This window comes from Mustela erminea, chromosome 14 (genome assembly GCF_009829155.1).
Source record: "Mustela erminea isolate mMusErm1 chromosome 14, mMusErm1.Pri, whole genome shotgun sequence".
NCBI lineage: Eukaryota > Metazoa > Chordata > Mammalia > Carnivora > Mustelidae > Mustela > Mustela erminea.
In genome coordinates this window covers 79276563-79348651 of record NC_045627.1, presented here as the reverse complement: position 1 = coordinate 79348651, position 72089 = coordinate 79276563, and the positions used below count along the sequence as shown (strand labels likewise).

At 43.7% G+C, this 72089-nt stretch overlaps 1 long non-coding RNA gene across 2 annotated transcripts; it reads left to right on the top strand.

The window, feature by feature from the left end:
• The first annotated feature begins 16237 nt into the window (after positions 1-16237).
• Positions 16238-58405, top strand: LOC116572604. Of its 2 annotated transcripts, none has more exons than XR_004278433.1 (3): positions 16238-16325; positions 16652-16739; positions 58274-58405. It is a non-coding gene; the product is annotated as an uncharacterized LOC116572604 (long non-coding RNA). The 2 variants fall into 2 exon arrangements; XR_004278432.1 differs by lacking the exon at positions 58274-58405 and adding an exon at positions 44952-45197.
• Positions 58406-72089: the final 13684 nt, after the last annotated feature.

Sequence of the window (72089 nt, the reverse complement as noted above, 5' to 3'; positions counted from 1 at the left end):
TATCTCCAGTGGGACCATCCCAAGAACATACATTTCTCTTTATCAGTGGTTTTGGACCACACTCCCCAGAGTTTGTTCAGCGAGGTGACTTTCCCATCAAAATGTTCTTAATTTGGGGCTGTTGGGAGAGCCTAAATCATCACCAGGTAAGGAAGGCTTACAGAGACCTCGTTTTCACAGCTGTTCACAGTTGCCCTTTGCTCTTCAGCCACTTCCATAAGCCTGTAGCGATCTCCTTTATCAGTGGTGACCATTCCATTCTTTCTGCTTACTCCAGAAGAAATCAAACATATCCATTTCCAATTGGTGTTAATTTTTCCTAGGCTTGAGCATATTTGTAAATGCATGTAGAACCATACAAATGGTCCCCAAATAAGAAAAATCTTTGTCCTCTCTTACATTTGCTTGGTGATCAAAGATTCCTAACTAGACCTTTCTTCCAGCATTGATTGTTTGCCTGAAATATGCAAATCTTCTCTCTTGCCAGGCCAGTCTTGAATATATTTACAAGAGTATTGATGTCCATTACTTCAGTTATATATAGATTATGAATAATGACAAATACTTTCATTCAAAGATTTTGATCATTTTCAGATTATACTTCATAGTAGGACTTAACCTCAGTCGACTTCCAACAACTTTTGAGTGTATGTTCTCACACACTCTAAGTTTCATAAAAATGTACTAAATAACCTTAAAGCCCTTTATGAATAATTATGAGTTTTTAAGTTTTTGTGAATCTGCATATTAATTCTGTCCCATAAATAAAACATGAAGTGAAAATCCAGAGTGTTGAGTGTCTGGGGGATAGAAGAAGAGAAGGAAAGATAATTATCAGTTTAATGTGGGAACATACTTAACCTAAAAGATTACCTCCAAAATTAGTGACATCGTAAGTATATATAATATACAAGCATGTTTTCATTTCAATAAAAAGGGGAAAAGATTCATATTGAGTCTCTGCCATTTTCACAACTCTCTTGGCAGCCCATGGTTGAAAAAGCAATTGTCAGAATTTTTATTTGCTAGAGATCAGTCCTTACATATTTAGTTCCCTTTCCCTCAAGCACTGTGTGCTTCAGGGCCATATAATTCACATTTCCATATTTGGTGTGTATTATTTGGTGATCCATTCACTTTGGAAGTTCTTGGGGTCACAGGAACAATGGCAACCATGGTGGAGATCCATGAATATCTCTCTTCTAGAGTAAGCTGGTCCTCGTTAGTGCCTTTAACCAGTTTGCCATTAAAAGAGTCAGTGAATGACTGACACAAGTCTCTATGGGCATGGTGAGCTTCTCTGATCCTTAAAACTGCTCCATTCAGGGGCACCTGGGTGGCTCAGTGGGTTAAGCCACTGCCTTTGGCTCGGGTCATGATCTCAGGGTCCTGGGATCGAGCCCCACATCGGGCTCTCTGCTCAGCAGGGAGCCTGCTTCCCCCTTCCCTCTCTGCCTGCCTCTCTGCCTACTTGTGATCTCTCTCTGTCAAACAAATAAATAAAATCTTAAAACAAAACAAAACAAAAAAAATAAAAACACACAAAAAAACTGCTCCATTCAAATGGACTCAAATGTGGTTTCCCAGGGTGCCAGGGTGGCTCAGTCGGGTAAGCATCTGACTCTTGATTTTGGTTCAGGTCATGATGTCAGGGTCCTGAGATGGAGCCCTGTATTGGGAGTCTTTTAGAGATAGTCTGTCATTCCCTCTCCTTCTGCCCCTCCCTACCCAAGTAAATAAATATATTTTTTTTTAAATGTGGTTTCCCAAGCCTTCAAGGCCACCATGTTTATGGATATCCCCTGCAAAGAGCTCAAAGTCTTCTACAGTTTTACTAACCACACCTGTCTCCATCATGCTTCATCCTGGCTTACCTGCCAGATTTGGACTGTCACCTGAGCTGGCTTCTTTCTCAGGACTCTAAGCTACCTTCCCTAGGATGTGAGATTGCTAGTTATGTGCAGTAGAAATGGGTTTTGCATGGGGAATTCTGCTACTTAGCTGCTTAAAAACAGTGTCAAAGACCTTTTGAAAACTTTCGAAAGGTCTACCTTTGTAACCATAATGGTACTACAGATCCCCACTTAAAATGTTCTTTTCTAAATCATTTTCTACTCACCCCCCTCCCCACTTCTTGATTCCCGTGGAGCTGTGTGGGGTAGGCACCAGGAAGTCCTCATTATAGATGGGGACAATGAGACAGACTTCCCCAAAGCCATAGAATTCAATCGAGTTTCAAAGACGTCCAAAGATCTCATGTAATTATTGACATTGTACAACTAGGTACAATGTCAATTGTACCTTTTCTCTTTTCTCTTTTATTTTTCTCTCTATTCCTCTCCTATATATTTTTTTCTGTCCTACTAGCCCATTTATAATGAGTTGGGGTGCGTATAAGTTTGTGTAAATAATATTTGAAAATAATACTCACACCAATGACTTTATTTCACCAACTCTGCCCACTCATAGCAGTAAAACATGGTCTCTGTTGCATTGCAGAACCAGTGCAGAATCAATACAGAAAATACCCTCAAGGAATTTCCCTCAAGAAGCCAACAAAGGAGTGATTTAGTGTTAAAGCTCAACAAAACATACTTAGGTTTGACAAAAGGAATCTCCTGTTTGGCTTCATTTCAAAATGGATTTTAATCCCACCATTGTTCCATATTCCCTGTCTCCTGTGGGTATGTTTCTTAATCTCCTGGAGCCTCAGTTTCCTTATCTGTAAAATGGGGATGCCTGGAAGAGTGTTGCAGGGATTAACGATGTATTATGCTATGACCTCTGAGTGGCTACATCTCCAAAAGGGTTCTCTGTTATGATTACCTAGACTAGAGTTTCCAGAGGAAAGATAAGGCCTTCTCCTAAAATAGAAGGATACTTTCATTGTTCAGTCCATTTCTTTTTGAGGACCTTCATAGTTCCTAGCACTGTGCTTGGCGTGAGAGGTTCAACGTAGAATTAGTTTAGATTTCCAACCTTCACGAGCTCTCAGGGCAGCCAAAGACACAGAAAGACACAAGTCAGTGAACTAGAGGTCCCAACCCAGGGAGGATGGAGATCTGAATTCTAACTTTTGGAGATTGTGGAAGGCTATGAAAAAGAGAGCACCTTATGCTGAGTCTTGAACCATTAGTAGGGCTTCCCTAGGGGAGGAAAAGGGGAGAAGACAACAGGGCAGAGAATACAGAGAAGCAGGGTCATAGAGGAAATTCTTGTGTTCTGGAGGACACATCTGATGTTCCTCTGTTCCCACTTTCATTCTGTAGACATGCACTTGAGCACCTACTATGATTGGCACCATTCCATCTTCTGGAAACACAGCAACAGGCAAGGTCCCTGCTCTCTAGGAGCTTAAAGTCCAGTGGGATACCAGAAAAGAAAAACAGATAGGAAAGAGAAGGAGGCAGGTAATGAACCAATGCTGGCTGCTGGTGCTGTGGGAGTGATGGGGCAGGGGCGGCAGGAAGGCGCTTCTTCAGGTCACCATGCGACCTGTGAGGGTGACGTTTAAGCTGAGACCTGCTTGAGTGGGAATCAGGAGTCATAAGAAGATCCAGAAGAGAGGGTTCCAGGAGGAAGGAGCCGCTGCCGTAAAGACCTTCAGGCATAACTAAAGAATGGGAAGAAGGATACAGACATTCACCCCTTTCAAGACTGGGTTCAATAGAAACCACATATAAAAGGAGAATAAAGGATCTCTTTAACTGATTCTGAGACACAAAGGGGGTAGAAGTTTTCAATTTTGGAGAAATCACCTTTCCAGAAACTCCTTACAAATGTCAAGCAACAGTTAATAATTTTGACTACCATGATTTCTTCTCTCCCTCTGGTTCTCCCTATTAGAAAGTGAATCACTGCTTGCCATTAAACTTGAAAGTTCATAGAATATATAAATTCAACTACTCAAGTGCACCAATAGGTTCTAGTTCTGAGAAAAAAAAAAAATGCATGAGTGGGGTGGCCCTGGATAACAGTCCAAATTCGGAAAATCCGTTTACTAGAAAGAGAGTTCTTTTGAATATCACAATAACCATTCTGTACTTTGTGTTTGTAGGCCAGACTTGAGTGTGGACTGACACTAGCCTTGCTAGGTCTCTTCAATGCGTGAGTTGCTAATTCAATTAAGTAGAAAAAGGAAGATTTTTAAAGATCTGAGTTGAGAAGAGACCTTGGAATTTTAACAGAGGAGAGCCCTCTCCGCCTAGCTTAAGCTGCATCTTAATAAAAACCTTCTTAGAATTTATGCTCTTGTTTATAAGTCTGTCACTTAATTATCACTAATAGATATATAATAGACAATAAAATTCCTTCTTTGAGCTACATTATTGACCTCACTACTGAAACCCCCTTAATTGAATCAATGTTTTATTGGCAGCACACAAATCATATTTGGGCTCGTTTTCTACTTGTATTCCAAGCTCAACCTTAGATGCTGAACATTTGGTTTCTGCAGCCAACACTTTGAAACTATACTACACTGCAAAGGCCACGGTCAGGATCAAGCACAAAAAAAGCAATATTTTGATCATATGCTTTCCACTGTCACAGGAAAACAAAATCCAAAATGCGTCACGTAACTTAATGTAATCAACAAATACTGTGCTTCATTTGGAAGGGCCTGGAGCTATATTTTTCCCCTCTAAATTACGGTATTTTCAACTAACCCTTGTAGTTAACAGCTTAAGTTAATTCTGCCATGTGTAGGACTTACATAAATGCACGGACTTTATATTACAAACTCAGCTGCAGTTTAAATTATTAGGCAAGTTCTTTTCATGGTGCTCCAACACTTTAAAATCCACAGCTGCCCACACTACACTGAGAGACCCTCATTAGATGTCATTTGCATTCCATTAACCACCAAGCAGTGGGTCAGTCATTGCCTGTCAGGCGTTCAGCTCCCTCTTTTTGTGTTAATTAGCAGAGAAATAAGGAGTTAATGAAGATCTTATGATCTGTGATGACTCATCTGGTTGTTTCCGAGGTTCACCACTCTGGACCACTTCAGTGCACCCTGCCCCATGCCCGGAGCGGAGCTGGAGGGGCATTCTCAGGGGCCTGTGGCATGGTGGGCTTTGTTAGCTCAAGATTAGAAGGAGTTAATTGCTTCAAGATTGCTGGGAGATTAGGTTACTGGGTGGGATGTATCTATGTAAGCATATGTCAGCGCTAGTTAGAAGGTAGGAGACGCTTATTTTAATAAACTTATGAAAAGAAGAATTAATTTGTCATTACATTGGAAATCTTATTTTATTAACTTAATTTGAAAATGTAAAGCTGTCTGAAACGCTGGTTTTTCACTCACTTTCCTTCTGAATATGTATGAATCACAGATTAGTCGATGTGCAACACTGTTCATTCAGGGCGCCTTTTCCTGGAGGTTTTTTTCCCCCCCCCTTCACTCATTTTGCTGATGGTGTCTGGCTCTAGGGGAGCGGGCTGCTCACGGTGACCTCACGTTCCTCTTATCCTGGATGGAACGTGGCTACTCAAGCACCCATCGGCAGTCCTGTCAAGAAAAGAGAATCAATCCACTTCTGCCTGAGCGCCGGCTGTATACAAATGCTGCTTGTGTTTGGTACGCGGAGAATAGAATGAGAAAGAGTACAGGGCCAGTCTCTAAACGAAAGCCAGCAAAGATGGTTTCTAAATGCTTGCTTGACATTTTATGGCTGCTTGAGGACAAAGTCCAAGTTGTCCTTCTGTTCTGTCTTCCTCGATGCAGGCATGTTTATTGAGCATTTATTATGTGCCAGGATTTGCTCTAAGCGCTTTATTCTTACCACCTCTCTTTAATCTTACAAGAGTCTGATAGCAATGTGGGTGACGAGGAGTAGATTAGCCTTGTTTTTAGATGAAGAAACTGAGACACAGGGAGAGTCAGTAACTTGTCCAAGGGGACCCAGTGAGGAGAGTCAGCCCTCCACCCCGGTGTCTTCCCTCCCCAACACTGCCCCACGCATTTCTGTGACATAATTGAGGGAACTTGGCTGGGCCGCAGTTGGGAGGGGTGAGGTCGTGGTGTCTCATTCCATGGCTGCTCCAGTGGCTGATGGGTGGGCTAAGTGTGGGCTCAATGTCATTAGAGCTTCTGAGGTCTTAGGTTCCCCCTGCCAAGAGGTTGGAAATCTTGAGTTTAAAATAAAATCTTATTTTTAAATATTTAAGTTGTGTATGTGTGTGTGTGTGTTTAAATACTTTGCAGTTAAAGCAAACAAACAAACCTGTGTACAGCAGTTGGCGACCCCCGCAAAAGGTGGGAAATATTTCAAGGTCACTTTCCCCCCATTGGGAAAAGTGACTTGCCCACAGCAGGTACTCAGTGACTAGCTGAACGGATCAATGCGCAGTTGCATGAATCCAGAAGTGAGTCCCTGGTCTCATTGGGACAGTGAAACACTGACTTAGAGAGAGTAGTCATTCCAAGACTCCAGCCCCTGCACAAGGGTCCTTAGATCAGATCAGCCATCCCTTCTGTGACTTTTCTAAGAGAGGAAACTTTTTGGAATTAGAGCGATTATAATTTCAGCAGAATCCACTGGAAGCGTCTTCCTGGGAAATGTACTGGGTCCCCTTTCCTGTCAGGGTTGATATGAATTTGGACAAAAAAAACCTTCAAAATTTCACAACCATCTAGCTATATAAGGGTAATGCACTGAGACCAGCCACAGGGACTGCAGGCTTTGGGGTCAGCCTGTGGCCTGTTACTTGACTGGTGACTAGTTTAATGTTGCCTCTGTAAAAAAGTCTAAATGTAAAGAAAATAGCACACCTCCTCCTCCTCTCTTTCCTTCCTTCCTTCCTTCGTTCCTTTGTTCCTTCCTTCCCTCCTTTTGAACAGCTAACTCCTAGCTAGATGCCACCCACTTCTGCATCAAGTCTTAGTCAAGTCCAAGGCAGGTAGGCCTTGGGAATTAAGTCAAGAGCAAACCTGTGCTTGGACTAGAAGTTGCATTGCCCTCTCCCGGGGTTAACGCAGCTCCAGGTAAGCTGCCAGGGTGTTCTAGAATCCCTACCCAGTGTTTCATAACTCAGACAAAACCCAGGCATTTACTAACGTCAAATTGCATTTTCTTATTACTTCACATTGGTAATATATTAAAAACTTCCAATTATCTCTTTAGCTTGCAGTTACAAGGTTAGCAGAAGAAGGATGCAAGCTCTCTGAATTAAAAAAAAAAAAAAAAAAAAAAAAAGCCTGTAGGGAAAGGAAAGGAGTGAGACAGCTGCCCATCACCTGAGCACAGCTCGCTGCAGGCCGAGACAGGGAAACTTCAGGTTCCTCGTTCGCAAATGAACTACTGTGAAGAGCACATGGGGAAATTCTGAATTAGCCTTTTTTTTTTTTTTTTTTTTGATTTGGGGAATAGGTCTCCTTGGAATTAAAAATATTCTGGTCACATTTAATCACTTATGTATACAATAACAGGGCCTAGACCTGGATCATGGCATTCGCTTATTTGTAAGGAGCCCTAAAATAATCATGGCGAGGGTAGCAGCCTCTGCCTCTGAAGGCAGAGGAGACCTTACTCACCACCCAAGCTTTAAAGACAGGTCCTAGGGAAGAGAATGGGCTTTCCAGAATACCATTAGTTCCCTAATTTCTTGACCTTTGTTGAAGAGGAGGGCCCAAAGGAGGTTATAATAAGGCTGAAAGTAAATGCTGCATGAATTTATTGATGACCCACGGTCACCGCTAGAGTGAGCAACCGGTCCTGGCAGAGTTGCTCTTCTCCCAAAGTCCACCTGCTCTGGTGTACTGTTCCGCTGAAGTCCAGGGTCCCAATTTTCTCAGCAGAAAAAATTGCTGTGTTTCCCACCTCCCTTCCTTAAAAATAAACCTTTTTATCCAGAATATACTGTAGATGAACATTCTCCGGGATTCCGGCTGCTTTCTTAAGAGGACCCACTCTGTTACTCAGAGACGTGTTTTCTGCCCCAAACACTTGCGGGGTTCTAGGCACACAGAGTTGGCAACACCCATCTATGTTGTTGAGGAAAGCCCAGCCCAGTCCGAGTGTGGGGAGACGAAGAAACATGAATCCTTTATTCAGTAAGTGCTTGTTAGATGTCTCCGAAGTGCCAAGCAACAGACAGACAGTTATAAAACAGTGTGGTCAGGGCTGTGCCCGGAGAGTTCTGCTCACTGTCTACTTCCTACAGGGAGCCCGGGGGAGGGCGGGAGGAAGGGCGAAAAGGAAGAAGGGACAGAGCGAGCGAGGAAGAAGGGGGGGGTGGGGAGGGAAGGAGGGAGGCGTGGTCTCCACAAGGGTAGCATTTGGCAGAGGTCAGTGATAAGTGCAAGCAAAGCTGGTAAGAGTGGAGAAGGGAATTCTAGGCAGCAGGAATGGGAGTAGAAACAAAAGCACAAAAGGAAGGGAGGGCTGAGATTCAAGGCCCTTTTTCTCCGACTGAGAGTGCAAGTTCTCAAAGGCTCCGCAGTGGGTTTGTAGACAGTAGCCCTCCTTATCTGCAGGGACACCTTCCAAGAGCCCCAGGGTTGCCTGAAATGGCGAGCAGTACCCAGACTTCTATACGCTAAGTTCATCCCCAAAACGCATGCGGTGATCAAGGTTTATTGATAAATCGGGCACAGTAGGAGACAACAACAACCAATAATAAAAGAGAACAATGGTAACAGTAGGCATAATAACATAATAAAAGTTAGGTGAATGTGGTCTCTCTCCCTCTCTCAAAGGATGCATTGTCCTATCCTCAGTCTCCTTCTTCCGGCGATGCTGGGAGATGCTGAACCGCCCATGGAATGAGGGATGAGGGGTAGGTGCTGGGACTAGCCAGGCTGCCCTGACTGTCTCAAAAGGCAGGTCATCTGCTTCCTGAGAGCCGGTGGCTGGGGGTAAAGCTGTGGAAAGCGAAACCAGAGTTAGGGAGGACTGCTGTATGATCCTCAGGCCATGATGGTGTGATCCAGAACTTTCCTTTTATCACCATTAAGTGATGCATGTGCTGGACGCCTGCTTTCTGGCTTCTTGGTGGGAAGAGCCGTCCCTCGCTGCAACCCTGACCCGTTGGCCTAGGAGCCACTGGTGATGAATGGGGCCATTTTGAGATTCTCTTAGGATCTGAGCTAACCGTAGGTGTTTTCTCCTTTGAGAAAAGTGTAAATTCTTTTGAATTTGTATTGTTTTTTGTATTTGTGTTGTTTTCTGTGAAGAACCAGGAAATGTGCCTTGAGCTGTCCACCCTCCACCGCAGAGCAGGAACTCCAGGGTGGGTGGGAAATTATTCGGTGAACAGCTGAAATGATGGTGAAGAGACACTTTTTTCAAAGTCTATTAAATGCTTGCTTTAAGAGAGATAAAAATCTAACTTGGGATTGTTTCTGTCCATCATGTAACTTTACACAAAACCTACTGGACAGACTGTTTCCAAAGTTGGAGGCTCTGTCAGGAAAGGACTGACTAAAATACAGGCCACGTGGTCTACAAGAAGAAGTTTTCTGAGTCCCAGGGGCACCTCAAAATCAGAGTAATCTTCCAGAATCCCTGACACTAACATCTAAGCCCGGGCACGGGGGTGACCCACAGCCATGTATCGTACACATGAAGATTCCATGGACAGAGAACCAACGGGGGTCTCAAGTACGAGCTGCAAAAGGAAGGTCACAGACCACATGTCCAGAGGTCCTGTTGTGCTTCCCACATGGACAACCCCATTTGGCAGGCTCCAGCACAGGTAGAAACAGGGATTTAGTTACCTGTTTGTGATGGCCAATGGCTCTTCTGAGCAACATGGGTGGAATGTGGGAGAAGACAGCTGGTCACCATGATCCGTTCTCACTTTACATGAAGACGACACTGTCAGCTTTCATTATAAAAAGAGGGTTGGCTCTTCCGGGCTCCATGACTGGCGTGCCTACACAGCTGAATGTTCTAGGTCCTGAGGTGTGATCACCGGAAGACCATGTTAGATCCTCCCCCGCAAGACCCATTTCTTTACCTTATGAGCATGGGCACAGACATCAATCCTTAAAACCCTTTACCACCTTATATGCTTTTTTAAAATATAGAAATTTTTCAAAGGATTTTACTTATTTGTTTAACAGAGAGAGAGAGCACAAGCAGGCAGAGCAGCAGGCAGAGGGAGAGGGAGAAGTAGGCTCTCTGCTGAGCGGAGAGCCCGATGTGGGACTCGATCCCGGGATCCCAGGATCATGACCGGAGCCAAAGGCAAACGCTCCAGTGATTGAGCCCCCCAGGTGTCCCACCACATTATATCCTTAAGGCCCACAGCGTGAAATGCATTTCTAGAGTCCCAGAACTGGATCTAAAGTTATAAACAGAGTTTCTTCCCTGGAATGAGATAGAAATCTCACCTCCCATTGAAGCAACATGCCAGAAACTCCAAACGGATGGTCCAGATTTAGGGAGAAGCTTATTATTCACGGCGACTGCCTGGCAGCATCATGAATCGGTAATGAGAACACCACTATCATGGTGGGATCAAGCCCAAAGCCCTGGGATAGCTATGAAATACAGTATTGTGTTTACACACTGTAACCTCATCCCTCAGAAGGCAACAAAAAAAGCAGAGCCTCAAATGTGCCTGCTGCTGGGATTTCGTCCCTCCCGGCGGTACCCTGGCCTGAGCTGGCCATCCCCGAAGCAGGGAAGTGGGACAAGAGCGAAGGAAAGCCTGATGCAACCAAAACACTTCGAAGCAAGCTTTAGTAAAACCAGACTGTTGACATTTTATGAACTTAATGGCAAAAAGAACGTGCACTAAAAATAATTTGCATTCTCTGATTATATATGTCAGATCCCTAAATATCTTGATCATGCTATTTTGCTAAAGATATCCTGATGGTGAATCTGTGTATGATTTACATAAATGAGGCATTTGCATAAATTAAATTAACAAATATAAATACGTACTTATAAAATGCTGATACCACTTACTACTCTCATAAAAATAAATTATGAGGGGTGACATACGATAGGCCATGTGGTTTCTGGGCAATCACTGAGCGCCCCTGATGCATACTTTGCATTTTGTTGCGGGAGAGGGGAAAAAACCTACATCTCTGGCATTCTGAAGGCTCGGTTCTCCCAGGGAAGCCGTAGAACAGACTCATGGAAGATGATGTGTAAAGTGATCAAAAGCCAGATTAGCGCAGGGCTAAGCACGTGGGCACTAGAGTCTGATTGCTTGCATTCAGCCCCGGCCACTGCGAAGTCTGTGTAGTTTAGACAAGTCACTTCATCTGTGCCTCGACTTCCTCATCTGTAAAGTGGGGATGGTAACGGTGTCACCTCAAAGTTGCTGTAAGGATGAAATGAGTTAATGCCCTTGGGAGGACTGAGAAGGGTGTCTGGCATCCAGGAAATGCACAAAAACCCTTGGCTCTATTACCGGGATTCATCATGCCACCAGAATGTTGGAAGAATATTTTCCCAAGGCTACATAGACCTTTGCTTCTGACCTATCCTTCTCTCTCTCTCTCTCGATCTCTCTTTCTCTGACTGGTGATGCTTACAGTTTTCTGGTTCTTGGAGCCCTGGAGTCCAAGAAGGAAAATGATCCCAAGGATCATCCCTTACCAGTATGCAAATCACAGCCTGAATTGAGCGGCTGGGGTGACGCTCCCAGGTGGGTTCCCACAAGGCAATTGCAGATGTGTCCCAGCCCTAAGATGTGGTCCCCAAATGACTGGCCACACATCCAGAGGCCTCCATGAACCAGCGGGGCTGACCAGTTATCCAGAAAAATCTGCTGCTAGTGAGCAGGGTGTCCCCCCGCCCCAGTTCTGATCCGGCCAGCGAGAAAGCTGAATTCCTCACCCCCACCTGTTGTGCTCCGTCCAGCTCAGTGTTGGTCACCAAAGCAATCACGACGTTTTCGGCCAGTGGCTGCCGCATCTACCTCTGAAGCTGGAGCCTCAATCCCACAGGCTTCTTTCCAAAGGGCAGCAGATGCGCCCTGAGTTACCTCTTCTCCCCTTACTCATACCCACAGGACCGTATAATGCTTACTTCTTGGGAGAGAATTACTTTTTTTTTTCTTTTCTAAATAAAGCTATATTTTATTTAAAAATGTTGAAACTGATTCTCAGAGATCAGATGACTCTGTTTCTTTTACTGCTTTTTTGGGTCCATGGAGGAAACTGTCTGTTTTCTAGTGAAATCCAGATCTTTCCTATGGAGCCTGGATTGATCCAATTACATACTTCCATTCATCAGCTGCTCTCTAAACCATAAAACACCTTCAGAGGTTTCTAAACCACCCTCCAATGTCTCTCTCGAATTTTCCCTCCCATGTGAGAAGGCGTCGTGCCCACAGCACCCTGGCTGGCCATTAGAGCAGAGCTCCATGTGGCCTTGCTAGGACCCCAATCCCAGCTGTGGGGTCTGAGGGCACCAAAGGCCTTCTGTCCTAGAAGATCACACCTACTTTGTAATTTTGTGCCTCACTGGGCCGGTGACCCCCAGAACCCATTTTTGGCGTCAGACAAGTAATGACTGTAAGAGCAGCTCTCAGTAAACCAGCCATATTTTTTATATATGGTGTCCCAACCACTGTGCTTTGTAAGTTTTGCCCTAGTGGAGATGGGACCTTAGTGCTGGGATGTGAGACTGATGTCCCATGCCAGGTGAGTCCTCACTAGCATAGATGGATTAAGTCCAACTTGGCAGCCCAGTGATGTCCACCCACACTGGGCCAAATGTCTGGGAAGAAAGCCTCAGTGTCTCTTTGTCCCCAGTGATACCCTTTAGTCCTACTTAATAGGACTGTAATAGTCATCAGACTCTCTCACAGCTCTCTTACCTAAGATCTCTGATTTAGCTTTTTACCCAGCTGCTCTGGGCCTCAGCGCTCACGCCTGCTTGGACGGGAAAAATGGAGTTCTGCACAGTCTCATCATAGGGTTATTGCAAAGACCAAATGAGATCACGTGTGTGAGAAGCACCGACACCTACATTGGTTACTGAGATTACCTTTTTGCTGAGAAAGATACCCTATCAGCCTTGTATGTGAGCAGCTCTCTATTGGAAACTTCTACACTGGAAAAGATAGCAGCTAATTTTAGACTGTTGCTTGAATTCTAATTCTGGATTTCTTGCCCTCGTCTTGCTCTGAAGCTCCAGACTCAAGCATCCAACTACAGGCTGGAAGGGCCCTTGGAGGAAGCCAATGACACCGGCCGTGAAGACTCCTATTGGAGGAGCAGTGACTGAAGAGGCCATTGGGGGAGCAAGCGTGGGTCACCACGCTTCTGGCCTTCCCCTCCTCCAGATCCAGACCAGGACTGGACCAAGGTTACTTCTCTGAAGATGGTAACCTCTTGCTATTATCACTTGGAGGTCCCAGTCAAATGAGAGAAGTTCTAGGTGATTCCAAAATGAGGGCTATGATCACATTATAGAACAGCATTTCTTGGTAAATTGTCTGCCACCTACATCGGAATGTCTGGGGTCACTTGATCCTGGAACTGATTCCTAAGTCCACTGACCCAAACTCTGAGCGTGGGCCTGGGGATTTGCATTTAATAGGCCTCTTAGATGATTTCTCCATTTTAAAGTTTGAGAGTCACAGCTTTAGTTACCTTTCTCTGCTCATCTGTACTGTTTTCATGATGAACAAGGCGGGCATTTCTACTAAACATTTAAGACAGAATGTAAATGGTGTTTCCCTGGACTTTTGCAGGTTGCAGCATAAATTGTGGGGCTCTCTGTAGATCTTAAAATATCTAAGGGCTTTGGAAAGGAAGCCCATTATACAAAATGAAGTATTCCTATCTCATCATCCTTCTATTGCCTTTGCACCTAAGAGGACTTTGTCCTTGAACAAGCCCATCACATGCACATTCATTCATTCACTTAGTGCTTTGATGTATCACACAGTGATGAGTAGATGAACAAGACACAATCCTGGTCTCAAAAAAATTAAAAGTTCTATCTAGTAGAGAAGATAGATGGTTACATCAAGAAAGGCAACGCGTTATCCTGAGTACTACCTCAGATTTCCTCTAGGAACATCCCGCCACTGAGCCAACCCATTCTGGCTTCGACATGCAACGGTGGGAGTGGGACTGATTTTTGGCAATAAAGGCTCAAAATAGATTCCATCCATTTGTCTGATTCAACATAATGCTACGAACATGGTCTGTACCTTATCCAAATAGTTGAGTTGAATTATTCAATATTGTGCGTGCCAACCATCTTGGCACCGGGTGCTCCATTTTAAAGAAGGCCCTGTGTTTTGGAAACTTCGATTATGACAGCAAAGCAGTGAGAAGACTATGTGAATGGGGTATTGGGCATGTGGCTGGATTAAGAATGGGAAATTAAGAATCTTCTAGGAATTCAGAGAGAACAGGGAAGAGGGAGAAGTAGTGGGTGGCAGAATGAAAGATAGTGGCAGATAAAAGGGAGGGGGGAGTGTAGAGATAGCTAGTGAGAGACGTAGACGGTGGTCCCCAAAGGTGGGCCAAGTTGGTGACCCATGGTGGGTCTCTCTTGCCGCCCCTCCCCCACTCCTCATTAAGGTCCATCCCCAGGCTCCAGAAGTAGAGCGGGCCCACGACAATGACAGCATTCCCCACCAAGGAAGTCGGAGCGGGGATGTGCTCATTCTCCCTTCCCTCTCCCTGTGACATCCATCAGAAAGGGGTAGCTTTCGAGCTCTGAGAGAGGGGGGAAAATAAGCAGAAGTAATTTATTCGGGATCTTTGAGAGGATAATAGCCAATTATTTGTTTATAACACTGGTTAAATTTTCATTAGGCAGATTAATGGAATATCATGTACTGTCAACATTGGACTGAGGGGTGGTCTGTAAGAGATAAACGGGCAAACAGGCTCTGTGTCTCTCTGAGTAAATTAGTTTTTGCTTTCCTGTTTTTCATATGAAAATGGGAAAGGTGGGCAAGGTGGTGCATTTTAAAACAGGTCTCGAGATGGGCCAAATTGGTTAAATATGAAAGCAATCCTGGTAATAAATACATTATAATAACTTAGCATCATGGCCATAATTTGGATTTCATGAAAGTCTGGGATAATGTCGATTTTTAACCTGCTCTCTTAATACACATTTCCTCTCCCTGAACTCAAACGCTGGTTGCTGTGAGGTGAAAACACATTACTTTGGGGGCCTGATTTGTCTGTATAATGCGCTCAGTATTACAGCTGGTAAATGCAAGAGACAGCTCAGCTTTCTTGTGAGCTCTGGCATTGTCATCCTGGATGGCAGGAGTGGGTCCCGCGTGCTGCTATCAGGATCAGAATCCCCGGGGCTCATCGAGCAGGGAGAGTTGCTTATCATTCTGGAAGTAGACTGAGAGGTGTACCTTCAACAATTTGTTTGATGCCATGTCTTCAGTTAGGGTTGAAGCCCTAAATGGGCTGGCTTCTGAATCTTGACACTATTTCATGTAAGAATCAGTGGATTAAACTCTAGAATAAAAAAAAATAAACTATTCTACTAGCAATTTGGAAATCTCTCTCTCTCTCTCACACACACACACACACACACACACACACGCTGAAATGGGCCATTTTCTAACAACTGGCAGGTTGCAGCTTTTAAAAAAGTAACTGGCAAGTTAATTGTTTTAGTCTAATAACTCTTGTAAAGACATCCAAGTTCTCAAATACACAATGAAAATAAGACTTTTCATTTGCCCATCCACTCTGGATTTTTAAAAATGTTATTACTTGGAAGAAATATAATTTGTTGGAATGATAGAATGTAATTTTTTTCTTTAAAAAAAAAAAGAGGGAGAGAAGGAGAATTATAGGGAAGAGTTGAAAAGAAGGCAGAGCAGAGGGAAAGAGGCGGGAAGGAAAAAGGGAGGGGGGAGAAAAGGCCATTTGCAGTGCTGTGGAAAATCAACTAAATGAGACCTGTTGTTCTTTTCAGACGAGATCGGGCGCGTTCAGGGTGGTATGGCCGTAGACCCTGTTGTTCTTTTCATAAAATGCCAAAATATGCAGCAAGTATGTCTCCTAAAATCTCTTTCAAAAAGATAAGGCACTACTGTCAGTTTCTGCAAACCATTTTACTGGTCTATATACTGACTTCTCTTCAAAACAATTCTAGGCCCAAAGTAATTCCTAACAAGAATTGATTATACAGGTACATTTGTTTTCTAAAAAGAAAATAAACATAGCTTTCCCTACTAAAGACACGTCTGAGAGAGGCCCAGGTCCAGGGACCCGTGCCTGGGATAGCCCTTACTGCGCATGACAGCGCGCCTGCGGTGTGGTGGGGGGTGAGGAAGATGGAGGACCCGTCTTCCTGCTCTACTTTCTCTTCGTGCTCGTCTCCTCCATGTCTTCACAATGGTGATGGAAGGGGGACTGGGTGAGCAGTAATCAGGCTGAACAGAGAGCTGAGCTAGTTGGTATGCTTGGGTAACCAGGGGCCTACAGGGAAAGTGGGGGTTCCCAGCCTCCCTTCTGAGTGGTCTAAATCCTTCTTCAGTCAAAGATTCCAAGTCAGGGAACAGCAAATGGGCAGGTGTTGTTGGCACCTGTTCTGAATGGGGAGATACGTGGCTCGAAGGCCACATCTGTCTGCAGACTGTGAAGTGAGGAGGGCCCTTTTATGGTCACTGGCTAGGATAATGAGCCTTCAGAGCTTCTAGGGAGATTCATTTCTTCAATATCCCACATTTGTGTGTTGTATAGGAACCCCCTCAGACACAGAGGCCTCACAGTTGTACAGACTTTGGCAGAAATATTACAAACTTCAGGAGGAGTTCAGTTGGACGGGAAGGTGGGTAGGAATCCTTTCAAAGTCTCTTGAAATCAGCACAGGGCCACTTCCTTTGAAACAGCATCCTGAACCACAGTTCCCAGGGTCTGGGCTGCAAGGTGTCTGTGTGGGAAGGTCATTTTGGTTATCCTCGAATGAAAGCTCTGCTGGCTGGAGGGTCCAGATAGGCCCACTGAATGCAGAGCTTTGTACCGCCTTGACCAGCAATAATGGCAGCCACAGGGAAGAAGGCAAGGTTGGGTTTTCCTAATTTGAAATATGAAAGATATTCTCTGGGCTATTACATGCCTTTAGTGAAGGCAATTCACATTCTTTTAGTGGTTTATCCTGCTTATAATGATCAAATCCTAGAGTCAGAACTTCTAATGCAAACCACTTTTACAGCTGTAATTGGATCTAAGGCAAATGAAACCACCAAGTGGCCTAAGACTCCCTGGCAATGTTCAATCAGGATATGATATCATTTATGAAAGTGATATCTTACTATTGATACTTCTCCCAAGAGCAGCGCAAATTAGAGACATACTCGAGTGATTCTTGGGCCTCGCCGACAGACAGCATGAGAGGAGGCCACTGGTACAGTGGGGATTCACAAACGTAGCATGATGCACATTTCATTGTGGTCATTTAATGCAAACCCTATGAAAGTCTTCTGCTGGGTCTCAGGGTAAAAGAAGTTCTAACATTTTGGGAACCACATGAAATGTGGTTCTTAAGAAAATTCAAGAACTGATAATGCTAACAACATCTGAAAGCAGACTTTGGGGGACTATGAAATACATGGTCATAAAGTAAAAACACATGAAAATCCCCATTGCTTCTACCCGGACAAGACCCTGCTCTAAGCCCATGTGTGCATACATACACACACACTCTAAATCCAGGGGTTTGCAGATGCCCACCAATGATGCAGAGTTCTGAGTCCTATGAGGAGATGGCTTCAGTTCCTAAATGCCGATATAAGTAACAGGTATATATCTCAGTCCATAAATTCAAGTAAGCAAAGACATATAATTGCTATATTGACTATATTTTATATATTTAGCAATGTCTCTTATGGTTTCTATTTTCAGTGTAATTCTGACTATAGCATACCCTTAATTGACCTTCACCCTCCCACCCTGGGGTTAAGGTACAATTTCAGGATCATATGCAGTTATATGGGGAGATGAAGAGCATCTGGTCTACCTGCCATCAGCCCACAAAGGTTACAACTCCTGAGGGAGGAGTCATCCTCCCTCGGTGACTCCTGAAGGCCTGAACTCTTTATTGCTTCTGTACCATACTTGAGATATGGGAAATTTTCCCAAATTGCCTTTGGCCCTCTGCCTAGACACACCCTATGGCTACTTCTCTCTGAGGTCTTGTGGTCAAGAGGTTTTGCTAGTAAGTTGGAGCTTGTCTCCCTTTGGCACAAAAAGAATCCTTGTCTGTTACTTAACTATTAAACCTCAGTTTTTCCATCTGTACAATGAGAAGAATAATAGCTATAGTAAACAATAAATAATAGTGCTTTAATAAATATATTACAGATAGGTTTGAATGGCCATAGATGGAAACAAAAACACCCTGACTCACAAGGCTCCCTGACTCATTGATGCTATGGTGGTCCCATCCTTTTCTATTCAAAGTACATCATTGGTATTTCTAGAAACTATGATGCCTACTTGCTACAAATTCCTGGATGCTGCTTTGGTCTTCCTTCATGACTCTTTATATTTTAGCTTTCCACTGAATTATACTATATATTATAAAATACAAAAAAATACAAGTAAATAAACAGCTCAAACACACTCATGTAATCAGCATCAAGAACAAGAAACAAGGTAACCAACCTCCCAGAAATTCTCCTCATGCTCTCATCCCATCACTACCCACCCTCCAAGGGTAGCCATGATTTTGACTACAAACAACATGGATTAGTTTCATCTTCTTTATATAAGTGGAATCATATATTACCTTTGGGGATCTGGCATCTTTTACTCTATGTTTGTGAGATTTAACCAAATGTTGTGCATAGTTGTATATCACTCAGTGTCACTGGGGTATAGTTGTCCTTTATGTAAATGTACCCCCACTTACTTGTTTTCATTTCAGAGCATTTACAAGTGACAACCTTGAGCTTGGCATCCCCACTTAGATGAGTCTGTAGGATACTTGGGGGCTTGGCCGTCATGATACAGAGATTTTTGCTAGCCTGGGTAGCTCAAGGTATGTGTTGTGGCCTGACAAGATGGACAAATTTCCTTGACACTTGAAGAATGACAGTATATTATTTCATCAACACGCGTTCTCCTGATGTGTCTCTAAGAATGACTATGCAGTGTCTTGAGTAATCTTGGCTTTTACACAGAACTTCTCTGCATCTTTGGTGAAGCCCCTGGAGCAAGCATAATGATTCATAAAGGACACTGACTTCCATTGTGATGCCTAGGAGGAAACATGGATGTTTCCTTACACAAAAGGTGTGCCACCTTGTTCACCCTCACAAAACCCTGTGCTGCTTTTAATTCATTTAATGTCTGCTCTTGAGTGTCTACTATGTTAACCACTTAGCCCCTGCACTCAGAGCTTGCTGCTGGATGGTTGAGACACAGGGATAGATTGGCATCTCAATAAATGTGGGACAAGTGCTGCGAGAGGTATGAGCAAGGACAATCTAGGTATTTAGGGTCAGAAAAAGATTCTGGGTAGAAGGGACATTATTCTTCCCATTCCCCATTGTCATCTGTGGCTAAGATAAATTAAGTGGCATGTCCAAAGCCACAGATCTAAGAAGTCTGGAGCAGGAAATAAAACCCAGGTCACCCTACCCCCCAAGTGGTCACTGCTTACCCTTTCTATGTGTGCCACCGAATTCATGGTGAGTCATCTTCTTCCAGCTCATCCCAGTCTATTGACTGAGTCCAGGAATGTGGCACAAGGGAGGAAAAGAAGGGAAGGAACAAAACTGTGAGGAGGGGAGGGAGCCAATGGAGAGACTGAAGAAGAGATGGACCCCTAGGCTTTATAAACTCCTTCCCTTCTCATTAGAAAATCAGAAAGAGGCTGAGAATCTTAAAAGCCCATTATTGGAGCTGATGTTCCACATGGCATTTCAGATGAAACTGCATGAGCAATGATGGTAAATTCTTCTCTGATGTTTAGAATTGGAACTAGTAGAAGGGAAGGACTAGGCTTTGAATTAGATCAGGCTACATGTGTGTACTCTTCATTGTTTTTATTTTCTGGCTGCAGGATTAACAGTGCTCATCAGAAAAATTTCAAGCAATAATTTGGTGTAGAGTCACCCAGATCTTCTCTCCCTCTCATATATATTCATGATACTCATAGATGTGTGTATATAATATAATGGTCAATAAAGCAGAAAACCTGCCCTACATATATCTCAAACCATAGCTTCTGAATCACAGAAAGCATGGAGCTGCTAGTGGTCTCAACCTCCACAGGTGATGTCATGGAGATGATAATCTCCAAATTACCTCTAATCCTGTAATGGCTTCCAAACCACATATTATGCCACATGTGACAACCCAATTACTAATACCACCATTTTCATGTATGCAAAGGACAGCTTGCTTTTCAGTCCTGTGATTACATGAATGCACAGCGACAAATTAGCTATCAATTTTGGTGCAGTATGAGGAAACTGCCATTCATAATACTTTCCAAGGAAAACCGTAACCAAACAGCCATAGTGAAAGTCAAGTGTCATCCAAGTGAATTTGTCAAATGGTGAGGCAAATGTGTCTCCAAGGCCCTGGCTGTTCTCTGAACTAGGAAAAGTCATCATGGTTCTTCATTTAGTACAGAGACAAATAAGAACCCATAGGCATTGAAATCCCACAGCACAAAACTAGAGAAGTATAGACTATCTGTGCCAAGTGTCCCCAACTCTAATAATTGGAACAAAAAACAATGGGGAAAAATCTCCAATTTATGTCACTTTCAGAACATGGACTCTGTAGTTATTCTTTGATGGTCCTTACAGATCAGCTAGTTTAGCCAAAACCCAGAGAAGAGAGGTCTTATATGTAACCAAGCAGAGCTCAGCCTCAGCCCATGTCTCTGAAATTATAGCATCACCCAGGAGGCTGCCAAAACAGACTGAGAACCAGTGACCAGGTTTTGAAAAGGAAGGAAAGGAACACGTCCTCTCCTCCAAATCCTCTACCCCATGAGCATCAGAATGGTTCTCAATTTCGCCTGTTCAAATTAATACTCAATGAATGCTCCAACATACTCCTCCTTTAGGCTTCATAATTTTTCAACCACTTCAGTTAAGACCTTTATTTTTTCTCACTTTTTGTGGCTTCTCCATGAATTTTCTCCTTTGTCACCCCAGGTAGGGCTGACCACTCCTTCTCCTGTGCCCCTGCTCCACGCCAAATATAGCACCTCCCACATATTGCACGCTAAGGATATGCCTATCTTCACTGAAGATGGTCAGTTCTCCAAGACCAGGGACAGTCTTTCACTTGCCTTTATAATCACATAATCCCTGGCATATGTCAATAAACTCAATAAATTCTTGTTGAATGAAATAGATAGGCAGATAGATAAACAAAGGATCTAACCTCACATTCCATTTATATGTCCTGACCTGATTCAAATTCAAGTGGGAACAATTGCCTTTTCATCACCATCTAGCCTAGAACCTTCTTCTTCTGAAAAGAATGTTGTGAGCTTGCTCTAGGATACAGGACCATAACCACTCTAGATTCCCATGTGCTCTTCTCCCTTAGAAAAAATATGGCGGCCCTCTTGCTGCATTGAGGCCCTGTGTTCTTTGCATAGTGGATGTGTAAAAATAGATTTAAACTAGAAATGGATGGCCCCAGATGGATGTGGTTGGGATGTGGAAGAACATCTTGAACTATTTTTCAAACATTTCAGTTTCGGCAAAAACCAAAACATGTTTTGCCAATCACTTTCCCTTAATTTTAAAACCCATGGATTTCAAAGGAAATTTAATCTGAATGTTTCTCCTTCATTTACCTCATCTCTTCAAAATGTTCTCCTGAAAAAAGTGAACTGATGTCCTAGAAGTTTAAAGGACCTTTTAAAGTGTGTTGGTTTCTTTTAAACGTCGAGCCACTTCACAATTTGAAAGGGAATCAAAAAGCCCCGAATCTTAGAATAAAAGAAAAAGAAATAGTGCAAGTTGGTTTAAGTTTGGATCTAGGAAGTGAGCTCTATGTTTCCCATGCTGAAACAAAGGAAAAAAGGTTAAAATAAAAAATTAAAGGGCTTGAAGTCCGGAATTGTGATGCCACCAACGTTGGCTTTCTTTTTCAATATCCCTTTGGCTATTCGAGGTCTTTTCTGGTTCCATATAAATTTTAGCATTATTTGTTCCATTTCTTTGAAAAAGATGGATGGTACTTTGATAGGAATTGCATTAAATGTGTAGATTGCTTTAGGTAGCATAGACATTTTAACAATATTTATTCTTCCAATCCAGGAGCATGGAACATTTTTCCATTTCTTTGTGTCTTCCTCAATTTCTTTCATGAGTACTTTATAGTTTTCTGAGTATAGATTCTGTGTCTCTTTGGTTAGGTTTATTCCTAGGTATCTTATGGTTTTGGGTGCAATTGTAAATGGGATTGACTCCTTAATTTCTCTTTCTTCTGTCTTGCTGTTGGTGTAGAGAAATGCAACTGATTTCTGTGCATTGATTTTATATCCTGACACTTTACTGAATTCCTGTATAAGTTCTAGCAGTTTTGGAGTGGAGTCTTTTGGGTTTTCCACATATAGTATCATATCATCTGCGAAGAGTGATAATTTGAATTCTTCTTTGCCGATTTGGATGCCTTTAATTTCCTTTTGTTGTCTGATTGCTGAGGCTAGGACCTCTAGTACTATGTTGAATAGCAGTGGTGATAATGGACATCCCTGCCGTGTTCCTGACCTTAGCGGAAAAGCTTTCAGTTTTTCTCCATTGAGAATGATATTTGCGGTGGGTTTTTCATAGATGGCTTTGATGATATTGAGGTATGTGCCCTCTATCCCTACACTTTGAAGAGTTTTGATCAGGAAGGGATGCTGTACTTTGTCAAATGCTTTTTCAGCATCTATTGAGAGTATCATATGGTTCTTGTTCTTTCTTTTATTGATGTGTTGTATCACATTGACTGATTTGCGGATGTTGAACCAACCTTGCAGCCCTGGAATAAATCCCACTTGGTCGTGGTGAATAATCTTTTTAATGTACTGTTGAATCCTATTGGCTAGTATTTTGTTGAGTATTTTCACATCTGTGTTCATCAAGGATATCGGTCTATAGCTCTCTTTTTTGGTGGGATCCTTGTCTGGTTTTAGGATCAAGGTGATGCTGGCCTCATAAAATGAGTTTGGAAGTTTTCCTTCCATTTCTATTTTTTGGAACAGTTTCAGGAGAATAGGAATTAGTTCTTCTTTAAATGTTTGGTAGAATTCCCCCGGGAAGCCATCTGGCCCTGGGCTTTTGTTTGTTTGGAGATTTTTAATGACTGTTTCAATCTCCTTACTGGTTATGGGTCTGTTCAGGCTTTCTATTTCTTCCTGGTTCAGTTGTGGTAGTTTATATGTTTCTAGGAATGCAGCCACATGCAGAAAAATGAAATTGGACCATTTCCTTACACCACACACAAAAATAGACTCAAAATGGATGAAGGACCTCAATGTGCGAAAGGAATCCATCAAAATCCTTGAGGAGAACACAGGCAGCAACCTCTTTGACCTCAACCGCAGCAACATCTTCCTAGGAACAACGCAAAAGGCAAGGGAAGCAAGGGCAAAAATGAACTATTGGGATTTCATCAAGATCAAAAGCTTTTGCACAGCAAAGGAAACAGTTAACAAAATCAAAAGACAACTGACAGAATGGGAGAAGATATTTGCAAATGACATATCAGATAAAGGACTAGTGTCCAGAATCTATAAAGAACTTAGCAAACTCAACACCCAAAGAACAAATAATCCAATCAAGAAATGGGCAGAGGACATGAACAGACATTTCTGCAAAGAAGACATCCAGATGGCCAACAGACACATGAAAAAGTGCTCCATATCACTCGGCATCAGGGAAATACAAATCAAAACCACAATGAGATATCACCTCACACCAGTCAGAATGGCTAAAATCATCAAGTCAGGAAATGACAGATGCTGGCGAGGATGCGGAGAAAGGGGAACCCTCCTACACTGTTGGTGGGAATGCAAGCTGGTGCAGCCACTCTGGAAAACAGCATGGAGGTTCCTCAAAATGTTGAAAATAGAACTGCCCTATGACCCAGCAATTGCACTATTGGGTATTTACCCTAAGGATACAAACGTAGTGATCCAAAGGGGCACATGCACCCGAATGTTTATAGCAGCAATGTCCACAATAGCCAAACTATGGAAAGAACCTAGATGTCCATCAACAGATGAATGGATCAAGAAGATGTGGTATATATACACAATGGAATACTATGCAGCCATCAAAAGAAATGAAATCTTGCCATTTGCGACAACATGGATGGAACTAGAGCGTATCATGCTTAGCGAAATAAGTCAAGCAGAGAAAGACAACTATCATATGATCTCCCTGATATGAGGAAGTGGTGATGCAACATGGGGGCTTAAGTGGGTAGGAGAAGAATCAATGAAACAAGATGGGATTGGGAGGGAGACAAACCATAAGTGACTTTTAATCTCACAAAACAAACTGAGGGTTGCTGGGGGGAGGGGGTTTGGGAGAAGGGGGTGGGATTATGGACATTGGGGAGGGTATGTGCTTTGGTGAGTGCTGTGAAGTGTGTAAACCTGGTGATTCACAGACCTGTACCCCTGGGGATAGAGTATTATGCCTCCATCAGAAAGGATGAATACCCAACTTTTGTAGCAACATGGACGGGACTGGAAGAGATTATGCTGAGTGAAATAAGTCAAGCAGAGAGAGTCAATTATCATATGGTTTCACTTATTTGTGGAGCATAACAAATAGCATGGAGGACATGGGGACTTAGAGTGGAGAAGGGAGTTGGGGGAAATTGGAAGGGGAGGTGAACCATGAGAGACTATGGACTCTGAAAAACAATCTGAGGGTTTTGAAGGGATGGGGGGTGGGAGGTTGGGGTACCAGGTGGTGGGTATTATAGAGGGCACGGACTGCATGGAGCACGGGGTGTGGTGCAAAAATAATGAATACTGTTATGCTGGAAAAAAAAAATAAAATAAAACATACTCAGAAAAGTTAAAAAAAAATTAAAGGAAATACAATTGTTTAAAAGGTGGATAAAATCTACATAATCAATGGACAAAAATAAAGTTAGAGATTATTACAGATATTGATTCATCTGTAATGGAGATTATCACAGATTCTTGGTTCATTGATTCACTGTGGTTTATTTGTCATAGAGTCCAAGTATACATCGTCAGTATCTCCTTAATCATACTTACAAAGAGCATGCACATGACCATTGCAGAGAAATCATGATGAAGCTTTAAAGGGAAGGAAGTGGCAGAATTGTAGGCACACAACTCCCTCTAAGCTCCTTAAAATATGCCAGTTACAGCCCTCCCCCACCCATTACTCCATAACCAGGTCACTGGTGGCACTTGGATGGGATTTTTGTCAACAATCTGCTTCTGGTGTTTTCACACAGGGGTGGACGCACCCTACAGACATTACCTGATCTCCTTTTATTCCACAAGATCCTTCCCCTTTGTAAGTTACAAGCCAGGAACAGGTTGGGCCCCTGGGTCATGTGTCTAATTCATCGGAGTCACTAGGGGAAATTTAGTGCACAGCAGAAATCCAGTCAACACCCTTGTTCTCAACGGTTAATATACTGTTTGACACCACTGTGGCCAGCAGAAGAATTAGTCCATCTATCCCAGACCACCCACACTACTAATAGCTAATAACTAACACATGGGGAGACCATGGCTAATGATATCCCTGGGTTCAGTGGTTGATTGTGTTTTTCTTTCTTTCTTTCTTTCTTTCTTTCTTTTTTTGTTTTGCTCTCTTTATCAACATTCACTCATTCAATTAATAATCATTGAGTGCCCATTGAATGCCAGGTGCTTTGGTGGGCGTTTTGGAGGAGACACAAAGATGAGGGTACTGCTATCAAGAACACACAGGCTCATAGGATCAACTGTCACATTGATGCTTTCATTCATGTACCGCTGTGGTCAATAAAATACATACTAAGGAGGGTACATTTTAAGTCAGAGAAACCCAAATGGGGAGGCCCACTGTGTCTCCCAAAGGAGTGACTGACTTACTTAGCCTCCCAGAACCAATCAACATTGATATATTCATGCACAGGGAAGTCCTTAGCAGCAGATACATTACAGAGATGTATTTAAGGACAAATGAAAAACTGGAGGAAATTCTTGAATACTTTCTGAAAGACTATGTGAGTGATGGAAATATAAAAAAGGCTAATAAGGAAAAACATGAATCATAGACTCCTAAAAAAGTTGACTGAGAATACCTCCAAATGAGAACTGATAATAGAATTCCCCCATCAATCAAAGCGTCTTGTCTTTTTAGACCAGGAATCTTTGACTTCTAAGAGCTTGCCAGTCCTAGTCCTGCCACATTAACTTGCCTCCCAAACAAAGATTCCAAGAACCACACGTTTTTAATTATACAAAGTAAAGGTTGATGAATGATTCATACAACTAATCTAAACTTGGGCCAGGTTAAAATAATACTGTGTAATAACTTATATTTATATAGCTCATAAGAGCACTTTTCTTCAGAGCTAAAAGTAGTTTTCAGATACTATCTCATCTCTTCTCATAACATCCTTGTAAAACAGACATGGTGAGAGTATCCTCACTTTCCTTCCATGGACAGGGCAACGAAGGGCCAGAAAATCTCAGACCCAAGTCCAAGATCACACAAGATGGCAGACGAAAACCCGGGACCATACCTCTACTTAGGAGCAAAGTCATTTTAAAACTCTGGGAAAAAGGGACAGCAGCACTGACAAAGCAGTGCTTTCATGATGGCAAGTAATCACATTAATGTGGAGGCTGAGATATTGTTAGCTCTAGGCAACAAGGTTCTCTTTGTCTTGGTGGTTGGGGGGGCATCAGAAGTACTTAGGGATTTGGGGTGCTAAAGACAAGAAATTCTGAGTCAAACCCGTGGCTCCAGGATTCTTCCTGTCAACTAGGAAGCAAAGACGGTGGGAATCAGCATGGCCATCGCAGTGGAAAGCAGTGCCTGACTTTGCATCCTTGTAGTCTGCCACCCTCTGTACCTCTGTTCTGGGGCTTTCTCTGAAGTCGTGAAGGAAAGGCATCTTGCTCTCTTCAGGCAGTCTGGAAGTGCCTGCGTAGCTGCCCGCTGAATGGAGTTGCGTGTGGATGTCTGAGCTCCTCATCCCTCAGCTGGGTAACTGAGGAAGGTCCCTAGTGCTTCCCAGAATCTCCTGATGAGATTAAGCTCTAGGCACCTCCCATGGTCACCACACAGATAACACACACTTGAGAGCTACCTTCCCAGCCCGGTCTCATTTCCCAATAGACAATTTGCCCAGAAACTTTGCAGCGGGGTCTGCTTCTGGGGGAACTCAATCTGTGACAATGATTCTAACAAGTTCAATGTCCTGGTAACTCACCTTTGAGCCACATCCGTGGACCAAGCCTCCATTAAAAGCCATGTGAGTCCCTCTTTCAGGCTCTAGGTTTCCCCAGGCTCCTTAAACATCATGGAAGAAGAGGATGTTGTTCAGTCTGGGACTGAACTTGAGCAAAGAGGAATAAAAGTAGAGGTGTGCTTTGGAAACCCCAAAATCATCCCAGACTGGTTTTTTTGTTTATTTGTTTAGTTTTGTGTACGTGTGTGTGTGTGTGTGTGTGTGTGTGTGTACTGAATCAGGAAGTTAGAAATGGGTATACTTTTGGAATCCATATTTTCATTCTTTAATGTAGTTTAGGTGAGTTTCTTCTTCCACCTAGTATATGGGCAATGGTCCATGTGAGATACCATAATATCTGAAATTCCTGACCGAGGAATGTTGGCCACGTGTGGTACACTTGCATGCAGAAGTCAGTGTGATGAGTATAGTTGCCCTCTAGTGGCTTAGCAGTTATTTGCAGAATGTAAATTCATTCATTCATTTGTTTGTTCATTCATTCATTCACTCCATCAGTCAGTCAAGTAATAATCGTGCCCTTGTTTTGTTCCAGACATAGTGCTAAGGGCTGAGGAAATAAACAGCCACTGTCCTTGGCCTCATAGAGCCTGCAGTTTTGTGAAGGAAATAGATAGGAAAGCAAATTAATACTAATAATCAAATAATTGAAAGTAGTAGTCAGACCGACCAGGGAAAGCGGTGAGATGCCGTGAGAGAAAAGCAGATCATATCTCGTTTTTGAAGTGCAGTGAGAACCAGAGAAAGTCTCTCTGCGGAGTGATATTTCAGCTGAAATCTGAAGGGTGAATAGTCAGGCAAAGTGTGGGGAAGGGCAATCTTGGCAGAGGGACTAGCATATGCCAAGGTCCTGAGGAGGCAAAGAACTGGAAACATATTTTCACAGGAAGTATATAGCCTAGTGATTAAAATCATGTAGTATAGATTCTGGCAGGCTGGGTCCCCAAAGTCCTGCCTCTGTTATTAACTCTGTGACCCTGGGCAAGAAACCTAACTTCTCTGTGCCTCTTCTGTAATGAGGGGGAGGAAGGTTTCCAGTCCTAGTAAGTGTCTTCCTGTGCCAGGCATTCTGTGAGCAAGTGGGCTGATTAGGCATAGAACTGACCAAGTCTTAGGAGATCACTTCCAACATGCTGCATCATTTAAGACTCCATGTTCTTTGGATCCTCACCCCTCAGTGTGGTCTGAAGATCAGCGGGCATCTACATCACCCGGAAGCTTATTAGAAATGCCAAACCTCCAGGTCCCACCATAGTCCTTCTGAATCAGAACCTGCAATCAACAAGGTGTGAGTCCTGCACATTCAAGTTTGAGAAGTGCTGCTTTAGAGGTCTTGAATGCCAAGGACCCTCAAGGTCAAAATAACAACAGGTCCTTGTGGAAAGTGCTACCAGGTGACAGCTCTATCCTATTTTGACTTCAACACTGTCACTTTGGAACCTAAGATCTAAAGAAGAAAAGATTCCCCTCCTCTCGCACAGGGATTGGAAGGCGGGGACAGGAACTTCCCAATGTTCAAATTGGATTGTTCAGTTCTCAAGGGCAAAGTAGGAATGCAGGGAAAGAGAGAAAGGAAAAGGAATATAACTTTTCTTCTTTTATAACCCCCAGTGTTAACCCCATCTCTCTCTAAAAGCGTCTTTCTAAAGAGTGACTGATGGGCCTCCCTTCCCTCATGTTTGGTCACCACTAAAATAAAAGTTCTCCTACTCTCATCCATCTGAAATTTGTGATTGACATCAACATATTGAAATGTAATCATATGCTTGATTATGTTGCCATGAAACGTAAATGATATTTGTCAGAAGATGAACAAAGCTAAAAAGTATAACTTTATTTTTTTTAAGTAATCAGATTTTTTTTACCTGTGTTTTATAAATAATCCATGACTCTGGGATACTTCTAATATTATTTACAACACAGAGAACAAAACACAAAGACTTATAGGCTGCTAGTATTATCTGAACATCAAGCAAGTATTTTTAGCACCATTTCCCTCCTAAATGTACAATTTAGATTTCGTCACATTTGTAATTACTTTGAACATTTCACACACACAGCACAAAAGATTCCCATGTGACATTTCCTTTGATAAACTATTATGTTCATTGTGAATTCTAAATCAAATCTTGTTACCAAATAATACTACACATTAGAGGTTTCCATAGTTTATTTGCAAAATAAATAAATAAGCACACAATAATCTCAAATGAAAACAAATCAAGGATGCATTCCTAATACATTTGCATTATGTTTGATCATTTTTGTGATAAGATTTAGGTACCATTACCAGTGAGAATTGGTTGAAAAATAATTCATCAGTTGGACAGGCCAGTCTCTCCTTTAGTCTTTTAAAACACGTGTTTTAAATAACACCCACTCGATGATGGGTCTCTACCTGTGTTTAAAGGGCACTCACTGGGAGTGATTGACGGATTGCTGTGAGGAACTCTTGGGAAAAGATCCCTCCAACTCATCAGGAAATAAATCCATGTCACCAGAGCAGAAGTAACGGGGGGTTCCAAATTGTTTAAATGTTGAACATACTTGACACGTTTCTCCCCTGACCTCAGGCTGGAGTCTTCTGGGGCAGTCCAAAAGATGTGTGCCCAGAGAGGGGGGCCCCAAAGAGTGAGAATACATCTTTTCATTTGAAAATGTGCATCGTTATTATTCAGTGCAGGGGATTGAAGAAAAAGGTGGAAACTTGATTAAAACCTAAGACTTAATCTACACCATATTTTAAGAAGCCTTAAAAAAAGAAAGACACATAGAGACGTTAAGAAACTCTCCCCAAAGTCACACCATTCCCATTCACAGGATTACTTTTCTGTTTATTCCTGTAGAGTAGTAGCTGTTTTACTGGTCTGCGGTTTCATGTGCCTGTATCTCCTTAAGGAACGATGCATGTCTCGTTCATCTTTGTTCTTTTCACATCTGGCTCTGAGCACTCAGTGGATGTTTGCTGAACGAACGGATAAATGGGCAGATGGAAAGGATGGATGAACAGGAGGAGGAAGGATGGCTAGACTCTGTGCTATCTCTCCAATTAGATTTGATGGTGATAGAGCAGAGGTGAGAGGAAATGAAGTCAGATATTATTACAGATTGCTCCTTTTTAACTTCATGTAACAGAAAGCCAAATCAAGCTAGCCAGAGCAAAACAGATATATATAAGTGTATAAATATATATTTATACATCCATTATTATTTATATTAATTATTAATCTATAGGAAAATCTATATATAAATATATATTTATATGAAAATCTATATACATTCATTATTATTTATATTATTATTAATCTATATGAAAAATATATAAATATATATTTATATGAAAATCTATATATAAAAATATATATTTATATATGTTTATATTTTCATATATATATATACACATACACCAGGTAATTATGAAGACCAAGGAACAAAGGAGTTCCTTTCAGGTAGTGCTGGATCAAGGTGTTAGAATAACATCCTTGGGGGTTTGTTTGTTCATTCTTGCTTTCTTGCTTCTGTTTCCTTCCACATTGGCTTCCGGTTTACATAGGCAGCTTCAGGTTTACATAGTCTTTGCAGCACTTATTCTCAAAATGAGAAAGACCATCTTGTTTTTGGTTCCTCTCTTTGGTTCCGCTCTTTGGTTCCTTCCATAACCTAGCTCCACTCCTTGCTTCTATCCCGGGCACACACACAGATATACCCAGATCCTTTAGAGATATGTTATGATCTTTGGAGAAGAATGTGTTATCTCCACTTTACAGAAATAACAGTTCCGTGGCAATTGAAGTACAGAAAGCTTAAGTAACCTGCCTAAGGTCACACAGCTATTTCCTGGCAAAGCTGGGAGGCAAACCTGGAAGGATCTATAAACAAAGCCAGAGAGAGATCTTTACCTTTCTGCTTGGCTGCTGAACTCATTTCCTAAAAGAAAAAAAAAGAAGAAGAGGAGGAGGAAGAAGAAGAAGGAGGAGGAGGAGGAGGAGGAGAGGAGGATAATGATCGTACCTACTTCTAGAGTTACTGGGGGATTTTATGAATGAACACAATCGTGCCTAGCACACAGTAAGCACTCAGTAAGTGCCAGGAGTTCTTATGCTCTCAAGTTTCCTGGGCCCGGAAATGGGGAGGGCTGGAGGAGAAGACAGGAAACCAAGACTTAATTAATCAAGTGTTCTAGTTAGTAGGGTTCTGGCTCGTTGATATTAGACTACATTGAGTTGACGAATGTCAAACATTCCTCCATAAGCTTAATTCGGCACGTGTTTCAGGGAGCTCTTGGCGTTTATGATTTTTTACCCAGAGACCAAGCCTCTGCGAGCAGGCTCCTATAATTGGAGCTGCCTTTTCTAGCCAATCACAACGGAGATTGACCCTGCAGCTGACTGTAATTTTAATTCTGTTTTGGAAATTGTATGAGTTCCATGCAATAGAATTCCAAATGTTTCATTTCGTAGTTAAAAAAACATATACCAGAAAATAAACATGTAGGCTTCTTAGGGGAAACTTCAGACACCAAAGAATGTAAGCATTTGAACTTGGGGCAAATGTTTGGATCTCAAACCGAGATTCCTCCTACAGGCACCACACGTTCTTTCTTCAACCCCGAGGAACTAGCCTGTAGGATCTACACTTGGCCTTTCTGTCTGGTGAGAAACTTACTCTCCAGCCGACCATACATTACCCGGGCAAACAGCCCAGCCACAACAAAAGCAAACACCCCCCCCACCCCAACCCCCACCTCCGTTTCTCCTTCTAAGAGAATATATTCCTAATGTCACTTCTATAAATGATAGATTAATTCCTGAGATGGAGACATAGGGGTCCCTAGCAAGGCAAGGATTACTAAAAACTTTGGGGCATCTTTTTAAAGAGGGACACAAGCTGTTAACTGACATTAACATGTATTAGCAAAAAGGCCAAAGTAGGTGTCTTGCTTTGCCAATGCAGCACAAAAGAGAGGATTCAAGCATTATGATAACAGGGCCATTCATGTTGCTATAGGCTATAGTTGTGCGTTCACACTTCCATAATAAACCTATTTTCAGGGGCTTATAATTCAACCGTAAAAATCTGCTCCATGCTCAAACTTGGCAGAACAAAATCTCAGACTCTGAGCATAGAATCCCTCCCTTCCTTAAAATATTTTTAAAGATGTGTTTTGGATGGGTTTAAATTTGCAAAGTGCCAAAAATATCAGGGATTTGAATAGCTATTTTTCTTCAGTTGATACTGAGAGACAACTAATCCGTCCCTGTGTAAAGGAGGCTCCAGCTTTTTTGATCAGTTTTGCCTGAAAGGTTGTCAAGTTGGAAGGAAGTTAAACACCAATCTGAAATGAATTAGAGAGCATTAGACAATAATTAAACTGAAATTAGGGCATCATTTATTCATCAAGTCACCACTAAGAAAAGAATCCAATCCTCCTAGATACCTTTAAAATATTTAGATATCTTAAACACCTTTGCAAGGAGGGAGAGAATGATGGGAATGTTTCTGCTCAGAGGGGTTTGCTGATGACAGTGACTGAATTTTAAATGCCTCTGAGCCCTGGGGGTGGGGGGAGTGGAGGATGAAGCTGCACTCCAAAAGCTGTCTTCCCTTGGTGTTGACAATTGGAAGTGATGACTGATCTCAGGCAAACTCCTGTCTCCATAAGACGCCCTTGGTCCCAGAATCCCCAGGGTTTTGTGGGGCGAAATCAGTAGGTGGGCTGACATATTCCTCTAGCATCCCTTTGTGAAGCTCACTGCCATGGACAACTAGGGCTCGTCCCACTGGGGTGATCTGAGGAATCATGCAGAATGTATCTGAGACTTGTCTCCCCGGAGGAGGGAAGGCTGGGCCATCCAGCCATTCAGAGCACTAACTTCCACACACTATCGGACTTCTGGGGCTTTCTAGAAAACCTCGAGGCAGAAAAGATGCACAATGGCCCCGGAAGTGGCACACTGCTCAGGAACCATCCCCCACAGCTATAGCTCAAGTAAGAGGTGGTCCAAGGACATGTGAGAAGAGTGACCAATGTGGTCTGCTAGAGACCCAAGGCCATGCTCCAGGACCACAGACTCTTCTGAAAGTACTTTCTAGACAAAGGAGTCCACTTTTTTGTGAGTTGGGGCCACCACTGAATTTCTGGGACATAAGTTGGTACCAGGGGATGTGGTTGGGGAGGAGGGTCCTCATCTCTATCCCTACCCCCGCCATAACATGCAACTTCTAATCTAAATGAATGACAAGAAGATACTAATGACTCTTAATGGGGGAGAAAATTGCATTTCCTCTGGCTGATATGCTTCCCTCAGACTTGCCCCAATCTCTCCATGGGGCTCAACTGCTTCACTCCTGGTTCTCCCGGGCCTCAAGCCGCCACCACTCCTCACACTGACCCCTGCCAAGGGTGCTCTGTCCCCTGATCTGCACACTCATTTCTCAGCTCAGTCACCTCCTCCTTGAAGTCTTCCTGACATTCCCCTTTTGGAAGAACTGACCTCCCCGACTAGACTCTAGTTAGCACCATTGAACCCTTCCTTGCACACCCCTGCCCTTGCAACTGCTGCTGTACCAGACCAGAAGCACCTTGAAGGCACGAACTGGGTATTTTTTGGTCTTTCTACCAGTTACCACCTTTCTGGATACTCCATGCAAGTGTGTGAATCAGCAAATACATGAATGTGTCTTTTTCAAACCGTCTCTGGTCAGTGTATCTCAGCCAGTCTTCTCTGGGGCCATCTAGAAACTGTGGACTCTCGATCCCTAGAGGCTTTGCTTATTTTCTCAGAGCATCAGTGAGACCTGAGGAAACCCTGCAGTGTTTACCAGCCCCTTCTGTATTCAGATGGAGAAACCAAGGCTTGGGGATGAGACATGACTTGCTTTCAGCCTGCGGCCCGTGAAGGAGCAGGGCTGTTCCCTGTTAATCACTGTCCCCTCTTCCCTTCCCCCACATGATGATGCTTCATCCCCTAGGAACTCAGGAGCAGAGAAGACTAAGTCAGCTGGAACCAGCTACTCCGAGTGTGGTTCCTGGACCAGCAAACAGGGGCCTCAGCCTGGGGCTGGTTAGAAGTGCAGAGTCTCCCGCCATACCCCAAGGTGTGGACAAGGAGTCGGAATCTGCATTTTACAAGCAGGCCAGGGGCTGTGTATGCACATAAAGTCTGAGAAGCCCAGAGCAAATCTGTGGGGGCTCCCAAGCATCGACCTTGCCCCTGGGTGATTCCCATCACCTGGGGAGCTTTAAAAAATATGGATGTGTGATTCCTATCCCAGCAGTTAAACATGGTTTTCAAGCTCCCCCAGGGGACTTGAGTGTGCAGCAAAGTTAGGGAACCCTTGGTCTGACCATCACATCCACCAGCCTCTGCCTGAATCGTGCCAATGGCAGAAACCTCACCACCGCTGTGAACAGCCTCGTCCATCTTTGGACCCTAGTAGCTGGAAGAATAGAAAAGTCTTCCTTGGAGGTAATCTAACCACCCAGGATTCCCTGCCTGACTTCGTGGTCACTCCCCTTGGTCTGTGGTCACATAGAGACACTTGGTCACAAAGGGCGCACCAGGGTGTGCACATCTGGTTGGTTCTCTACTCACACGATCTGCTTTGCAAGTGTCCTCTTAGACGTGCCTGTTCTCTCTGGTTGGAATTACAATTGTTTTCTAGAAACAGTTTTTTCTAACTTCTCTGTATCCGGAGGAGCACTGTTCTGTAGGAATGAACTAGAATAATGGTGGTGGAGGCGTTTTGTCTTTGCCCTTAAATTTAGTGCTGTTGATGGTTTCTTTGCTTTCAAAAAACTATTTAAAGTAGATGGATTTCCTAAGAGAATCTTTAAATACTTTTGTGTAGAACCTTAAATCTTTTCATTATGTCACTTTGCTTCCCTGGTGCCATTAATCATTAATATGATTATAGCTTTATGACTTATCTTGAAAGTAACTCAAAGAAAAGCTTATATCCTGGAAAATACATACAGTGAGATTCAGTTGGAAGTGGAGGTGGGTAAAAATAGCTTGCTCGCTCGCTCGCTCTCTCTCTCTCTGGTCCTTTCTTTGTTGCTTTCTTCATTGGGTGGTTTGCTGGCTGTCTTTCCAGCCTATTTGTCACTCCGACCGCTGAATTGTGTGCACTTCCAGCCGTGTGAACTTAGAAAGAGGAGCCGGGCCCTTCTGGTGAGCTGAGAAGTTCCCTCAGATGATTAACAGATGAGCACTAGAAAGTGTAGCATTTCAAAGCTGCCCAAACGTTGTGGAATATTTTACATTTCGGTGGATTCATCTGTTCAACAGCCATTGTTCGCCTGGTGTGCGCCCCTTCGGGACATGTGCTTTTGGTTTGGTCTTTATTGGGTTTGTTCTTTATTTCCACCCTTGCCTTTACACAGGCACATAGGAAATCATGACTGAAATCGGATTCAGAAATTGGTGTCTGGTGGGAGTCAAAACAAATATTCCTTTTCTTCTGAGGAAGACAGACACCAGTCTACAAACAGGTTGGGGCGATGGACCATCTCTCTGGCTCTCAAGAGGCATGAGGGAGGTGGGAGGGGTCCTAGTTAAAGACCTTCTTCCATGCTGCTCCACGAGGGTTCAGAAGGCTCCCGGAAGTTTAAACTTCGGTAATATTCACAGGATTGTGAGAAGAACTAAGCTGGTAGGTTTTTTTTACTCAGTCCTACATTCAGGGAAAATGTTCCCTGTTTCATCTCCCCAACTCAAAATGTTTTAGGCCATGAGGAAACCTGAGTCTCTAAACACATTCACCTGTGCTGAGGTAGGCATTTGTTTGAATGGCTTCCGGTAGAAAAGTCCCCGCTGCTTGTGTATGTGCGTGTGCTCTCGACAAAGACAGCCCTCCGAGGGAGACTGCAGAAGGTCTACCGGGAACTAGGAGGTTATGAAGGACAGGGTGAGAAGAATCCCTGATTATAGTTACAGCAGGAGGAATTAACTGAAATGAGTAGCCTAAGTATCAGCGTGTGTATGAGAGAGAGAGAGAGAGAGAGAGAGATGGGGGGGGGGCGATAGAAAGGCTATAGATCAATAAGAAATAGCAACCTTTTTTTTTTTTTAATTTTCATGAGTACTGATGACAGTCCCTCAATTCAATTAACGTCCCGTATTGACGGACTCCCTTGCCGAAGATGAGAAGTTCAGAAAGCTAAAACCCACGCTGACCTTCAAGACCCACTTAGACACACTCCACACACATACAGAATCAGTAGTTGGCTGCTCGTCAGCTTGCCTGTCAACGTTCCCCTTTTCCCATTTTTCATGAGCCCGCCTGCATGTCATGCTGTGTTGGGGTGAAGGTGCTGTGTATTCCAAAGGCAGAGAGAAGGTGTGGGGGGGGGAGGCATTTGACACGAAACTATGAGGGTTTTCATCAAATACAATGTAGTGCTTGGAATTCCCTCTGTTTATGATGCCAGTCCCCATCTTAGGACTGTCCTCAAACAGGCAAAGACCTTACTGAGTTATAAAATACACCCAGAAAACCCACTGAGCCTTAGTGTACAATGATGATGTTTTACACAGCTGTACACCCATGTGGCCATCACTCAGGTTAAGATACAAAACATTTTCAGCTCCGAACCATTCCTTCAGGTCTCTTCTTGGTCACTATTCCTCCCAGAGGCAAAACAAAAACAAAACAAAAACAAAACAAAACAAAACAAAACAAAACAATGTCACTACTGTGACATTGACCACAGCTATCTACCACTATCAGCTGGCTTTGAAATGACAGGAAGTTAAATATCCTAGAAAGAGGCAACCAAAAATAAATAAATTAATAAATAATAATAAGAGTAATAGAAACTGTTTATTGATCATTTACTATGTGTAAGTACTGCACCAAGTACTTGGCTATCATGGTTGATCTTCATAGCAACCCTATAACGAAAGTATTTTCCCCGTTTTATAGATGAGGACATTCTAGCTTAGAGAAATTATGTGATTTACTCAAGGCCACCCAACGCGTAGGAGGTAGAGTCAAGATTTGAACAAGGGTTTATATTTCCAAAGCTTTAGCCCCAAGCCACTGTGCTGTGTTATCAAGAAATATCATTCTAGGAGCTCCTGGATAGCTCAGTTGGTTAAGCATCTGACTCTTGATTTCGGCTCAGGTCATGATCTCTGGGTCATGAGATCGAGCCCCGTATCGGGCTCCACTTCTGCTTGAGATTCTCTCTGTCCCTCCCTTTCTGCTTCTTTACTTCTAAAAAAGTGTCTAAAAAAAAAAAGAAGAAGAAGAAGTATCATCCTGGCTGTAGTTCAGAAGGGTACAGGATAATATTCTATGAAGCCACAGGCCTGAAACCGTAAATGCTACTCTAAAATTCTAGGTCAGATATAGATTAGGCTGACCCCTATGAAATTATTAGTATATTATTGATTATCGTTATATGACTGGTTTTGATCTATAAAAACGATCATTTCATATGGTTTAGTCTCATTCCTTCGTGGACACCAAATTTTACCAAAATACATAACTCACCTCCTCTAAAACCATAATTAACTTGAATTATTGCTATTCGTTCCTTTATTTATTTGTTTAACAAATATCTATGTGACCCTCCTCCTCTGGATCAAGCAGTGTGAGAGGCACTGGGACTGCAGAAGCGAACTATTTAAAACGGTTTATAATCTAGCATATCCACTTTTTATAGACAGGTCAAGTAGGGAGAAAACCTACCTCCATGAAATCAGAATTTTTTTTCTGAAACAAGATCCTTCTCAATCCCAAGGCTCTCTTGATTTTGATAATGGTCAGGAGCCTCTGTTGACAGAGATTGGGCCTGGGATGTTTACTGTTTTGTACTTGTAAGGTTAGAAAAGTGATTAATACATTCTCTAAAGATTTGTCACCAAACTTTTTCAACAAAAATACCCCATATGGTGAACCTTCTGTTTCTCTAGGGTTTTGTTAAATAGTATAAATAGTAACTCAATATTTTTTCAAAAGGTGTCTGAGTTCTTGATTTGAAGCAATTGGATATTGTTTTGCATATCATTTGTATATGGTTAATATAATATCCAAATTAATGAAACTCCATTTTCCCCACCCACCACACATCTTGTATTCATTGCTCTTCCTGTTTCTAGTGTTCTCACTCAGCTTGAGAAGAGCAAATGAATGAATTAGGATTCTTTCAGGAGCATCCAGCTAAGGCTATAGTAGTTCTGCTAGCTGATGGAATGATTTTTTTTTTTTAATCAAGTTTTGTTTTTTAGGACAATTTTAGGTTCACAGCAAAATCAAGTGGAAAGTGTAAAGAGGTCCTGTAGGCACCACCACCCAGTCATGCATATCATCCCTGAGGGAGTTTTTTATTTGTAAAGATGTTGGGTCAGGAAAAAGAAAATATGAAAAGATGTATTGAAAATGGAGTTATTTGGATCAAGATCCCAATAAATGCAGACCATAGGAAAAATGTAAGACCACTCTGATTTATTTTATGGAACCAGAAAAAAACCCCAAATGTTATAAAATAGTACTAAAAGAGAAAACTATAGGCCCAATTCCCTGTGGTTACATATACAAATTGAATCCAGTAATACATTTTAAAATGAATGCATCGTGACTAAGTAGGGTTCATTCCAGGAATGGAAAGATGATCTAATATTAGGAAAGCTAACAAAGTATATAGGAGAGAAATAAAGGAAAAAATATGATTACATTAGCTTTTGATATAATTAACAGCCATTCTGAACAACAAAAAATTTTAGTAAAATAGAAATAATTTATTCCAGACTTATAGAAACCATTAGAAGGGGCAAAATACTGAAATCACTCACACAAATAAACAAACCAGGATGTTCATTATCCTCATTATCATTTGAAATGACTTCAGAAGTTTAGCTATTGTAATAAGACAGGAAAATAAAACAGTTCCTATAAATAATGACAATGAAGAGATAAAGCTATCTTTATGTATACTTGATATGAGTGTATATATAGAAGACACAAGAGTTACTATTAAGAAATGTTTCAAATTAATAAGATAATTTGGGGACCCTGGGTGGCTCAGTTGGTTAAGCATCTGACTCTTGATTTCAATTCAGGCCATGATCTCAGGGTAGTAGGATCAAGCCCCAGGTTGGGCTCCAGGCTCAGCAGGGGGTGAGATTCTCTCTCTCCTCTTGAGATTCTCTCCTCTCCCTCTACCTCTCGTCACCATGTCTTCTCTCTCTCTCTCTCAAGTGAATAAAATAAATCTTTAAAAAAATTTTAAGATTATTTGCTGTTACCGGATGTAAGATACATCTACAAATATGAATAACTTTAAATTTAGTAAGCGGGGCACCTGGGTGGCTCAGTAAGTTAAGTGTCTGGCGTTTTATCTCAGCTCAGGTCTTGCTCTCAGGGTCATGAGTTCAAGCCCTGCCTTGGGCTCCACACTGGATGTGGAGACTACTTTAAAAAAGAAAAATACTGAGCAATAAATACTGAGCAATAACTTTAAGAAAAACAAATTTTTCTTAGTCTCAAAGTATTTTGCCTGAGACATTTATTAATTACAAAGGCAAAGAAGTAACTTTATAGTAGAGAAACCAAGCAGAAATCAGTTTAATGTCGTGATCAGGGTAAACATCACCAGAGATAAGACATTTGAAATCCCCCCTCCTTTTTTTTTTTAAAAAAAAAGAATCGTTTTGATGCCTTGAGCTTTTTCTTTTTTTCTTTTAAGTAGGCTCTGCACTGAATCTGAGACTTAAACTAATAACCATGAGATCAAGAATCACGTGCTGTGCTGTCTGAGCCAGCCAGGTGCCTCATCATAGAGAAAGGCTCTCAGGTACTGAGAAGGAAACATAGCCTCATTTTTCTTGTAATCCCACCAAAATGTAAAACCTCAGTCCAACCATGAGAAAATACCAAACAAACCCAAACTGAGTAACATTTGACAAGATAATTATTAATAATTTTCGCCAATGTCAGAGTTATGAGAGAGGAGGACAGAACGAAGCTAGAGAAAGCAGGAGATTAAGAAGAAACAACAGTGCACGGTGACACCTCTTCCTGGATAGGATTGGAAGGGAGATAGGGCCCTAATGAAAAACAAACAAACAAACAAAAAACTGGTCAGATTCAACCAACATCTTTAGTGAATGGTATCAAACCCATATTAAATTCCTGGTTCTACTAATCCTTCCACAGCTATGTAAGATGTTGGCATTGGGGGAAGCTGGGGGACAGATATACAGAAACTATTTTTGCAATTTTTCTCAAAGTCTAAAATTAGTTCAAAATTTGAAAGTTGACAGGATCAAAACTGACAGTTTCCTCTCTACTGGCTTTCTTAGTTTGGTTCCCCGATGCATATCTAGAGTTGAGAATTTGAGGGCAAGTATTTTATTGGAGAGGTGTCTTAGCCAGTATGGCTGCCATAATGAAGCCCGCCAGACAGGAGGCTTGAACACCAGAGATGTGTTTCTCGTGGTTCTGGAGGCTGGAAAGTCGAAGTTCAAGATACTGACTGACGTTTTTCCTGGTGAGAACTCTCTTTTGGCTTGTAGATGGTCACCTTCTGGCCATGTCCTGACATGATGGGCAGGCAGAAAGGGAGAGGGCTGGCTCTTTGGTGCCTTCCTGGAAGGGCATAAAACTATCAGATCAGAGTCTCACCCTGATGACCTCATTTAACCTTCCTTACCTCCATAAAGGCGCTATGTCTGAACACAGCCCCATTGGGGGATTAGGCTTTCAACATAGAAATTCCAGGCGAGGGGAGTGGCATGAGTACAGAAGCTCTGTGAGCTCTTGAATGGGGATTCTAGCAAAGATGGCGCAGGCAGGAAAGGCAAACCCATACCCAGAATACGTTTCATTCCCAGTAATGACAAACTGTCACCTCCTCCAAGGGGAAAGGGACCCAATAGAATTAACTTATCACCAAATGGCAAGTTTTTCTTCCCCAAGGGGTCCAATAGCATTAATTCCTCACCAGATGGCATGTTGTCTTCCCCACCATCCTGAGGGCTCAGCGTCGGTTTCTGACGCTGACCAATCAAGCATTTAGCAGCAGGACTGGCTGCGTCAGCCACGGCAAGAGAGAGTCGGCCGGGAGGTCTCCGTTCATGTTCTGCCAACACGAGAGCGGCCAGGGCAGGGCCCCTGCTGTCCTCCTTGCTGTTTAGGGCTCCTCTGCTGTGGGTCCTTTCTGCTGGGCACTGGTGTAGTCACTGTGTGCTTACTCTGCTTGCTCCTTTGGGTCGCTCCACATGCTGCCCCCCCAGATCTCTTCGCTTCTGATCTTCTCATCTGCGCAGGTACATCCCCAACCAGCCAGGCCATTCACCACTTCCCAGGAGTCTGTGTTTATCCTTATGTCAGGTCACTTCTCCCTCCCCAGCAAATGGGCGGCAGGTGAACCCTTAACAGCTATGCCCACTGGGAAGACTTCCCCTGCTGCTGTCTTCAGGGTCTCCTGAAACCTCTACCTGAGAAGGGCAGGGCAGACGCCCTCCTTGCTAGCTTGCTGCGACCCACCCAGCTGACCCATCTGTGAGCCCTGGACCTGGGTGTTTCCATTTCCACCAGTCGTCCATAGGGAATGTCCCATGTGGCCCTAGAAGGGAACTAGGGACGAGGTGAGGTAGCTGGGGAGTTCACGTTTCATTGTCTCCTAGAGAATGTTAACTCCTGGCACTTCTAGAAGGATGTCAACCTGGGAGAACTTAAGCAGGAAGGCTGTAAGGAAGGCTGTGGGTCAACACCACAGTGACTGCCACACTAGCAAAAACCATTTATAAAATAGAAATGAAAAAAAAAAAAGAAATGAAAAAAAATTCTATTCACCATATTAACCAGGAGTAAATTTAATAAGAAAGACATAGAGCCTATATAAAGAAAACTCTAACATCTTATTAAGGATTTAAAATAAGTCACCCCCCCAAATGGAGAAACACAGAATGTTCCTGATATAAGGAAGCTTAAGAGCATAAAGACATCACTCCTCAAATTAACTCAAAAATGAAAATGCCTTTCAGTCATGCAGCCCAGTGCTTTTCTTTGCAGGGGAGTGGGCACTGAGAATGCCTAAAACTATTTTAAAGGTTATACATAGTAATAATAATCTGAGAATGACCAAGAGAAGTTTGAAACAGAAAACTATTTTGAGGAGTTCCCTTACGAAATAATGAAACTCATTATACTATGCTATATAACATATATAAAGAGAAAGAGAGAGAGAGAGCATCATGATCTAAACAATACGCCAGAGGAATAAATGATCAAGAGCAAAACAGAGAACCAGAAATAGATGAGAACATAACACATGTAAAGGGGGACCCTTAGACTCAGTGCGAAGAGGGTAGTTCATACACTGAACAATCCGGGGATAACTGACTGGCTGTGGGAGTGGAGGAGAATACTAGAATTCAGACTTCACATCGGAGACAAAAATAAATTCCAGGGCACCTGGGTGGCTCAGTGGGTTAAGCCGCTGCCTTCGGCTCAGGTCATGATCTCGGGGTCCCGGGATCAAGTCCTGCATCAGGCTCTCTGCTCGGCAGGGAACCTGCTTCCTCCTCTCTCTCTCTCTGCCTGCCTCTCTGCCTACTTGTGATTTCTCTCTGTCAAATAAATAAATAAAATCTTTAAAAATAAATAAATAAATAAATAAATAAATAAATTCCAGATGAAATGCTCAAAGACGATAAGTTTGGAGAAAGGTTAATACTTTCCACCTGAGAAGCAGTGCCCTGAGTTCCATGCTCGGATGGGGAGGGTAAAAGAGCCTCATTGCTATGAGCTTGGATAGGCCACCATCCCTTTCTTGGCAAACTCCAGTGATTGGAATGGTGACGCGAACAGGTACTGGGTCCCAAAGCCCTTTTCCAGGACGAGCCTGTTTCTTTCCTGCGCAATGCACCATTTCATGCCAGTTTCACCACAGCGAGGCTTTCTATGCCTCCGAAAGTCACCTAGCATTTCCATATCTCAATTTCCTTACTCGTAAAAGACTGTGAAGATTCAATGAGACAATGTAACACACTTAAAAGGGTTCCTGGCACACAGCGAGCCCCCAACAAATGTTAGCTGTTATGATTTTTATTATTATTATTATCATTAATAGGGTCCTTGTTTTTCCTCTGTCAAGGTATCAAGTAAAACCAACCAGCCATTAGCAGAAAACATTCTCTCCGAACATTCTAGACATCAACTGCTTCTCATCTAATCATTAATGCACAAGCGCGGGGCCCGATAGAAACAGCTGAAGCAGTGGGTCATGACCGCATCCGTTTCCAGTAGCACCTGCTTTCCTGTACTTATTATAGTTATTATTCTGCTTAGCTTCGTGACTTTAACACGTGGCTATTTATTTTCCTTTTTAATTTTTTTCAAAGGCTGTTATCTCGCTTTTTGTGAAAATCCAACCTAACCAGGTCTACTTGTAGCCTATCATTTGCTAATGTATTTTTTTTTCTGTTCAAGAATTTTTCTCTGCTAACTTTGAGAGCTAAGGAAGCTCCCCTAGCTTGACCCTATCAAGCTAGACTCATTCCTATATCATTCTGTTCTCTTTTAATTAGACTCCCCACCAGTTTTCCCAGTTCCAGGATGAGAGTCCTCAGGGATCTATGAGATCTGAAAAAAGATTTTCCATAAAGTAATCTTAGAAAAGCAGAAGTCCTGAAACACATCTGCGTTTGCCCTGTAACTCCAGAGCTTGCCCTAACAGGAAACCAGCGCTGCTGCTTCCCAGACTTCCTCTGACCAAATCTGAGTTTTCCCTTCCTCAGTTGTTGACGGGGACTCCCATTCTTACACTCGAGATGGTATCTCTTTGGTCTTTTAAACAGATAATGGGCTTTCGGCAGAGGAAGCGAACATTTATTAAACACCTACTTGTGTGACCAGGCACGATGCTCAGCTCCTTACGTGGGTACAGAGCATTAGCTAAGTGTTTGAACTGCTTCAATGGTTTTCAAATAACTTCATATTTTAAGAGAGTTTCGGATTTGCAAGAAGTTGCAAGAAAGAATTCAGAGTTCCCACGTACTTTTCCTCCCAGCTTCCCCCGATGATAAAATCATACATTACCATAGCGCATGGTCATGGCCAGGAAAGTGACATTGGTGTAATACATGAACCCAGGCACCACCCTCGTCACATCTCACTGCATTTCTTGTCACCAATTTGCTTGCATTTTGATCTGGTTCCTCATTAGTCATGAGCAACTCTGGGAGGAACCCGAACCATCTCTCTGCTTTGGCTCACTTACCCATAAAATGGAGACGACAGTTGGACCTCCATCACAGGGTTACGGGGAGAATTTGATAACATTAGCTGTCATTATTCATGAATCCTTACAACAACGCTCTGAGGTAGACAGTGTGGGAGAGATTGTGCAAACCGGGCTGCCATACCTCTCCTTCCTTTGAGACTTGGATTTCTTCCCATCGAGGGCCGCAGGCCATTCCCCCACCCGTTGGGGGTTTGGCTTTGTGAATGAGCATCACTTCGGCCAACCGAACACAGCAGACATGGCTAAGTGCCAGTTTTGAGCCCGTGTCTCAAAAGCTCTGTGTTCTGTCTCTTTCTCTGAGTACAGCTTCCTCCAAATGGACAAGCCCAGGAAGATCACCTCTGTCACCCCAGCGGCCAAGCCCCAGAGGCAGAGCTGCCTCGCCAACTGTAGACATACAAGGGGCCCACCAGAAACCAGCAGGGCCCTGCCTACATGCTCATCTCCCGGTGAGCCAAAGAAGTGCGTGTTGCAGACCACCGAATCTTCAGGGCCTGTTATGCAGCCACAGATCACTGACACAGCAGGTTCCAGGCAGATACTGATGACGGTCATTATACGTGGTGAGAATTAACGAGATAATGCATGTAACGCATTAGCATGTGGCACATGAGAAATCCTCAATAAATGTTAGCTGTTACTCTCCGCCCCCTTCCCGTCCTATTTCACAGATGAGAAAACTGACGTTCGAAACCATTGAGGAAGTTTGCCAATGAACACGTGAGCCTGTTTTCCAACACGGGTCTGGTTCCCAAGCTGTGCACTTTTCCTTCTAGGAAAATGTCTCTGTTTCCTCTGTCCTCATGTTGTCGGGATACGTAATGCTGCACTAATTTACCAGAACTGAAATAGTGATGCATGGCAAATGGTTCTCACTCTTCCCCTTTTCCCCATGAATCTGTGACAGACTTTAAAATTAAAAGCTGATAACATGAAAAACAAGCTGACAGTATGAATGTTGACATAGACACACATATATACACACACAAAGAAAAATGTTTGACATTTTTGATTATCTATTTAAAATGAAAACACTCAAATTAGCATTGTGAAGGAAATCCCAAGTTTACTTCAAATCTTCATCTATTAAAATACTCTAATAGCAACCGATTTACATCCCCAGGGTAGGAACAAGTGTCCCAGGAATTCTCTACTACCCTCACCTTTGGAACATTCTGGAATGCCGGGCAGAAGTCAGTTTAACATTGCTGAGGAAAAACAAAAAGCCAAAGGAAATAAAATCTCAGTAACTGCTAGTCCTACAACAGCATCATATATGTTTTTTCAGGTGAGGGCCATGGGCTGAGCCCAGGCACCGACGTGTACAAGTACAACATACCGATGTAAACGGAGAGACAGAACTACGTCAAAGTCCATGAGAGAGAAAAAGATGAGAATACTCTACACTGGTGTGTCCCTTCACCAAGAAGCCAGACATAGTGTGAGTGGAACGTTTAGGAAAAGGACACAGGTGACCTGATGGTTTTTATATTGTCACAGACCAAGTGGAAGGAATCATGGCTAGAATGAGCATGCACAACGTTGTGTTCATCTTCTTTTGATAAACCAATAGCGTAACCATGTTTATGGCCACTCTATAAGTTATCACTGTCACTTCCAGAGGAGTGACAGATGTGCCACTGAGCACTCCACATATCCTTGTATCCCAGAGAAGAAACTGGAAGGCAAAAAGTCAGTTTGCCACATGGCCGCGGCAGGGGGGGGTCCTTCAGCCTCAGTGCGAATTAATGGAATTCTTCCCCAGAATGAAAGAGGACGTCATGCCTCAGGGCAGAGACAGCTGGTAGGTCACCCAGTGTTTACCTTTCCCCTTTCATACTAATAAAACCTCGATTTGGTTGGGGTGAGCCATATGCCAAAATGAAAAACAAAACAAAAACAAAATGTACTTCCCAACCTTCCCTGCACGTGAGTGGCCGTGTGACAAAGTTTGTGAGAGTGGTATGTAGGCTGCTAAAGTTCTTAGGTGAGGCTTTTGTCACTTTGCTTTCCCCTTCTTCCTTCCTGGAATGCAGCTGTGATAGTTGGAGCTACAGCAGCCAGTTTGCAATTATTTTGTATCTCAGTGTCTTGAATCTTAGTCCAAGCTCACTCACCCTATAGCTGAGTGATGAATGGAACTTTCTTGCGGCTCGACTTCTCATATGTGAACTCAGGATAACAAGCAGTAGCTAGTCATAAATGGGATTGTCCACATAAAAGACCTTGCAGAATGATTGGATATAGTGAACATTTTGTCAAAGATAGGTGCATTTTTGTAATACTGCATTTTTGTAATAGCAGTAGTAGGTACAATATTTTTTGGAACAATTATGATAATAAAGAGATTTGAGGGCCAGACTAGGAAATAATGTTGGCGTGAGGAATTTGGCTTTGATCCTACAAAAAGGACATATTGAATAATTTTCAGCAGGAGAGCGACACGATAGCATCTGAGTTATAGAAAAACTCTGGATAAATTCAAGAACTATGCTAGAGATGGAATCAACTCCCTTTGATACCAACTATTATATTTAGAGGCAAAGGGTATTAAATGGGGGAAGTATTACTATTTGTTCAGAAATTAACTTGTCTTCAGTATTACAAAAGAAAGGGGTTGAGGGAACCTTGAGTAGGGCTCCTGGATGTTTTCTTGCAGTCTGCTCTGCAGCTCCCCAGAGCATAATTTTCCTGCACTGTCAGTGTAAGCTCAGGCACAAATGAAATTAAATGATTGGATTCTAAGTTACCTCAAGATCCAAAACCATCTTCAAATTCCAGGTGTAGACATTGCCATTGCTTTCGAAACCCCACTAGTTGAGTTCTTACAATTACTGAAAGAAAGTATTATTTTTTTAAAGATTTTATTTATTTATTTGACAGAGAGAGAGATCACAAGTAGGTAGAGAGGCAGAAGGGGAAAGCAGGCTCCCCACTGAGCAGAGAGCCGGATGCGGGGCTCGATCCCAGGATCCTGAGTTCATGACCTCATCGGAAGGCAGAGGCTTAACCCACTGAGCCACCCAGGTGCCCCGAAAGAAAGTATTATTTTGAAGTCATCTTATGAAGTGTGTCGTGTGTGCTTTGCTATAGAAATGTTTTACATAAAGATTGTAAGATATCAATAGTCAAACAGACTTAAACTACCTAAACACCTAATTTAAGCTACATGAAAACTACTATCCAGCAGGCATCTTTTTTTTTTTCTTAACTTATTTTGATATTCCTCATTTGATATTGTCTGTAAAATTGAGTACTGTGAATCAGACCTCCTCTAAGGTCTCTTCCAACCCTGATCCATATGCTTTTCAAAATGTCCTTAAGCAGGTAGATATCATTGGTGTGATAAAATAACTCCCAGAGTGCGCTTGCTAAATATCTCCTCATCTAATCCTTAAAACAATCCTCTGAATTAGAAGGCTAGTATGACCCCATGTAAAGGTAAGGACACTGAGGTGTGTCCAGAAAGTCAATTGCCTAAGATCACAGATATAGTAAGGGAAAGATAAAATAAAAAAGGGAAGTGCATTGTAAAGCCTAAGGTAGAACTAAACAGATGGGAGAAAATCACATGAGTCAGAGGGAGGTGAGAAGAACCCAAGTCCATGACCCTGAGGCTGGTCGTGGTCATTCAGCCCGGCTGGTTGTCCTGTCCTGAGGGTGGCAACGCCTCGTCAGGAAGTGCTCAAGCCCAGTTTCTGTGGTCCAGTAAAAAAAATCTGAAGTCCTAATGGTAGTACCAGGATTTGGCTACATAATTTTCCTGTCCTCCTCACTCTGCCTCTCTGGCTTCCAACACTGTATGAGTCAAATTCAGGCCTCCTCGTTTACCACAGAATAGCCAACAGAACCACAAAACATCTATGGAAGCCAGGAGAGGGACTGAGGTTTCACCAGGGGGGTGCCTGTGGCTGCTTCAGGAGTAAGGATCCCAGGCAGCCCTGGAGATCGATCCTTGCCATGTCCTTGACACTGCTCCCAGCTTGACCTTGAGAAGGTGGTATCTCCTCCCCAGGAAATCAGGGCTGGTGACCCTCCGCTGGTGCTAGGAGAGGCAGGGGCTCTCTGCTAGGTGCTTGCATCCTTAACAATTAAGGGCTGTAGGCCTTACTACTCAAAGTGTGGTCCGCGGACCAGCAGCGACCACATCGCCAAGGAGGTGGTTAGACTTGAAGAACCTTGGGCCCCAATCCAGACCTACTGAACAGCCTCTGCATTCATTTTAACGAGATCCCCAGGGGCGACGTGCACACAGGAAACTTTGAGGAACTCTGCAGTACAAGACAATTTACAAACATGAAAGCAGTTCACACTTTTTAAACAATTCTGATGTCAAAGTAGACCAATTAAATCAGAATTCCAAAGCTCCCCAGGGTACTTTTCAGAGGCAGCCTGGGTTAAGAGCCACTGCTCAGTGTGCCCCGCCCTTCTTTTCTAAGTCGAATCTACACTGACGACTTCTAGATATTGATTGGCAAACAGATAACCATTTCATGGCAGAGAACACACATATCTTTCATTAAAAGATGAAAATAGGGGGCACCTGGGTGGCTCAGTCTGTTAAATGCCTGCCTTTGGTTCAGGTCACGATCCCAGGGTCCTGGGATCGAGTCCTGCATCGGGCTCCCTACTCAGCAGGGCGTCTGCTCCTCTCTCTCACTCTCCCTCTGTGCTCTCTCTCTCTCTCATTGTCTCTCAAATAAATAGATAAATTTTTTTTAAAGATTTTATTTATTTATTTGACAGAGAGAGAGATCACAAGTAGGCAGAGAGGCAGGCAGGGGTGGGGGTGAAGCAGGCTCCCCGCTGAGCAGAAAGCCCAATGCAGGGCTCGATCCCAGGACCCTGAGATCATGACCTGAGCTGAAGGCTATGGCTTAATCTACTGAGCCACACAGGCACCCCAATAAATAAAAATAAATAAATAAATAAAAGAGGAAAATAAGGCAACAGAAGGAGCTTTTCATAGGCAAAACCTCATTTCATTGAAAAGATTGGCTTTTATTCTAACATTTTGTCTTTACTATTATTGTTCTGTCTTTTTAAAAAATATCCTTTCTTTTATAAAATATTAGAAAAAATAAACATTGTCCATTACACACTAGAAAGCAACTAACCTTCTGGTACCTTGAAGTTTCTTTTTTTAATCCGAAAGTCTAAGAATCAGAACTCTAGAAAACTGATTTAAATATTTCCGTGGACACACTCACCACCTCTCACTCCCTACTTCCTTAAATTAAAGCCCAAATCACCTCACTCAGTAGAGTTCTACATCATGAGTCAGAACTCAGGAAATGATTCCAGCCATGGAAATACACCTCTTGGTAAAAGGCACACAGGCATCAAGTCAGGCTAAGTAATGGAGGGTGTCTGTTATGTAACATGTTGACATTTTTTGAACAAATGGCAATGTTAAGATTAATGACTCAAACTGGTCATCTATAAAGGAGTTTCTTGGAAATGCGCCGGACCAGTGGCTCTCAAATTGTAGCATGACTCAGAATCATCTGGAAGGTGTGTTAAAATCTGCGTTACTAGTTTCACCCCTGGAGTATTTGATTCAGTAGGTCCGGAGTGGACCCTGAGAAATTTGCACTTCTAAGGCTTTTTCAGGTCAAGTTGCTTGCCCAGGAAACCACACTTTGAGAACCACCGTCTAGCTAGAGAAAAATTGCTAGAGAAAACCTGAGTCACAAAGATAAAAAAAATGAATGATATGTTAGTTATATATTAATATATATTAACTATTACATAGAGTTACTATCTGGTTTTGTATAGATAAACTAATATATATATAAACTAAACGTACATATATGTTTATGTAGTCTATACAGCGAGAATGTCATCTGAAGGTGACGATTTGCAGTGATCTTAGAAAATGACTTTTTAACAGCAGCATCATATGAGCCGAGAATTCCTCGGGGTGGGGGGTGGGGCGGGAGGGCAGGGGGGGACGGGGGGAAATCTCTGATGTCCGAGCCCGGTGAATTATTCCAGAGGCAAGGGTCTCGTTCGGGGCCTGAACTTCACGTCCCACCGTATCTCCCCGCACGTCCCTCCCATTCTCCATTTGGACCTCTGATTTATGGAACAAGTCTAATAAGATGCAATCTTCCCATCCCTCTGTCCAGCGCTGACAACAGACCCACTAAATTTAGCACAAGTGGAAAAAAACCGCACACGGTCCCACGCCGGCGCACACCTGCAACCCACCGGACAGCCCGCCAGCCTCCAAGCGGTTCTCAGAAAAATTGGGCTATCTTTCATTAGCTATCTATCATGCGGCCTCCACCGGGCTGCAGGAGATGAGGGCCATTTAATTAGGCCCTGCACCACTCTCTGGTGTGAAAAGGCTCTCCGACGCTTTGATTCCCCACTGCTACGCAGCAGGAAGTTGTTGGCGATAATTGACATAGGATTTCCTTGTTAACCAGCAGCAGACATGCCGGATTAAAGCGACAGAGATCTCGAGAAGAAAGTGAAAGAGATAAGAAGCTGGGGAAGACTTCTGCTTATTTGGCACTTGAGGACCGGGAGGAAACGGCAATCAGCCACTCGAGTGGCGACTCCCAGAGTGGAAGGGCGTCCCCTTATCAGACCCATTTCAGCTTGGCTGATCAAAGATTGACTCCCCGTAAAATCACATAGGCCTGGGGTTTGTTAGTTTATTAAGCGGCAGGTTTTAGGAATTATCACAGGTTTAAAGATGGATTGCAGTTTATGTGCAGGGGGAGAGGATTATCGGGTTTTCATCTTAACAATTATAAAATATCACAGCTGAAAGCTTGCTTGCAAATGACATAATTTTCCACTCCCGACTAAACAGGTCATTGTGAGGCTGTATGTAAGCGTTCTCCACGAGGGAGGAAATGCAGGCAAATTAACTCCGGGGAGGAACGGGGATGAGGCGCCTCCAGACGCCTTGTTCCACTTGGGAAGCTGGTGCGATCCCACTTTGCCCTGTGCGGTTCCATAGGTAATTATATTTAATTTCTTACTGGGGCCGTTTAGGTCGGCTTGCATTCAAAGAGAGGGACAAGGGATGCAGCCCACTGAGATGGATCTTAAAAAGCCGTCGTGATAAATGACACCGAAATAGATCCACATGAGCTGAGTGAAATGAAATGTCTACTTTGGAGTAGAGACAATTATTGTATATCACTTAATAACTTAACCTTACAAGAGCACATGTGGCATTAATAAAGGGCCGGGAGCTGCAGAAAGCATGTTAGGGGACTTCCTTTTGACAACTCTATACAAGTCGGGGAATAGCGCAGTGAGGCAGGTCTGCCCGCCTGCCCGCCTGTGTACTTGACCATGGATCCGTGCTTCCGATAAAATAACTGATTGCAAGGGCTTGCATCCTGGCTGGTTTTGAAAAACAACATTTATGGTGTTTTGGGGTGGGGGGTTGTTTTCATCACCAAACAAGTCTGTGTGGAAGGCAGAAAATTTAGGAAATGCGACAAAATATCAAGAATGAATGAGAATGATCTGCTCCCTTTCCTCCCCCACACACCGATTGGTAAGCGCTGGTAAAGCACTACAGGCTTTGTGGTTACCTATACACAAATGTGTAATATCTCATACAACCTGGATCGCTGCTGTATTTTTTTTTTAATGCGTAATTTACTTAACTATAAGCCATGAATATTTTCCTATATTTAGTGTTATTTGAAGGTATGGTTTTGGATTGGGGCACAATGTGTAATAGTATCGTTGATTCAGATAATCTGCAAAAGTTGGACATGTACATTGCCATCGGCTTTTTGCTATTATTAACAAAGCTGGGATGACCAGCCTTGAACATAAATCTTTGCATGTTTTACTGCTTCCTTCGAAGACTTACAAGTAAAATCTCAGGCTTAAAGAGCAAGGACATTTTTAAGGACGCTGTTACCTACTCGGGTTTGCAGATGTTCAACCCAGTTCGAAAATAATTTGCCCGGTGTTGACGTTAGAAATATTTTGTGTCCCCCATCCTGGACTGAGGGCAGATGACAGCAGCTATGTTATGGAAAGAAGACCCATCATTCTGCGTCATTTGGGTTCTTGCATTCTGATCTGACCTTGTGCCGTGAAGCTCTGTGACAGACTATGACAATAAACAGAGACTCAAGAATGAAGTTAATGGGGCCACACTCTGAAGATAATCATGTCAGTGTTAACGACTTAAATACTGAACACATCTTTTATCCAAGAAGTTCAAGTTCCTCTAAGAGCCCCAATTCATTACCATTCACAAGTGCAAACGGAATTGGTTGGAAAAACAACAACAACAACAACAAAAAAAACAAAAACCTTGAAAGAAAACTGAAAGGGAGGCAGGCAGCTGATTCTGGACAGAGGTTTTTTTTTTTTTTTTTTTAAACAAAATACCCCTCAGCGCCTGATCTAGTAGAGAGAAGAGGCTTTTTTTCTTTTCTTTTTCATTTTTTAAAATTTATTTATTTCTTTATTTTTAATGTGCTGCAACAAGGCTGGAGCCAGTCAGCCAGCCAGTGTTTGAGGCTATTTTGAAAAACAAGAAAACAACCATCATCTTTGCTTTCTGTGTCCTTAACACGAGTCTCTTTCAAGTGGGGTTTCGACTGTGAGAGCCTGGTCGTTTCTCAGCCGGAGGATGTTTTAATGCGCAGATAGTCGAGATGGTCTGGGACGTTCTATTATTCCTGAATGAAAGTGGTCTGCATAGACACAAGTTTAAGCTACCATTGGGTTGTTCTCGGTAATTTATTCATGAAGAAGGTGCAAAAAACATGCTCTTTGCTGACCTGTAGCTTTGGAAAACAGATGCGTCTGTAAAAAACGATACTCTTCTCTCTATATATATCTATCCATGAAAGATAATCTTTTCTATGTATTGTCTCTCAAAAGGATACTCTCAATTGACCTACAGTTTTTAACATATATATTTATCTGTGAAATTATTTTTGGAAAACTCAGTGAAGACGTTGTCTATCTGATAGGATGACATTAAGAGCAGTATTTCACTGTGGATTATTTTGAAGCCACCAACATTTCTCTCTCTGGAAGCAAAGATAGGAAACGCTTGCTCACCTCCCAGCCCCACAAACTAAAGCTCACTGTACTGAAATCAGGTCGACTCCAAGCATGAGGTGCTATGTACCAGAAATTAGCCTGGTTATTTTTGCCTGGGGAAAAATAAACTAGGAGAAATCCATTTTTCCCAAATTTAACTTTCTTCTTTTTATTTTAGGTAATCTCAAATTTTTTTATAAGGCAAAATACAATGAAGCCGTTATCCACATTGTAACTTGCAAGACTGAGGTGTTTGTAAGTTTTGCTGTTACAGCCGTAACCCTAACTTTCAACACTTCGACCCATCTGAGGGGCAGAAGAGTAACAAGCCTCCTTGTCCCTCCATCCTGCTGATGGAACAGACTTAGAAATCATTTCAGCAGCTAGGGCTACTTTGCCCAGAGAAACATCTGTCCGAACATCACTAACTGAGATAAAAAGCAGCGAGAACATCACCTTCTCAGTCTGGTCCTGGAGCGTGCTTTGAGAATGATGGTCCCGGGGACCCCTTGTAATTTAGGGTGCCGAAATCAGAGACCAGTGGACCTTGGTGTTATAGTTTTCTCATTACCATCTTGGGAAATTTCCAGCAAAGGTTGGGGAAATAATGCAATGTCCCTGATGCTAGTAATAGAGTCTCACTTATAATTCCAGCTTTCACAGCACCGTGGACTTAACTGAAAAACAAATTTCTAAACTCAAGCTTAGAAAGGCTATCTGTAAAGGAGAGCCACGGAGAAGGTCGGAGAGCTCTTGCTGAATGGCAGTGGTCAATTCTACTTTTCAAATGAAGAAGCGTTTGTACGTCTATCTTATACACAGGAGAACCCTAATTTTCAACCTCTTCTAATTTTCCTTGGGGGCCCAACAAAGCAATATTTGTTTTAAAAAGCCTTGCATCAGGGAGGGACTAAGGGTTGTTTTTATTTTATTAAGTTGCACATACTTCATCCATGAGAAAGGGCGTTCTGTTATGCATTGATGCATATATATGATATATATGCATATAATATACACTATAGTGCTATAATCATGTGTTATAATGATAATATATATAGCAAAAGAAGAACAAAGAACTGATGCACATGGGCATTTTACAAAGTGCAATTTCTAAAGAAGATCTCTTGTGTGAAGATCCCTCTGTAAGGTATGTCCCCTGCAGACCAAGCCAAGATCGCTTTCTCCAAGGAGAGCTGATCTCTTAACCACCATGATCAAAGTCACTCACGTGTAGCAAGGGCTTCTTGTGTTGTGTCAGGCATGGTTTTAAGCATTTTACGTGCGTGATCTTGGTTTTGGTTTTTTTGTTTTGTTTTCTTTTGTTTTTTATCTCATTTTGTCCTCTACCACCCTAGGTTTGAAAACAAATTTCCCAAACTGGAAGTCTTCGTTATTCATTTGTTCAGACATAAGCATTAAATGTCCACCATTTGTCAGGCACTGTGTTGAGTGTCGAGGGGAACCCTGGACCACAGACCCCCAGACAAATGCATCCTGAAGTGCATCATGAGGAGGAGGCAGGGTGCCGAATGGTTAGTGCACGGGGCTTCGGGCTCAGAGGGACCGGATGTGGAATCTTAGCTCCATCACTTAGTGCCGAATATCCAAGAACCAGTGGTGTGACTTCTTGAGCCATGGCTGTCTGATCCAGAAGGGACCAGAATAATCCTGATTTCATAGCTTGTGGCAAGAATTAAAACATATCCACATAGTAAGTACATGGTAAAGCTGGTATCTCGTATTTACTAAATAAATGGTACTACTTACCACCATTATTATTAGTAGTAGTATTTCTGTTCACCCTGTAACAATTTAGTAAAGTATTAAGGAATTACAAAAAAATGTCCTCTAACATCAACATGGCATCCTCACAGATTTTGCCAGATCCTCCAGGGGCTCCCAAGGGTCATCTGCTGGTAAGTGATAATAGCTTCTTTAGTCTGTAGAGAAAGCACCTCTGGGCTCTTTCTCCCGAAAGGAATACTTCCTTTCTGAGATTGTGTTCTTGTAAAACATTTATGTTATTTTAAATTGTGGGCATATGCGCATGTGTGCGAAAATGTCCTTTCTTTATAGGATGATGGAGGCCATCTATAACATTTGTAGAGGGATATTTAAGAGTTTATTTGGCCAAATTAATTTAACTTGGCAGTTCTATGTAGATCTTCCCCTGCCAATTTTTAAAAATAGTTTTGTTGCTTCATGAAGTCTGGAAACCCCTAGATTACACAAACTATTTTTTAAGCAAAAGCAAAAGTCAATTTTCTGCCTAGAAAAATTGCAGGGTTTTAAAAAATATTTGTTTTCTTTTCTTTTTTTTTTTGTAGCAAGTGAGGATTTTTTGGTGCCTTTTTTGGTGCCCTTTTTGGTGGCAATGGGCTTTTGAATCAAAGACTCATTTTTCTAAGTGATGCATCTGCTTTTAATGTCTTAAATGCTAGGCTAGAACAGACATATCTTTCTGATCTGGGTTTTCTTAAATAGCCAGAAGTCTTCATGGTAAAGACAGCAACCATCTAATAGAGAAATTACTCTCAGAAAGCCCAGGCTGCACGATGTGGTCTCCTTGACAGCCTATAAATGGACCATATTGATGAAGTGAACAGGACCCTCTCTGGTCATTTTCAACTAGAAACTAATAACCCCCGTCATGATATCAGGCATACAACCTCGGTTAAAACGAGGTTCATCAAATAAATCACTCAGGAATTTTTCTATTTCTTTCTCTGGACACATCGCACATCTGCTCAATGGAAGGAGGAAAGAAGCAATATTTCTTTGATCAGGATTTTTTTTTTTTTAATATCCTTGTATCTGTCCCTTGGGATGCTATCTTTTCAAGTGGGTGCAGATAGTACATCACTTTCTAATGAATGTAGAGAATTTATGAATTGAAGCTATAAAACCAAATATGAGGGATTTTAGTTTATCTCAATCTATATTTTACATTGTCACGAGAAAATAAACCGGACCACAAAGCTGTATTGTGCCCAGTTCACTAAATCTCCTGATCTCTCCTGACCTTTTCAATGTGTTCCATTTGTGGCCACATGTGGGCGGGGGGCATACAAACAGATGATCGCTTTGTATGTTTCCCCAATATGTCTAAATACAACTAACACTTTTCATACCCTCTGGCCGTGGACGGTAAAGAGCTTGGCTAAAGCGTCAGACATCAGCCACAGCTCATCTTGTCATGTTAACATCTTACTGACTCTGTTAATACTTTCTAGGTATTTGGATGAATTTTGAAATTTGTAAAATGGACATGGTTGGCATCCTATGTCCCAAGGATCTTAAAAGCCCTGGGTCAGCTCCTTGTGTCTTAAGGAATTATGGATATTATTATTATCATTATTATGTCTTTTTCTTCTTGTAGGATAGAAAGTAGTAGAAGTTGTTGGAAAGTAAATCTACATTTTCCTGAATGTGGGAGAGAAAGTGGGTGAAAAGGCAGACCCTCTAGTTTGCTGGCCCCTTTGGCTGGTATTGAAAGGAAACTGATTGGGTAGAGAGAATGCAGGACTGGGTTCCAGTGACCCTACACTCAGATCTCTGCTTTGCCACCTGCCACCTGGGTGATAGGAAGAATATGGAAACCCTGAGTCCTCCTGGGTGAATCTGGGATAATGGATCTTGTAGAATCATGTGAAGAATAAAATGAGTTAAGGTTTAAGAGACACTTGACATCTGCCCTGCTACAGGGTAGGTGCTCAATTAACTCAAGTTCCCTGTCTTTTCCAGAGTTCAAAGGAACTCAGTCTTGCAAGCTGTATGACCCTGGACAAGTCACTTAACCTCTCTGACCCTCTGCTTCTCCCTCTGTATGACAGACTATTATAAAATGTCCTGTAGGGTGGTCATGAGTCGGATGATGGGTAGAAGCCTCTAGAACAGGACCCGAGTTACAGTAAATGTTATTTACTGTTATTTATGTTATTTATGACTACTACTTTTACAGTTCTTCCTGCTGTTTCTATTTTGAACACCATAGTTTTCCTCCTCTCGCTTCTTTTTCTTGGGCTTCCATTTCTTCAGCTGCAGAATGAAGGGCTTGGGCCAAATACTACTTCCATCCCTTCTAACTGTGATGCTCTGATGTGTGCAATGACATTGGTAGGAGCCTTTTACCATCTATGAGTGCTTAGTTAACCTGAGATGGAAGTTCTATGGTCTGCATTTCCTACCCATGTTTTCCCCTCAAAAGAAGAGCTGTCCTCTTTGAGGACTTGCTATAGGACCCTCCTGCTTATTTTTTTTAATATTTTTTTTTTGGTTTGGAATAATTGTAGATTTACAGAAAAGTTGCAAAGAGAGAACAAAGCTCCTGTGTACCCATCAGCAGGGGGCAGTTCCAGTGACTGTTCCATCCTGCGAAGACACCAACATTGATATATTACTATTAGCTCAACTCCAGACTTCATTTGGAATCATTTTTCCCTTTAATGCCCCCCTTTTTTTTTTCCATTACAGAAAATCAGTGACCATGTCTCAATCTTTTCCTTGTTTTTCATAACCTTGACATTTTTGAGAAGTACTGGCCAGGTATTTTATAGAATGTCTCTCCATTTGGGTTTGTCTGATAGGTTTCTCACCATTAGACTATGGGTTTCGGGAGAAGAACTCTACAGACGGAAGCGTACGCCCCATTGCATCATTTGATAATCACGTGACGTCATGAGTGACGGGCGACCTTTCCTGGAGTAGGCCGCTGTATGGATCCCCCACAGTGTACCCATTTCACCAGTTGAGGGATGTGTGAGGTGTTTTCAGCGTTAGTAGTTATGAAGAAAGCCTCTATAAACATTCCCCTAAGGTTTTTTGTAAACATAAGCTTTTCTTTCACTTGAATAAATATCTAGGAGTGCGATCATTGAGCCTTATGACAAGCATATGTTTAATTTAAGAAGAAACTTCCAAACTGTTTTCCAGAATGGCTGTATCGTTTTTAGAGCTCACTGGCAGTATCTGAAAGCTTTGTTTCTCCATATCTTTGCAAACACTTGGTGTTGTCAAGGTTGTTGTTTTTGTTTTTTGTTATTTTTAATTTTAACCACTCAAATAAGTGTGCTATGATTTCTAAATTATTGCATTAATGTTCATCATCCTCTAATGACTGATTGTGAACATCTTTTGTAAACTTACTTGCCCTGCGTATCTTCTTCAGTGATGTTTTATTCAAATATTTTGCCCATTTTTTGAAAACTATGGTTTTTCTTCACTTATTATCTTGTTGGGAGTTCCTTATGTGAATTCTGGATGCAAGTCTTTTATTAGATGTAGGATTTGCAAATATTTTTTCCTAATCTGTGTTGTTGTCATTGTTGTTTTTAATTTTCCTAATTGTCTTCTGAAGAGCTGAAGTTCTAAATTTTGATGAGGTCAAATGGATCCATTTTTTTTTTCTTTCATGGATCCTGCTTTTGGTGTGGAAATATTTGAAATATTTTCTAGCCAATGTCACAAAGATGTTCTTATGATTTCTTCTACAGGTCTCGGAGTTTTACATTTTATATTTAGATCTACGATTCATTTTGAGTCAATTTATACATAGAGGATGATATGTGGATTGAAGTGAACTTTTAGTAAATGGATATTGAATTCTCCCAGCGCCACTCATTGAAGAGACCATCCTCTCTCCATTGAATTGCTTTTACACCTTTCTCAGAAATCAATTGACCCTCCATGCGTGGGTGTCTCCCTACATTCTCTATCCTTTCCATCGATCTCTATCTCTGTCTGTTCTCTCTCTTTGTTTTTGTTTTGCTTTGCCTTTGTGCCCAACTCGCTGATCTCTAGACAAGAGGGTTTCCAATGGGAAGCCAGAATCCCCACGGCAGCCTCCCCCTGTCACTGTTGGTCAGAGAGGAAGTGAGTCCTAGGTTGATTTACACTGAGCAATCTTGTCACTGAAGTTCCACAAACACATTGATTTTAAAATAAATAAATGAAATAGTGTTTTTGAGGAGGTAATCCCATGGTGGAAAAGGCCCCCAGTAAATGGGGCCCAGAGTGTCCATTCTATCTGCCCTCTCTGGCTCTCTGAACACCCCAAACGTAGAGCCCACACATTCCCCTTCCAATAAAACATATGTGTCAAGACATGAGTGTTCATAGTGACACCCGTACTCTTCCTTCTGTAAGCATCAAGAGCAAGCTTTGATCAGGAGTTTGCAAAATGGGATACTGCAAAAAGTGCCCCCAAGGACTTCAATAAAGGGGGTCAAGGATTCAAAAGGGAATCATTATTGAATTCAGAAAATTATGCCCTTTAAATTTAAAACTTGTGACCGGTCGTGAACAGTCTCTTCTGGTTTGTTAAAATAAATAAATAAATAAATAAATAAATAAATAAATAAATAAATAAAAATAGATAAGCAAATAAATGAATAAATAAATACTGTGACCAACATAAATTCTTTTGAATCAATCTGGCTGGACTATGTAAAGAAGCATTTGAATTCATTATATATTGAGCTTTTTAAACTATTCATGGATGTGGTCATTTTCCTCCACTACAAAGGTACTGTTCTACAACTTAGCAAAAACATCATATTTGTGTTTTTTTTCCTGCAAGGCACCTGCACCAGATAACTTCAAGTAGGCAATTAAGAATATAACCTCAGACCACAAAATCCAGTGTGTGGTGAAGAGCTTTTGCCCAAACGAGCTCCTTCCAAGAGTGAAATCTCACCTTATCCAAAGAAATAACAGCTTTTTAAAATAAACATTCAAACCCCTCCGATTTGGACTGATGATAAAGGAAGATACTTTTTATCTGCTTGTCTTTAAAGAAGCCGCATTACAACATCTCTGCCTCGCATGGATTTGGCGAGACAGTGAGCCCTGAGCATGTTTTCTGAAATTTAAGCATTTTTAGTAAGAACCTGATATGACCCGGCTGAGCTAAAAGACACCTGTTAGGCCTGTCCCCCAACACCAGAATGACAAAGGAGGTCTGCCAAACACAGAGGGCCTTGAATTAGTCCAACAGAACACACCTTTGTAGGGGCCCTCCGGGATTCTGGCTTAATGAATAAAAAGGAGTGATTTATAATTGGCCCAGCAATTGTGCCAGAATGGATGTTTCTAAAGTGATTGAAATTTGCTGCTGGGAAAACCTATTTTCTGTAGACAAAGGGAAAAGGGGTGGGAAACAGCTGTTTCTTAAGAACCTACTATGTGTTTGGCCTGTTGCTTTCATGACCACATCTCAGCCTCCCAGAACCGCCCAGAGGTAGGTAGCAAATTCCAAATGGGTAGGGCTCAAAATGAGGTTTGCTCTCTTTTATATTTCTCCTAGAAAAATGCTGGTATTCCCTTGAAATTATACCTGCCTCCTAGGGTCATTCTAACCCGTAGTGTGTGCTATTTAAATGTTTAATTAACAGGCACACCCAGGAGTGTAAGCACTGTGAGTCTCCGTGCGAGCTAGGTAGCCCATCTGTCTGGGGTCCTCCTCCCCGGACTCCTAGCCCCCTGATGGATGAGATCGGATGTTTTTATGATACTGTCACTGAGGTCTGATCCAGTGGCCTTACCATCCAGCAAATTTACCAAGTAAGCCCTGAAGAGCCAGAGAGAGAGACAGAGACTGGCACAATTGTTCTGCCTGTTCACGGGCATCCACATCACCTTCCCAGCTGACTTTAGAACCCCTGCCAGGACCAGCCCCCTTACCCCCACTCAGAGCGAAATACACACCCCCTGTCGTAGCCTCCAAGGCTCTTGGTAAGCCTTGTCCCTTCCTGCCTCTGCTCCTTGCCCTCACACTCCTGTCCCCTCTCCCTAGGTCTCCCCAGCGCGGGGACCGCTTCCCCGACCCTGTTCCTGGGCACAGCCCTCTCGTCCCACCGCACTTGGTCTTTCCTATCCTTCAGCTCTTGGCTTCAATGTCACTCTCGCCCAGAGTGCTTCCGTGGCTCAGGCAGGTGCCTCTCCCATTAGATTCTGTTTCACACCTGCTGTCTCCCTGGCAGCATGCCGTCCGAGCTGCAATTACAGACTTCTGTTTGTATACTTGGTTGCTTTTCTTTTTTGTTTGTGTCCCCACTAGATAGAACCCTATTTGGAGGTAGGATCGGCTCATCATGCCCTTTAATCCCCAGGATATTCTCATTTCCTAGGGCACCTGGCGAAGCCCACACCCCAAAAAACATTGGCTGAGTGGGTGGAAAGGAGGTCGGGCCCGCTGACGGTGCTGAGCCCAGGGAGACCGTCCAGCCCGAGCACGGCTCTGCTCTCCCTGGGACTCACATCCCTGCTCTCTGCCGGTGTCATGGCAAATCATTCCAAGTTGGCCCATGTCATCGTCTTGCGTCACTGCAGGCTCTGGCCACCAGGACCCCCTGGTTGGCACAGGAGCCCAGGTATAGCCCCCACTGACACCGATGTCTGGCTTTCGGATCTGGGGAGCTCTGTGTGCGGCCACAGGCTCTTGGGTCTTCCCATCCTCTCCCCATAATCAGACGGCTGGCTGCGGGGTTAGCCACGGGGGAGGCGCTGGGCCCTATCGCCAGGTTGCCAAGGGGGGATGTCGCAGTGGCCTTTGGAAACAGACACTCCAGGCCAGAAACGGGAAGGGTGGCTTCCAGGAGGAAAGGGGAGGAGGAGGAAGAGGAGGGGGAGGAGGAGGCGGGGGAAGGAGTCAGGAGCTCCCGCACCGAGAGCTTCCTGTGTGCAGCGCGCATGCCAGCCAAGGACGGACAGATATCTCATTTGTGCTTCTCCGTCCTCTGTGAGTTGAGAGGACACCCAGGCAGATGGAAGTGACTAAGGTGCCTGAAGTCACGCAGCCACTAAGTGGCAGAGCTGAGATCAGATTTATTTAAGAAAATGCCTTTTTTTTAACCCAAATACTCTTGGCCTAGACGCTGGCATTCTTTGGCCTACCACGCGCCATTCCTCTGAGCTCTGCCCCCTTACGCTCTGCCTCTCTCAGAGCACCAGCTGCCCTATGACTCTGGAAGGGAGCAGGAGAGAAGGCGAAATGGTGCTGGTGGGGCAAGGCGGAGGGGGAGGCTGTCTGGGTTCTTCTCTCAGTGACTGGACCTCTGGGCTCCTGCAGGGGCACTGGGTGCCGAAGGGACAATGGTGAATGGCGACGATGATGACAGCAGCTTGATTTAGTGACTATCCACTGTGAGCCAAGTCCTAGAAGTAAGGGCTCCTATTGTATAGGGCCCACTTTACAGATGCAGAAACTGAGGCACAGAGACTCACACAGATAGGAAGCTAGGAAGGCTTAGGGACTGGTTTATCAACCCACAGCAGGAGCCCCTAATCACTGCCCCACAGTGTTTTGGGGGGAGTGGTCTGAAGGAAGAACTGGGGCACTTATAATTATTGTTGTTGTCCAAATGTCACCTTAGTTTCGACATGGAGCCTCCAAGGCATGGCATCCAGGAGCCAATAATCCCAGGCCACCCCTGGATCCCATCCAGCTCCTGGAACAACTCTTCCCTAACCTGCTTTAGGAACCAACTCAACAGCCATCTGTTCCTACAAGCTTTCCCAGAGGCTCTCCTCCCCCTTGGAATGAGCCCCTCTCTCCTTGCGGCCCACAGCTGGTGGAGACATGGCCCATTCTGCTCGTGCTCCGCTGTCACCTCCTACCCCAGCCCCTAGTCTGGCTGAGGGCAGAGAGGAGGTTGTCTTCACTTCGATGTTCCCTGCTCACTCCCTGGCTCCCAGCAGGTGCAAAGAAAGAACCTCTGTGAGGACTGAACTAAAGAACGGATTTAGACATGGAACCCACTGCAGAGCCAGCAGCTACTACCTGGCTGCCGGGCAGGGCAAAGCTAATGGTGATGGCATCTGAGCAGGGGTGGGCAGGCCAACACGGTCTGTCTCCTTGCTCTGAGGCTGTTTGTTTCTTCCCCAGGACCACGTGGAATGGACTTTCTGTCTGACCAAGCTAGACTTGGATTGCACTCTGCCCCTTCTTGACTAATTGGCCTTGGGCAGATCATTTGATTTCTGCTTCTCAGTTTCCTTGTCTGGGAAAATAGGTAGAGTGAAGCGATATACAGGTGTGGTGAGGATTGAGTAAGGCAGCGTTCAGGACCAAGAGGAGCTCCGGCCCTATAGGCCTTAGCTGTTGGCGTGATTTGCATATAAAGCCACACCAAGGACCTCGTCCCAGGAAAACCCCATGGGTGGGGCAGCCACCCGCTGTGAGGAAACCTGACCCAGTCTACAGAGTCTCCGTGCTGCGTGGCCCACAATGATAGCTGCCACTCCTCCTGGCTTATAAGGTCTGTATTGTTCAGGCTTTGCTTCCCAGACCAGGAGGGAGGGCTGCCCATCCCTGCAGCAGCCCTCCAGCCAGGCAGAGGAGGCTGCCAGCTCCGCGCTACATGAGTGGGATGAGGGGGTGGCCACCAAGTGACTCACCTATGGGACAAGCCCTGGGGAGTTCCCGAGACTGAATTCCCAAGGCTGACCCTTTTGGGATCAGGCGCTGAGATCTGGGCTTCATGGTGACCAGACTGAGGGTGCGACGGGGGTAGAACTTTGTTCCTGGGTTACTTTGATCGCCACGGCCAGTAAACCTTTCATGCCCTGGCTGGGAGGGCGATCTGGCTGCGACGTCCGTCACCCCACTGATCACCACGGTTGATTCAGACAATCTGGCTGGCCAGGCAGGGGTCCCCTTCCTCCCTCACTGCTCCGGTACATCCCTCCTGAAGCTGCGCAATCGGTCGAAGAGGACGACCTTCCCCAATAGAGGAGAGGACCGTTCTTCGGTCAAGGGTAGAAGGGTAGCCGCGCTCCCGTCCAGAGTCTCCAAATAAGCTCTCAAGGTCCATCTGTAGGAGAATGGAGGGCAGTCAAGCTTCTAAGACTCCAGACACATCCAAAGGGAGGCGCTGCATGGGGCCAATTGCCTATGAGTAAATAAATAAACAGTTGCTCCTGTCCTGAGCCTCTCTATCAACTTCTACTACCTGCCTGGGGACAAGGGACCACCAGGCAAAGGTGGGAAGGAGACAGGGCAAGAACGAGAGTCATGGCAACAGAGGAAGGATTTTGCTAATCGGGTGGGGAAGAGGGAGGTGTTAGCGATGCTCTGGGGGGAGGGTGCTCTGAGGTTCCTTTCTGGCCCCGCTTTGATGAACAGCCGGTTCCTGCTCAGGGAGCAAGAAGGAGCACCGAGCCTTGAGCATTCCAGCCTCCTGAGCACAGGGTTTTGCTTGGGTTAAGGGCGAGGGGTCTGGAATCAGACGCACCCAGGATGGAATCCCTGCTGCCCACTTACTGCTTCTGGAATGCCGGCCATGTGCCTCGGCCTCTCTGAGCGTCGGTGCTGTCACTAACAGAATGAGGACGACGGTGGCACCTACCACACCCCTACCTGAGACGCGTGCCTGTAACATGCCGGCATGAAACCAAGGCTCAAGAAATGTAAACTATTTTGATCCGAAGTAACAAGCTGGCCCCTTATATCTCTAAACAGATCAAGCAGGCTCAAGCAGTGACCCCACGGGGCCAGCTGAGGCCCCGGGTGGGGAACTGCAGCCCAAAGAGCAGACAGCAGATCCCTGCACCTTCCAGGGACGTGGGAGAGAATGGCTGATGGAGGCCAGATTTAAAATGGGGGGACAGGAAGGGGGAAGAGAGGGAGCTCCAGGAAGAAATTGCGGTGAGTTGGGGGCAGCGCACCGTGCGGAGACGGAAGTGGACAGATGAAGTGTGATAAGAAGATTATGGGCTGCTGAGAGCCGGCACGGCGGGGAGAGGGAGGCAGTGTTGTAGGAGAGGTAGGAACGTTGCTGCGATAGCCAGGCAGATCAAAGGTAATGAAGTGCCAAGGCGAGAGGTGACGTGTAGGGGGCAAGAAAAAGAAATCAGAGCTGTGCCGACAGAGACGGGCCAAAGAAGGGGCCAGAGAAGCAGGACAGAAGGTCCTCCCAAGATCCTGCACATGCGTGTGTGTGCACACGTGAACACACACCCAAGCCCATTTGTCAGTGTTCATGCGCGTGCAGTTTTACTCATCTCAAGAACCCCGTGTGCATAATTTCAGGTGTACAAGAGCTGCATGTGCTACCATCTATAACAAATATCCGTGTCCAGAACATCAGCAATGACATCGTTACTAACCACTCCTGGGCGAGCCACTCGGCCGCAAGCCTTCAATTTACTTGCCGATCTCGCTTCAACTTCAGTAACAATCCATTGGAGCTGGCACTATTGTTTTCGCTGTTTTAGAGATAGGAATCAGGCTCAGAGAGGTTAAGTTACTTGCTCCAGGTCACACAGCTGGAAGTGGCAATGCCAGATTGTAGCATTTAGCCCCAGGTTACAAGCATGTAGCCAGGAGTCCGCATTCTCTAGTTGGTATTTCCTAAAATACTTCCTTGGCTGGAAAGTAGATAGAGCTGGCAGAACACAGAGGCCACCAGGTTGGCAAGGATTTGCTGGTTAAGACCAGCGTTCTGCACATTCCTGAGGAGTCCTACAGTCTGAAAAAGCCGATCAGGCCCACATTTCACACTGACATCCGCAAACCATTCAGTGGAAAAGAGCAGCAGTCATACCCAAGGCTGCTTTCCTATCGTGAAGACGGAAGGGATGTCAGTTTGCAAACGGCCATCTCCCTGCCCTGGCAGCTACTGGCCACGTACGTTTTTCCAAATGTAGTCACTACACTTGGGAAGTATGAGAAAAAAAACAAAACAAATTTAATGATGTAATGCTTCTTTTTCTGAAAGGGCATCAGGGAAGTCCCCTCTAGGATTTACTCTATTCTGAGGGCTGTATGAAGAGCTCTCCTAAGCCCAGTGTTAGGTAGCAGGACATTGTCTAAAGCAACCTTGGAAAATCACAGCTTCTCTGTCCTGATTCAAATTCTCACTGCACCTGTTGCTGGTAGGTTTTGTTTTCAAAATCTCTACCTTCTGTCTCTGTTGGTTTCTGACATTTTGGCCAAGGGCAGGAAGCCCCTGTTTGTCTGGGGTGGGATGAGGCGTGGATGAGTCGTATCCCAAAACCATACTAATCGCTTCACGGACGTTTGTCCCACACGGCCCATGTCCACTGTGCCGTGGCCCTCCAGGAAACAGCTCCTCCCACCCTCGTTGCCATTTTACAGATGAAGGGCTGAGTCGCAGCCGTCACATCTTCTCCCCTGGGCCCACAGTCATCCTCAGAGGTGAGACGGCAGGGGAGGTGACCTGGTAGGTTTTCGGGGCAGAGAATTTGTGATACACTGATCATGGGTTTTAGGGTATGGGCTTGGGAATAGGGACGATAAAGACAACAAAGTCACAGGACCATTGACAGGGTTCTATGAGATGGCCTACGTCAAGGGTCCTATCCCAGAGCCCTGCACTGGTCCAACAGTCAGCAAATGGTGCGCAATGACTAGTGTCGTAATTCACCTCCTGATGGTGGCTTTGGTGTATCTTTTGCGAACTTGTACATTAAACCCATGTGCTAATAGTATTGATGGCAGGCTGATATTTTGATTTTATTATGCTGTTATGTTTAAGGGATTGGAGGTGCAAAGGTAAACGGGTCACAGGGTATTCCTTTAAAAGAGTCAGTTCTGATCAAAGAATAAGGCTGGCAAATAGCTGTGAAAAAAAAAAAGCCACGGGAGCATTATAGATCGGAACTAGAGTCCATGGGAGGGAAGGACTACTTCTACCCTAGGCAGTTAGGGAAGGCTTCCTGGAAGAGGTGGTCCTTGACCAGAAAGAATAAACAGAGTTGATGAGAAAGGAGACTATAGCCAGAGAAGGAATTCCAGGAGTCGGACTGAGATGACCAAAGGCACAGAGGTAGGGATACGGCAGTTATCCAGGGAAGCCTGTGGATTCCGCCCATGAGTCACTGTTGACAGAATTTCATCTGTTCAGCCTTTTCCTTCGGGTGTTTCTCGGTGCTGGTTTCTGGTACACCTGCATTAGTCAGGACAAGCTAATTACTACCTAACCAATAGCCTCTGAAATCTCGTAGCTGAATACATTTAAGTTTTATGTCTTGCTCCTGTCACTCTGTTAGGGAGGGGCTATGCCTCGCACAGTTTTACAGGGAGCAAGTCTCCTTCTCTCTGGTAGCATCACTGTCCCTTAGGACCCAGAGTTCTCCGCTGGACTGAATCTGGCTAACTAATGAATGGAAAGGTTATGTGGAGCCCTCCCAGCAAGTTTCAGGGACCGGGCTCGGAAGTGACGACCTCGCTTCCACTAACATTCCCTCAGCCAGAACTCAGTCTCCTGGACCACCTAGCCGCAAAGGAGTCTGGGAAATAGAGCCCCCCTGTGTTCCCAGAAGCAAAATGAAACTGCTTTGGTGAAGCCAAACATAATATTGTCACTAGCATGATTTCCTAGATCTATATCTGGGAATCACAAACATCAAGTTCGCTTTAGGATTCTTTTGAGTTTACACAGTGACTTTGTTGCTTGTTTCAGTCTGCTGCCAAGAGAACCCTGAAGTGTCTTGCACACCATCTATGTACAGGTCCCATGTAGGCTTGCTACGTAGCACGCATCACTTAATCTCAGGGGAGGCAAACAGGACAGGTGTTAATCCCCTCGTTTAGCTACAGAGGAAGCTGAGGCAGAAGTTACTCCTGGCCTTGGGGTTATTTCTTCCCATCCATCTGTCCCAAGCTGTTCCAAGGAAGAAATGGAACTATGGAAGGGTCCCATTCTCTCTGTGTTCTCTGCTTTTACAATGGTTCTCAAATGCAGACGTAGTTACCCGCCCCCAAGAGACATTTTGGGTTACAACTGGGGGTGAAGGGGAATGCTTCTGGCATCTGGTGGGTAAGGATGGTGGGTAAGTGATGCTTCTAGCCATCCTTCAAGGCACAGGACAGCCCCCGCCCCGCGCCCACCCCCAGCAAAGACTGATCGGGCTCAAGCTTTTAGTCACGCTGTTGTTGGGAAGTCCTGCTTTCAAGATGGCTCAGAGAGAGACAAAGTACCAGGGACTTCAAAACATTTCACATTCCCTCCCATTTTCAAACAAGAGCAAAGACCAAAAAAGACCAGCGGTTGAAATGCTGCCAGAAGATGGTGCGGGAACCGTTTCCAGAGCTTGTGACTGTCAGAGTACGAGCAGGGCCAGGCTGTTGTGGCGAAAGCAGTCAGCAGCTGCCGCCAAAACTCTGTCAGACAGCCCCATCTCAGGATTATAATGCCTCTTGCCAAACCAAACATGTTAGTAAGCAAGTCAGACCTCCTCGCCAATGTGTGTCCATAACCACAAGTGGTGCTCAAAACATGTCATTTAGTGCACAGTTAAAAGGTTGCCTAGTATATTCGAAATACTGTAAGATGTCCAGAAAGGAGCCTGGGGAGAAATGACAAATGGTTCAATGTGGTCGTTTCGGAAGGATGACGTGGAGTTATTTAGGCTGCGGAGAGCATTTTTGAATTTTCCAAAATTTCTAAAAAGAGTCCGTATTTTTTTAAACTTTTTATTTTAATGGCACTTCAGACTCACAGCAAAGTGGCAAGAATACCACAAGAGACCTCCAGAAGCCCTGTACACAGATTCACCCAATGATTCTGCTGGACCCCCTCTGCTCTCGCATTCCCAGCACCCCGCCTCATGTTCTTCCATTTGAGCGGAAGTTGGGGCCATCAGACCGCTTTACCCCCGAATACGTGAACGACGTGCTTAGCAAACTCGGGAAATTCATGCGTAGTTCCCTTTAATCTGCAACAGCTCCTTAGCCTTTTCTGTGTTTCTTGACCTTGACATATTTGAAGATCATATGCCGGTTATTTTTTGCAGAATATCCCTCAGTTGGGTTTGTCTGATATTGGGTTTGTCTGATATTGTCAAAAGGAAACACATTGAAAAGGAAGTGGCGGAGAACCTGGGGGGCCCAGTCTATTGAGCGTCTGCCTTCGACTCATGATCGCAGGCATGATACCATACCTTCAGGTCATGATCCCAGGGTCCCAGGGTCCCAGGATCAAGCCCCGAGTCAGGCTCTCTGCTCAGTGGGGAGCCTGCTTCTCCCTCTCCCTCTGCGTGTCGCTCTGCCTGCTTGTGCTCTCTCTCTCTCTCTCTCTGTCAAATAAATTTTTTAAAAACCTGAAAGGAAGGAAGAAAGGGAGGGAGGGAGGGAGGAAGGAAAGGAAAGGAAAGGAAAGAAAGAGTCTTGGCACATGAATACAGCCTCCTCCCTACTGTCCTCACTCCCTATCTCCTCCAAGAGCAAGAACCATGGCTGGTCTTACTGATCTTGACATTCTTTGCAGGGTTTAGTATTAATCTTTTTACTCTTCCTTCATTTTGCCAAACATTTCTGGAGTGCCTATGATCCTGTGCTCCCTTTTCCTATTTTTGTCTCATCTCCCCACTTATCAGAACTTTCTAGAGCACAGGCTTGGACTGTGCCCCCAAGTGAGGTGGGCAATGAATGCTTGCTGAATTAAATTCCACTTTCCTGCCTCCTCCTAGGAGATCTGTGAGCCATCCAGGGTGTTCTCCCCTCAGTGATGGCCACGTGACTCTTCTTTCCTACCTCGACATCACTGCCGATGACACCAAGCAAAAGGGTGTGTTCGTCCCTGAACTTGTTTCTGGGCTGCTTGATGAAAGGAATCACAGTGTGCCCATCTCCAGGTCCCAGGAGCCTAGCCCAATGCATGAAGTCAGTGCTTACCCGTGTTTCCAGAAGAAGTGGCATTTACGTCCCCACCCGGTACGGATGGATGGTGACTTCTCACTTTGAGAGAATTGACTAAGAGTGTTCATTCTATTTAACTAATGATCCTTAGATAGATTATACTTATAAAGAAGCTGAGAGGCTCCCAAACACAACAGGAGCTCATGGTAGCTGTACACACACACACACACACACACACACACACACACACACACAGAGTTCGTCTGGGGGGATTTGGAGTTACTACTCAGGTCAGAGCATATCTCTCGAATCAAAATGGCCCAGTGCGCCCCAGACTGGCTCCTTCCGCGCTGCAGGTGTCTGGGAAATGGAGCATCGCGTTGTGTTGTCAGGGCAAAGTCCCTGGAGAGTGGAGCAGCTCCCGGCGGCCGCCAGCGCTCCGAGGCTCGCGTCTTCATTTCGTAACTACCAGTTGTCCTGGTAACTTTCTTTGCTTTGAACTCCGGAACCATGAAAAGTAAATGGGAATGAACCACTCTAAATTAAATATGAGAAACAATTACGTTTTGACAGTTTAATTGCTTTCTTTCGCCCAGCCGAAGTTCCTAAACAAGATTCTGCACTTATCGAGTACGCCAATTGTATTCTTAGATTCTTTTGCAATTGAGAAAGTATCCCTAAAAGAGATAGAATAATTGGTGGCCTAAACGGTTATTTCTTGAGGGAACTATATTAAGGAGTGGATGCCCAGCCATCACATCCATTGTAATTAGCTTTTAAACACTGCAGACAGATGGAGGCTCCTGCTGGAAACCACAGTCCTATTCTTCTCTCAAATCAGTTGCTGGACTGAGTGTCCAGAAATGCCTTGGCTGGCACGGATTGAGTGGGTTCATTCCTCTGTGGTCTGAGTGCCCCGAGGTGGTCTCTAGACACGACTTCCTCGATGTAATCCCCCAGGCAGGGGAGTTACCAACCCTCTGTGGGAGATGCCTTCAGCATCAGAGTCTACGGATGCATTTGGAAGATGATATGGCCGCTGTTAAAATCCCAAAAGTTGATTCAAAGTACGCAGTGGGGTGGAAGAGGGATATATAGTTAAACTCTAAGGCAGTTTATAAAATACTGAAAGTACAATCTCGGTACCATCAAGATGCACGTATACTGAAGACAGGTGGAAAGGATCCCATGGACATGTTAACTACTGGATGGTGCAATGAATGGTGAGCTTTACTTCCTTAATCTTTTCTTGTATAACCAGCAAAACTGAGGCATGACACAAATATCTACAAGAGAGGGTTGAAATAGCAGAGGGTTGAGACCAAATTCAGAATGACAATCCTAAGAGCATCTGGGTTTGACAGCACCTGTCATGGCTGAGCCATACTTGCTCCAAAACCCATACATTGAAGTCCTAACGTTTAGTGTCTCAGAATGTGTCTCTTGGGAAATAGGGTCTATAAGTTAAAATCAGGTCTCTAGTGAGGACCCTCGGCCATTATAACATCTGTCCTTATGGGAAGAGGACATTAGAACACAGAGGGAGGAGAGTGCGAGGACACATGGAGAAGACGCCCCCCTGCCAGCCAATGAGAGAGGCCCTAGAAGAAACCAACCCTACCGACACCTTAAGCTTCGACTTCCAGCCTCCAGAACTGTGAGAAAATAAATTCACGCAGCTGAAGCTCCGAGACTGTGGTACTTTGCTCTGGGGGGTCCAAGCAGACTAGTACAGCATCATTCAGTGACATAATTCACCGGGCTCAGGATGACTCTATGGAAGTGTGACCCACGCAGGGGAC